Source organism: Amia ocellicauda, chromosome 5, assembly GCF_036373705.1.
Source record: "Amia ocellicauda isolate fAmiCal2 chromosome 5, fAmiCal2.hap1, whole genome shotgun sequence".
Lineage (NCBI taxonomy): Eukaryota > Metazoa > Chordata > Actinopteri > Amiiformes > Amiidae > Amia > Amia ocellicauda.
The window spans coordinates 15,678,401-15,750,489 of NC_089854.1; the positions used below are offsets into that span (position 1 = coordinate 15,678,401).

Here is a 72,089-nt window from a genome sequence, read left to right on the forward strand (position 1 = left end):
AGGCTTAGTTGATAAAGGCCTCTGTTTGTTCAGTAGATTTTAGGCTCAACAGTCAGAGGTCACTCGTTCCAATCTGATCTTTTTATTATATTTTTAGAAGACAGACTGACTTACAATTGTTACAGTATATCACATGATTTGTATATATAATTACCCGTGTATACAGCTGTGTTTTTACTGGAGCAATCTAGGTACAGTATCTTGCTCAAGGGTACAACAGCAGTGCCCCCACCTGGGATTGAACGCCTGATTCTCTGCTCCAGAGTCCAGAGCCGTAACTGCTCTTCCACACTACTGTCTCTACAGCATTACCAATGGGAACTGCCTTCCATCAGATGCTTTGTTTGTGTTTGTTTGACAGACATGTGTATGGTGCTTTAATCCTTCCTTTGTGGGCACAGTATGTATATTGAATAAATCAGCTGTTACAATTAAACATCAAGAAGATAATACTTGAAATGGACTGGCAACTGGTATTACAAAAAAACATGATTTCACCCTGTTAATAGATCTTCACAATAAAAGCATTTAATTTAGTGTTTATTTGCAATATGCCCACATTTGCGAGTTTAAGGTGTATGAAGCCTTGTGAAAACTGATGAGCATATCTAATTGAAAGGTAGAGAGGTGACAGACAGAAATGTTTCATTTAAAAGTAGTTTATACTAAATGTGGATTCAAGCTATTATATATCTGCACGGCAAGGTGGTTCAGGATGCTGTAGTAATAGAGGAAATTACCTTGTTGCTGTCATCTACAATATACTGGCTGGCTTTGTTCGTTATTTATGTTTTGCCTTTGGCAAGTAGACTATAATAGATGCTGAAAGCAGAAGGAAAAATAAAACCGCTGTACTTGACTTTTCAGCAATTCTTATTGTCGAAAACATAAAGTACAAACAAGGAATTGAGAAATCTACAATATTGTGAGCTGGCTTTTGAAGATACTGATTTGGGTGCTTTATATAGTTGCAAAACACAAATGGATTCAGGTGTTAAATATGTATTTACACATAGATAGTATAGAAATGCATGCCAAAGAGCTTAGAGCTAAGGTTTCTTTTCACACAAATCAACCACACTTTTAATAGCCAGCGTACCGCCCTTCTTCCTGGAAACAACATTGCAAAATCATGTGTCCATCAGATTAACAGCCCTGCTGCTTTTGAGTGCAATGAAAGGCCCGCGTTTACTAAAATACACTTAAAATTACTCAGAAAAGCTGCTTAATTTCATTACCAACCACTCACCGCAAGCGCTCAAATTGAAAAGTGACCTGCCAGATTCCCTTAAGCACTTAAACACACTGCGCCCATCAATATCCACACTCAATAAGAGGCAGATGATATGTGATCAGCCATGACCTCACCTGTATACCTCCATTATGGGAGTTTAAGGTTTGTTTTTCACAAGGCATAAGCAATCTGCACTGGGAGCACCTGCTAATCTTCTCAGCCGAAGAGTTACCACGGCCTTGATTGAAAAATCACAGCAATTTCACTATCCTACAGATGGTCAATAAACAAATACTACTAATAAAAATATATATTACATCTTGTGGATTATGTAAGACAAGCTTGTGCTATCTATTCAGTTTTGCAGCTATGAAACATGAGACCATTGTTCATGTACATTTCTGTAGCATCAATTGCTGATGATTATTTAATGCATTTCATCTGTGAAACCTATATCATTCGTCATTGTTTTATCTTGTATTTTTACACACTGACCTACAACTTTTGAAATTTAAAATGTGCAGACATGTCTTCCCAATAGAGAAATTGATGGTTTGAGCCCATGTTTAATGAACACAACACCATTGTTTGAATAGATTTCTGTAGCATCAATTGCATAATTATCATTTAATGCATTTAGCCTATTACAACTTTTAATTGGCTCAATGTTTTGTCTTTGCATGTTTTTAAAACGACCTACATCTTCTGAATGTCAGATTTCCTGACAGGTTGAAAAATAGTAATTGTTGCTTTATGCATGTGTTTTAAATAACAAAAGGATTAAAAAAATAAACATCACCACTTGTTCAGTCAAGATGTTTGTTTATTGTGCAGTGTCTGTTTGTGCAAATGCTGCTGTTTTTCTGCTGTCTTACTTGCTGGGAACCCCATCTAACCCCCACCAATATTAGGAGTGGCCATTGAATTACCCTTTAGAGAAGGTTTTTTTTCTGCAGCTTTGAGTGATATCAGACAGATGACAACTTGAAAGAGATTGTATTAAGCTTATAACTTAAAAGAAGTGAAGCCATGAGACTGTGCTCTGGAGGTCTCCTTTTTTTCTGACTCGGCTTCCCTCAAAGGAACACAGGCATCCTGTATCCACTGGCCTATGGAGTCTTCAGCTCATACTGTACATGCCTCACTGATGTGAGCTGAGGGAAATTGGATTTGTTTATCTCGGTGTTCAGGGGGTCTGTGTTAAGCAGTCATTTATGCATCACTGTGCCTTCCCACTGCAAAAATTAAGTGCAACAGCTCCCTTTCAGCTCGACTGAGACTTAACAATCAGCTTAGCTTGCTGTTATGTGAATGACTGTGGCAGCATCATACAAGCCCAAAATAATTAGTGCAATTTTGGGCAATGCATCTTACATGTTATTATAAAGCATATGTTATTGCATGTATTTATGTTCTTGAGTAACATTCAATTTGCTGTGCCTTCAGTAGCATATCATCTGATTCACATTGGAAAATAATCCAAACTAGCCACTGGTCTTTCAGATTCATTGTCTATATGCATGTTATGATCAACCAGTACTGAAATTGCCATTTTAATTATTAATGGAGCTCAGAACGAAAAGGTCATCTTTCAAAAGTGGTAGTATTCCAGTAGACACCTGGCAGTTTGGTACTTGACAGGCATGCTACTCTTGTATGAAAACCCAATCCCCTAAACAGCGCTGTAATGTCATTATCTTGCATGTTCCCATGCAACATTAGAGTGACTGTTTATCCTAACATAGTCTCTCTGCGGTGGGATCTACCACCGAAATGGCACATACAATTTATCTGCCTAAATTCGACAACCGAAAGAGTAGATTTGGGCATTAATTGGACATGACAATGGTATGACAAAGGTATACTTGAAATTGAAGAGCACAACATGTTGTAATATACAGCAGTTTGATTTGTACTGCCTCTCAGGTTATGTGTTCCCAGTAACCAAGGGGCTGGGTCAGATTTCCATTCCCACCACACCTCTGGTCAAACTTATCACCAATGCACACTGTCATTCAACCACAATTATAATCAAGCAATGTTATCTTTCCATCCAGTCTCAAGTGTCTCACACACACTTGCAGGTTACATTACTGAACTGGTTTTTGGATGTTGTAAAGGTGTTTTCAAGGTATGTAGCTGGTAACCAGATTCAAATATGTTGAGATGTTATAGAGAGGGTGTTTGGTAGAAAGTTCGTAACTCTTTAACAGTAGATGCTATAACAGGCGGCTCGTGACATTTTGAGATGAAAAAGCTGCAAAATACCACATAGGCAAGGTGGGGAGTATACCTCTCTCTTGTTTGGTACATTTCTTGTGTGAATATTTTATTATTGTGTGGACGTCACAACTTAGAATTACACCACTACTATGCGAGATAATCGCATGCTACAATTCAAATTAGTTTTCTGCGTCGAATAAAGCATTAACTGATGGGCTAATATGCACATACATATAGTCATTGTGGCTCCATACCATGTTGTGCTTTGAGAGCATTTATTCTTTTTAATGTCTGCCACTGTGCTGTTATATACAATCATTCTGCCAGCCTCTCATCTGTTCAGCAGATACACTGCTGGTCTCCTTTTCCCCAATGTAATTATGAGCAAGACTTCAGCTTCTGTTGCTCATAATATTAAAAACTAAGGTTGATTTATCGTTTTATGGAGGGAGCCAGATTAAATTCTAATTGCTTATTTTTTTCATAAAAAAGCACTGGATTGGCTGTGAGCACTGTCATTAATTTAAGAATGTTGCCTAATGGTGCTCAAATCCCTGTTATTTTAATAAAGGGGTAGGTAAACCCTCTTTCACACTAGAGTAGTTGGAATAGTCTGTGCTGGATTTAATAAATGCAAACACACAAAGTAACATAGTAATCTCCTACTTCCCATGGTGTAATTGTCAAAAAAATACATGTAACAATGAGGTTTTCACAGTTTCCAACTGCTATCCAAAAAAGGGAGTTTGTGACTGTGGTCATCAGTAATGCAAACATCAATAAGTGGTCAGAGACAATGGATCAATTTCTGTATTAAAAATGATGTGTGTGGGGGGGTGGGGCTTGGGGAAAGCCTGTCATTTTTCAATGGTGAAAGCAAAAGTAACCACTTTTCCTCCGTTTCCTTGAACGGAATGCAATATTTTATATGTTCGAACTCTTGTAATGAAAGACAGATGGCCAGTAAAGACTATGGAAGAGGTTAGGAGCTAAGCTTTGACATTTTGATTGAAGTTCACTAAATATTTTACACCTTTGAAGCTCCCTGTCATATGAAAGGTCTGTTCCTTTTTCATTACCTGTCGTCCTTTGTCATATATCTTCTATGGAGTCTTTCTGATGTTCAATACAGTTCAAGGAAGGGAAAGTGTCAATCACAATTATAGCCTAAATTCATTTGTGAAATTAATTCCACGAGTCTCTACAGAGTGAAACCCAGGGAATCTTAAGTGGCATAACACAAGAGCAAAACAGATCCCCCCTGTGCTTAGAACAAAAATAGACAATTGTATACAGACAGCAGAGGGAGTTTTGCTTATGATGCACTGCATTGGTTTGGAGTGACCAGTATCCAATGGTTACAAGGCTCTCCAACTGCAAGAAGGCTGCAGTGGAATCTGATGGAACAATGCCTCCTTCCCAGGGTTATTGTTGTCATCGTCTTCTTTTCTCTTTTTATTGCAGTTGCCAATTTTCTTTTCTTTTCATACAATCTGAAATTGCCAGTTGTTTATCAGCTGCTCTGACTGCAACAATCCTTCAAACCAGCACAAGAGAGATGGGCACACAATAAATATACACGTCTGAATTGTGCAGCCAGGCCATCCGCTTCTTGAAGCATAGCAAGCCCACAGACACAAGCAGCGCATGTAAAGCTATGGAAGGTTTGCACCCATCTGTTCACTGTGGGACCAGTGTGTGCTTCAGATGTGCCCCCTTTTTCAAGGTTGTGACCCTGTCACATAACAAATTATGTGATAATAATGCTAACAAATACCTGTAACTGGTGGAAAATGTCCTGCTGTCCAAGAATTGCTTAGCATAAGACAACCACCCTCCAACCATAATGGCATCCATCAATCAGCTTCTGTCTGGCCTTGGCTACCAAGCTCAGACAAGAGCTGCCTCAGAGCCCAGACCCAGCCGAGCTGCTCAGAATGGCAGTCACATCCCAGCTGTCCCTGTAATTCTGTCATTTGCATTCGATTTTCCAGAGCTGACAGTGGAGGCGAGGGGGCCTTGAAGCAGGGGCTGGATAATATGCCGTGGCAGCTAAATTAAGTGCCAGCATTGGGCGTACCTTTCAAATCTTGGAAGCAGGACTTTATTAAAAAGTAATGATAGCACATGGGAGCTAGGGCTTCTGTCAAGGATTAGGAAGACAATGACAAAGTTAGAAGGGCAAGAGCCTGGGATCTCCATTTTTGCTATCTAGTATAAAATAATAAGACCTGTAAATGTCTGCTTTGTTGAAACCTAAAGCCCGTAAAGTAGACCTCTAGAGCAGCCCCTGCTTCACAAATCAACACTTACCTCTGTCCAACCTGACCCTTCTGCAACAAGTCAGTCTGAACTATACCATTGAGAATTCATCCGTAGTTTGGAGCTGTGTTTATGGAAATGAAGGAATTTCCATAATATCTTCTTGGAAGCTCCGGTGGTGTAGTTGCCCAATGATTTGTGTGTGCCCGTGCAACATTGCATTTTTTGGCCTGCAGTTTGCATTGCCTGCCAAAATAATATATCACACTAAATTGTGGGTTCTCCATTTTCTGTATGCAGAGTCCTGTATATTTATGCAATATTTAATTTATTTAATTTATCTTGTACAGCTACCCTTCACATCGTTTTCTCAACAAACCAACCACACCATCTAGTGATTTGTGTTGCTCATTGAAAATTAAGGGCCATGCTTACAGCTGTGGTACAATGTAGCCCAATTTCGTTGACCCATTAATGGGAGATACATAGATTTTTTATATATATACTGCTTTTTTAATTGCAATCAGTGCGCCTTCGATACAATTTCAATCATTTTACCAAAAGTAGTAGACAGGATAATGTATTGATTCTATTAATACAAGAAGAAACATTTCAGAGGTTAGGTAGGCATACTGCATTAATACAGCATGTAATACTTAATTAACAAGGATGTTTTATCCCAAAAAAACATATAAATGAAGTCATTTTTTATTAATAGAACAAAAAAGGGCCTACATTATGGATGCAAATAAATGTTAACATTGCTACTTTAGAAATACATGAAAAGCTTTAAAAAGTAGTCCTCCTCATTAATACAAGATTAACTTAATTGGCACAACAAGCAAAGATGAAAAAAAGGCTTGTTTCATTAAAATAATACCAAAGCATATTGTATTAATCAACAATAAACCTTTAGCAAATACAATTGGGGGGAAAAAATCACAGAGTACTTGGTCATTCGTGAAAGAATGCATGAACTGATAATGATAAAATAAGCAGTTCATTATATAATAATTGAACCAACCAGTTTCTTTGCAAAACTGGCAAAACATACATATTTTGAATTTGATTTCTAATTGTCATTAAGCAGGGGGGTGAGCAAAACTACTTACTTTATATTAGTGATAATTTACAATCTATAATTGGATTGCTGACTTTAAGAAAAGTGATCCAAAAAAATGAGTGTTGCATCTGTATCTCATTTCACACTCCAATGTCATTCTTCTCACCATTTTAAAAGTTGGAGTTAAGTGGTCTAGGTTCAGATAGATGTAAAGAATTCTTTGGATGCTTTGGATTTTGCATTGCAGTTTGCCAGCGGTGGTGTCTGACCAGTATGATTAGCCATGAGTGCCTTTGAGGACCAGTCCTGGTTGGTTTGACAGAGATGCCATCTAAATGCAGTTTGATGAAGTGAAGCTGACAATAAATTAAACACGCTCTGGAGCTGCAGCTGTGTGACAACAGCAAAACTCTCCTGAAAAGTGCTGACTGGGGAGAAAAGAGCTCCAGACTTGACATTTGACAAGATTTATATAAATATTTATTTTAATTACCTTCTAGTGCTCTTGTATCCTACTAACCTTCTCCACTGTTACTCACAGAATGTCCATAAAACAAGAGATTGAAATGTCTGACCGTCCTGGTAACTATAATAATAATAATAATAATAATAATAATAATAATAATAATATTCAATATCACTAAACTATGTATTTATGGGTTTTCTTCTCTTACTGTAGTTTCTCTGATCTAGTTCCAGCTAGAAGTACCCGAAAGGAAGTATTTCCCACAGTCTTGTTGTTAAACTGCGGCACGTTCCTGCACACACCGTTACATAGGTTTGTAAAATCCACCCGATACAAAATAATGAATCCAGTACATTCACTTCCCTTCCCTCTTTAAAAGGAACATGATCATTTACTACAATGAAAAACACAAACTAACATGTCTTCAGGAACAGGTAGCCTTGTGAACGAAGGACATATCTACGTAAGTATGTATAGTTTTTATTTTGGTTTTGAATTTTCTGGCAATGATTTCCAATATTTATTGTATGGCTCTTATTTATGGATTATTTTATACACTTTGTTGCAGCTAAGTGCTAACTGATATCAAGAGATGCAGCATGAATGAATGTCAGTTTTGTGAAAATTACCTGTTTGGTGGATTTTAAAAATGCTGTAAAGTACTTAATTGTTTTGACCAATTAAGCACTTAAGTGGACAGTAAGCAGTATCTATTGAATTATCAGTGAATCAGTTAATGCTGCTAGTGAATATATGATTTTTTGGCAAACAGAAAGTCATATTAATTTATTTATTACTAGAAAACATCAATGATCATAGTGTTGCAGGTGGAATTGTTATTTTGCTCGAGAAAGAGCCTGAGGGATGATGGGGGTGGCGATAGGGGTCACGTTGAAAATTTCATTTCCACATTTTCTGATCATTCAGATATTGGAAGTCAATTTAGCTGACCTCAACCTTTACTGATGCACTTTGGAAAGTCAGGATTGAAACAGAGGGTCAATCGAAAGCTATTGAGAGAAAAATTGCATTAAAAGGCGGAAAGGGTATCATATGAATCTGAACAACTGCGGTGCTAAATGACCATTTTGCAGAGCTTTATCATGGAAATCGTGAGGTTTTATTTTTCTTTCTGCTTTCGCCCATGAACACTGCTTCCAAAATTGCAAATCCCCCAGACACTTTTATCTACCCAAACTGTGTGTTTACAAAGGTGTGCCTAACACCAGGTATTCTGTTAATATTCAGCAGCTTCATATGAGGGTTTCTTGAAGAATTAGGCATGTGCACAGGTCTTTTAGTTTAGGTAGGGGGGAATAGGAGTACCAAAACACTTTAATCCCTAAATAATAGCCTTTTTCTGTTGTCTGCCCACCACACCAGATTCCCAGAAAATTGAAAAACAAAGCAAAGCAGTAGGACAGCGTCTAAAACTGAATACATTGTTATGAATCGGCTCTGAGGGTGATTATCAGAACTAATAGCTTTCCCATCCCTGTAAATCACCATAACCTCGATCCAGTCCTGCCTTCTGGTGTCATTGTAAGCAGGTAAAATCCTGTCTGTATACATACATCATAATTAATTAATTCTAATAAACATCTTCTTTTTAGACTGCCCTCCTAGTATATCTCTGCCAGGCTGCTGAATGTTTGTGGTAGCTTTTAGGTAGCAGCTCTTAACTAGAGGATCATGGGAGCTGTGGTAAACACACCTTTTCTCCCACGGAGTTAGAGACTCTATCTATGCTAATTCACAACAGGCAGCAGTGTGGATTATCAGTTAGACCTCTGTACTTGTAATTGGAGGATTATATGTGCAAAACCCAGGTGAGACACAGCTGTTGTACCCTTGAGCAGGTATCTCAAATTCCAGTGACAAGCCAACTCTACCCCTATGACTTTGCCAGTGTAAAATACATTATTAATAATTATTAATTTCCGTGATTCTTAAACTTGATAACTGGATGTTCATTGCAGGGATGAATTTGGCAATATTTAACGGCTGCTTGTTGCAGCACTGACGTAGCCCTGGAATACATTCTTAATATCAATGCAGTCTTCTTGCAGAATATCTTCAGCCTCAGACCACAGTTTGTATACACTGATATTATTACCACCACTTAGGAGATGTCAATATGCATCTACTTTATATGGGAGTTCACACTTTGTGTGTGTGTGTGTGTGTGTGTGTGTGTGTGTGTGTGTGTGTGTGTGTGTGTGTGTGTGAGTGTGAGTGTGTGTGTGTGTGTGTGTGTGTGTGTGTGTGATAAATAATCCAATTTGAAGTTGGAGCCAGTTAGGTGTCAATTGGGGGCAGGTAGACAAAAGGGTAATCAAAGCTGCTGTTGAGAAAGAGCTACGCTGTTTCTCGGTGACAAAAAAATCAAGCAGTTGACCAGGGGACAGAAACCAAGAGCATTAAAATTTTAAAATAAAATAAAAAACTTTCAAAATTTAGAAGCATGTGGCCACTACAGTGTCATGTTTGCAGAATGATTGCCTTCCTGGATGACCTCATCCAAGAAGATTTAATTTATGAACGTTGTCAGCATGTTGAAATCCCAGAGAACAAGGTTCGTGATCTTGAGGCTCAGCTTGTCTATCTGCGCTGTATTAGTGATATAGGAGATTTAGTCAATCAGCCCATGAGAGAGATGGTGTGCAGCCAAAACCTAGAGTTGAGACCTTAAAGCAGGACAGCATAGAGAACTGCTGGGTTATAGTAGGTCGTAACCACAGAAAAGGGTGAGCACAGAACCACAGAAGAGGGAGGTAGTTACAGTAAAAGACATGATCCTTAGAGGTGTAGATCACACAGGTATTTTGCTGCCTGGTGCTCAGGGTGCAGATCTCCCTAAACTAGTAGATGGGCTACTGGCTAAAGCCGGGGGAAATCCACTGGTCATGGTCCACATTGGTACCAATGACAAAGGAAAAGGAAGGGCAGGGGTTCTACAAGACAAATTTAAAGAGTTAGGACAGAAACTAAGGAGCAGAACCTCCATGGTAGTTTTTTCCTAAATACTTCCAGTACCACGTGCCAGGCCAGGGAGACGTGCAGAAATTAGAAAGTTTAACACGTGGTTGAAATCTTGGTGTAGGGAAGAGGGGTTTAAGTTTATGGAGCTTTGGTCTTTCTTCTGGGGTAGATGGGACCTGTAAAAACCGGACGGTCTACATCTAAACAGAAGGGGGGCTAATGCATTGGGAGAGCGTATGTGCAGAGTAATTGAGAATCTTTTAAACTAGGGACCAGGGGGGCAGGGAGCTCTGACAATGGGAGATGTTCCACTAAGGAAAGAAAATAAAGGGAAACTACTAGTAGGAAAGTCCTGAAATGTTTGTAGCTCAATGCCAGGAGTATAAGGAACAACATGTTAGGCCTAGAAGCCACAGTGCTGGCGGGTGACTATGATGTTGTAGGAGTGACAGAAACATGGCTTACAGAAAACGATGGGGATGAATATAAGTTGAAATGATACATACAGTTTAGGAAAGGGGGTGGGGTAGCATTATATGTCAGAAACGACATTGAGGCAGATTAACTCAAATTAGATCCCAGTAACGGAACAGAATCTTTGTGGGTTAAACTTTTGAATAAAAGATCCGGAGGATTAGTGGTAGGAGTGTAGGAGACCCCCCAACTCAGATATTCAGAAAGATGTTGCATTGTACTGTGTAATCAGGACTACATGTAGCAAGGATGTGGCTGTTATAATGGGGGATTTCAATTTCCCAAACATAGACTGGGAAAGCCCAGTTGGGACTACAGAAGCAGAAATAGAAATGGTTGAGATAGTAAATGACTGCTTTCTAACTCAATTTGTCAGGGAACCAGCCAGAGAGAGTGCATGCATTGATTTGATCTTTTCAAATTATTATTATTATTTACTTCTTAGCAATAATTTGAAAAGATCAAATCAATGCATGCAGGCTCTCTGGTTGGTTCCCTATCAAATTGAGTATCTTGGAAAAAGAACAAGATGTGGCAAATGTTCTAAATTCTAAAAGTATTTCACAGAGCTTTTTACAAAAGAAAAAACTGATAACATGAGAGATCAGCATAAATTAGGAGGAGGTACTAAAGGGACTAGCAGAATTAAAAACAAACAAATCACCTGGGCCAGATGGTATATTTCCAACAGTACTTAATGAAATTAGGGAAATTAATTATAGGCCTGTAACTCAAATATTCCAAATGACACTTAGAACAGGGGATGTGCCAACTGACTGGAAGACAGCAAATGTCATACCAATCCACAAGAAAGAGGACAAAACTGAGCCAGGAAATTACAGACTACAAAGGAATTACAAAATAGAGAAGTATCTTAATGAAAACCATATTCTTGGAGATAGTCAACATGGGTTTAGATGAGGCAGATCGTGTTTTACTAATCTATTAGAATTTTTTGAACATGCAACTGCAGCTGTAGATCATGTGAAAGCATATGATATGATATACTTAGATTTTCAAAAAGCTTTTGATAAGGTTCCACACCAAAGACTGATCCTCAAATTGGAAGCTGTAGGCATTCAGGGTAATGTAAGTAGATGGATTATGAACTGGCTGATGTATAGGAAACAGAGGGTGTCGATTAGAGGAGTTGCTTCTAACTGGAGTGAGGTTGTTAGTGGAGTTCCACAGGGATCAGTACTAGGGCCTTTGCCTTTTCTAATCTATATTAATGATCTGGACTCTGGGATAGTTAGCAAACTTGTCAAATTTGCAGATGATACTAAAATAGGTGGCTCAGCAGATACAATCTCGGCAGCACAGATTATTCAAAGGGACTTAATATAAGAAAATATTCAGTTGTGGGTCTGCAGGGTCACACGCACCCGGGTACACAAATGGAAATTGGGCTTCAAGGCATTCAAGACAGAAAACAGGAGACACTTCTTCACACAGAGAGTCGTCACAATCTGGAACAAACTCCCCAGCGATGTGGCTGAAGAGACAATTTGGGAACATTTAAAAATAGACTGGATAGGATCCTTGGATCACTCAGTTATTAATGGACACCAAACAAGCACGATGGGTCTAATGGCCTCCTCTCGATTGTACACTTTCTTATGTTCTTATGTTCTTAAGTTGAGAGAAGGAAGAAATGCATCCGTTTTCAGTCAAAAGATTCAGTCGGTTTGACATAGAAATAAAAAGGTGACAAAGTCCCTGTTCTGAGAGGAATAATACAAACAGAAAAATTCACAACGGTGGAAAATCTAACAATAGCCCAGCTCACGTTTTCACTCTGGCTCACCACACAGGATTCAAAATGATAGTGTGGCTCCTAATAACTAAGTGAGTGTCATTTCAATTGGCTTATTTGTTTTGTGTCGCTGCGAAAAATGCACATTTACGCCCCCCCAAGCAAAGCAGAGGCCTCTTGCCCTCCCAGGTCATGGAAATTCAGGTTAAACATCACTTTTACAGCCTCCTGTTTTCTTTCTTCTTCTTTTTTGTCCCCCTCCCTACAGGCGTGGTTCAAAGAACACGTTGGAACTTACACAGCTGAATAAGTAAATATAAAAAAGGCGAACTGTCAGGATTTGTAGCGGAACGACTACATTTCTCGGTGACTGGAAATCAAGGAGAACTCATTAATGCCAGGTAGCCGGACCAGAAAAGGCGGCTAAAGTGACAGCGCTCTCTGTTTAATAATGAAACGGACATCCCTATGGTTAAACTCAGCCACCCCTGTGCATATTCCCTGTCTCTCTACTCTGGCTGACCTTCCTTTCAAGTCTGCACGTTCACGGGTGACAAAAGCTCCCTCTCCCTTCTGTATTAGTCCTTTTGTTAGGTAGGCATTTAAAACAACCTGTGGTACTGTACCTGGAAGGACTGTTTCAGAGAGAGATTCCATGAAGAAAAAATATATAATTCTGCTTGATAATCATGCCCACATAGCAGAGAAATATATTGTAAATGCATACTATATACTGTTTAGGTCAATTTTAGCATTTCAAGAAAATGGACAATGGCATTTGTACAGTCAAAAAAAAATGCATTTTTTCAAGCCACTTTTATTATATGTTTCCTTATACTCTTTATACATATCCGAGATCTGGAGAAGCAAACCATGAGGAGATAACAGGTACCACTTTGCATTGACGTAGCTATTGATGGCAAGGGTGGGCCTGCACTTTATTAAATACATTATGACCAGCTGTCTTTGGTTATTTATCTCTTGGGTCCATAATGATATATATTCAGATTATATGGTATTGTATAGAAGGAACCATCTGTGAGCAATTATCACTACATTATGAACAATTAGTTTTCTATAAGGTGATAATAAAACACCTTCTGTGCCCCACCGCGATGCATTTACAGTGCCATTAAAAATGTCATTAAAAGCATGTCTGAATGCAAGTGGTGTCACTTTTTCCTGTTAAGTAACTTGTCAAGTTCACAGTGCTATGTCATAATGAACCCTTTTATTTAGGGAAAGGCTTGATTCATATGGAGAGTGTTTGATTCAGAATAATAATAAAATCAATATTATTATTAACAAAAATACTGTGAATCAAAACGGTGCAAGGTGAAAACAGTCATCATAAAAGAGATGAATACAATGGAGATTTGAATCAGAGAATACATAAATAAATTAATCAATGCATCTGTTTCCACATCACAGAAAGTGGGGGGAGGGGGGAAATGCACGTCATTCTCAGATACATATTTGAACTCTTGAGACCTAATCAGAGAATCCTGGGAATGAAAGGCGGAAGAATATGTTTTTTTTTTTGCTATAACCCTTGAATAACTTGATATTAAGCCCTTAAGATCTTTAGGCACAAAATCCTGAAGCAAGAGCTTAGTGGATCTGTACTAAGCCACTAACCTTAGAACATACATAATGATTGTAGTTCACATGTATTGTATGTATTCTTCGTATTTTATGTATTTATTTACTTATGTATTTATTACGTAATTTTAAATACATTGTTACTAGATATTCAGGAGTTTCCTAGTGGCTCCACTGGTAATGCATGGGACACAGATTATTTCAGAGATCACCGGTTTACATGTGTAGGCAATGTCAACAGTGAAGTGTGGCAGGAATTCAGCAAGCAAAAGCCTATGATGTCATACGCACTGCTTGGATATTGAGAATTACAATTTAGGCAAGAGTTGTGCCAGCTGGGACTGCAATAGTGCCCCCTATAGGTTACCAGAGCCTTACTCAGTAGGAACTGTGCCAGTCTTTCACCTGCTGGTTTATTTATTGTATTTACTCTGTGGACAGAGAACCTTGCAGTAGGCATTTCAGAGGATATGTGTATTTTGTCTTCATCTCTCCTGTGCTGGTATGAAGGTTGCAATAGTGAGATGAACTGATTAACAGCTGATGATCTCAGAATTGTAAAGAATAAACATTTATAATAATTTGTGAAATTAAGGTGAAATAAGTAAATGTGTTTTTTTATGTTGTTTATGTTTCAGGGAATTATTTTGGGGTGTACTAATGATCTAAATATTGTATTTAAAGTTGATGGGTAAACAAAACATTTGTGCACATAAGAGCAAGGATATTCTGACAAAAACGATACATACATTAAAAAAGGTATAATGTAAATGGCTTTATTTCTGAAAGGGTTAGCATTATTTTCTAAATTTCATTCTCACTGAGTATCTTCACATGGGAGTGCTATAATGGAAAATCAAATCAAATGACAAGTGTTGAATCAATTACTACACTAATTAAAGGAGCTGTCTGGAAGAAGACTTATTTTTTCACCTTCTTGTTCACATACTTCTTTGGTGTAGATTTGTCTGAAAAAATGTTCAGTTAGAATAATGTATTATTTAAACTATCAAAAAAGAGAGAGAAAAGAGGAAATGTTTGTGTATGGCACCTCAAAGGTAAACCAATGAATATTGTATACGTTTACAAATGTTACACAGTTTATTAAAATTATTATTTGGTGAATAGGTAAAGAACGATTTATAACTGTCATCAAGTTCTATAATATTTCAAATATGTATGATTGTTTTGTTACATTCACTGTTACACTAACAGACATTTGATATCATATAAGAATCTTATAAAGTAATTTAATAACATTACTTTTGTTAATGTAGTGTCATTCAACGATACTGTTTTTTAAACCATTGTTACCCCCAGAAAATTGGCAGGGGAAATTTAAATAAAAACAAAATGTACAAAGCAGCATTGTTAATACTGACTTCATAAGAAATCATTGACATTCCTGGAAAGTTTAATGAAGATATTTCCATAAAAGCCTTCCATGCATCTACAGTCAGCCTCTTCATATTTTTGCATTATGAAAACATTCCTCGTGATTATGTTGCTTGTGACAGTTAAATAGCAATGTTGCAGTTTAGTGGAGCATTGTGCGATGAGATTTCTCACGCACGCCTCTGCTAACAAACACATATCAGACATGCTCGGTTATATAGCCCTGGGCTTCCCTCTAGCACAAGCACCTTTCTACTCAGCGTTGAAGCCTTTCTAAAGCATGCTACTGTCCACTGGAGGCAAAACAGAGAATGTACCAGAATGATCTGAACTTCGGGTCATGAGAAATGTTTAGAGCACTCTACGCAGAATTTAACATCCTACCTAGCCTCCTAACTGCCTCCTCTTCCCTTTGTACTCCTCACGCAATAGTCCAAATACACACAGCGGCCACACACTTTAGAGGCATTGTGGAATAAATGATTGTGTGTCCCCTTCAAAATGATAAGACACTCTTTGTCCCTCACTCACTGAGGTAACAAAATGTACTTAAATGTTTTTGGTAACACCACAGCAAAATGTAATTTAATGAAAGAAAACAATACTTTCTGTTATTTCATAGTTACGAAAATAACGTATTTCCGGCCTAGATGGAATGAGACATTTGCCTAAGTTAGACACATCTGTCTGGGCCTGTCATCGGACCGTGTTAAACTGGCCTTCCTCCTTAGAGCCTGAATGTGTGGCATTGTAAAGAATTGATCTTTATGCTAACACGAAGGTGGCGAGCTGGAAAGTAAGAAATCGATGAAGTAATTAGAACAGTGACTCAGTGAATCCCAACATAGCCATCCAATATTGCATGTTAATTCTGGGTGAGCAGTCCTTTCAGTCTAGGTTGATGACATGCCCTATTTTAAAACTGTTATGCTTTCAAGCTGTATAAACTTTCGGAAATGTGTCAGACCTGTAGAGTTTTGTATTGACCCCTACCTAGCACTGTATTAACAGGATGCAAGCTGTTTGCTTACTTTTATTTTTTCTTGCGTGTTTCTGTGAATACTTTGTTGATCAAAAAACTAAAGAAGGAGAAAAAAGCTTAGGAATTTGAAATGTGCTAAAAAAAATATCATGTTGACTGTCTAAATGGCTATTTTCCGGAATGGCGGTGATTCAAATTCTGGATTTGAGAATTACGTACAAAAGACTGAAATGCATTTACGGAAAGGCAAATCATGAACATTGCCTGTATTTGCTTAAAGCAATTTAATTTAGTTGTCTAAACACTGAGAATGAGTCTGAATCCTTAAAAGCTCTTGAGTCATCTTTCTGAGTGCTTTATATGTTGACGTATAATGTGTAGGGTACATTACAGCAAATCTCATGAAAGAAAGGGGAATTGCCTTATTATTATCCATCTAAGGCTTTTTTGTAGACTCGTTCTACATAACAATGATGTTTTACATATCCTGACATATGCATTGAACTTAATTATTAGGGTTTAGTTTATATTGGTGTATTAACATGCCAGAAGAGGAATAGACAAATACCTCACCCCTACAAGCAACCTGTAGCCCATATCAAAACAGCCTACTCAAAGCAAGCATTTTTAGACTCATAGACAGGATCGCAGACACATTAGCAGCAGAGATATTGACAGGCATAATTAACTCTGGCGATCAAGTCATATGTGGGCACAACTGTCACTTTGCCAGCTGAGTATTTTAGCTCAACAGACAGCAACTTTGCATTTAAAATAGAAGATCTAGGTTTGATCCCTTGGACAGGAAGGATACTGATGTACTATCCCGGCAGGGGAATAAGTGCACTAGGAATATTCCTCAGAGGCTGGGCATAGCTTTACTGAGATATTCATAGTACAAGCGACTACTGACAACAAACATTTTAACATTTAGCATGACATATGACAGCAATAACAAAATTTAACCTTCGTTCAAAACCGGAACAGAATTCTGTCGTAGGTCGGTTTTGAACATAGGTTGAAGTTATAACTGTTGAAAGTCATGCTAAATGTTTAAAGTTGTAACCATAAGTTAGCTTATATTTAAATAAAATAGAAACAAGGTAATAAAATAAACATAAAAATATCATCCAGGCATCTCTACCTATCTCTACCCTGCAGTTAAACCCATTCTGTGTGAGCATGAGACAGGACATAAAAAATTAGACCCTCAGTGCATTGTCTGGTGAATTTTAGATTCTAAATCTAGGTTTCACAGACACAGAAGACTGCCTGGTAGGGTAAAACAAGTTCAAAAATAGTTATAGAGGAACCTACAATAATGATAAACTTGTTTGGATTGAATGTGAATCATCTCACATTGTGGCAGCTAGCAAATTGATTCCTAGAGCCAAAAACACAAAGGAAACCCTGCTCTGGGCTTGAAATTGAACTGCCCACGTTCTTTGGTACATTTTGTTTGTAGCCGTCTTTTGCTCTGGTCTGTTAATATTACAAATTTGCCGCTTTCAAAGCAAAATTCCCTGGCATTCCTTAGGTTGCGCGCTGAAGAGCCCCGAGCACGTGGCAATTTTCCAGAGGATTGCCCTCAGTGTGAATCCTCCTGTACTGAAGCTGAGCCTTGGCAATCTTGTTGACCTGTGCCGTGTACAGTGTTAGGACTCGGGCTCTTGTGCGTGTGAGGAGGCCCGTGTTTACAGAGCAGTCAGAGAAACTACAGCTTCCCGCTATCAAACCAAATGGCTTTTTGTGTTCAGCGAAATAAATTACAGTCTTTTTTTCCTGTTTTTTTGTTTGTTTTTAGTGCCATTTCTGAGTGGAAATCATTATACTTATTCTGCCATAACACCAGGGAGAATATGTGTGCAGATACACAAGTCTGGAATGCGTTTCATGTCAGCTTCTCCATGTCTGCTTACAAGCTGTGACACCTCACTGCTAAACCAGACAGGCTTTCCTTCCTATCCTTGTTAATGCTGCCTGTTGCAGTGATAGTAGTTACTGAGAACATAAGTTCAATTTGTATTAGTTGGACTCAATGTAACGGGGTAAAAAGAAGACACTTTGAAAACAGGAAAATCTTTCCCTTTTCTTTTTTATTTTTCTCCACTTTCTGAGAGTCTGCCTGTGGATTTAACAAGTCTCCTTGCAAGGTATAGATAAAAAAAAATGGAAGTCAATAGATAAGGTGAAAATATAGACAGAACTCGCACATGCAATAAATACAATTAGATTAATCTTTATTAATTAATTATTTTTTCATATGTATTGATTGATATGTTTATTGTATTGGGAATTTAATGAATGCATTTATTGATTGATGAATGGATTGATTCTTGTAAAATATATAAAATAATACAAATAGCCTTCTTTAAGATGTCTCAGTTTAGATCTGTAACACACACACGCACATGCACGCACACGCACACACACACACAAAGTTACATATTGTAATTTTTTTGTTCCTCAGTCCCTATTTAGTTGATTAAAGTTTATGAGAAAGTCTTCATTAGAGAATATTTATATATTTTATTTGTGGGGGAAAGAAAAAACATGCCAAACATTTTAAAGTAGCAAAATATGCCCGTATACTCCACTATCTGCATTTATACTAATGCAATCTAACAGATGAAATGCCCAGATCCAATTTCAGGGTCACATATTGACAAATTAGAAAACGTACTGTGCACATGTTCTTACACTAACTGGTCTCTATCAAGAAAGAGATCTTGCAGATTGACAGTGCTGTAATGGGCTTCAAAGACCTAAATTCTACAAAAAGAGTTGCCGTGGTAACAAACTTCTTTACAGGGATGCTGTAAGATCAATAGCAAATCCCCAATGGGACAGGGGAAAAGATGCGAGAGCAGAATGTATCATCTGAAAATATGAGCCCGTGGCCTAGTTAACATGCAAATGCAGGCAGAACGTGAGGCTTTTCAGAATCAAAGCTCACGGTTGCAGCTTTAATATTAATAATAATAATAAAAATTAATAATAACACTGGATATTGACAACAAATGTGGAAATGCTATAAGAATAAATATTAAAAGTGGTTATTTGATGCCTAGAAGTAAGTATTAGGTGATTAGGTGAAAGAACATTTTACACATGACTCCTTCATATTTGGAAGGCACACACACAGTGGGGACTCCAGAAACTGTCAAATAAGCAGAGATTCAATGAGGTTCCTTCAGGAAATGTCTGGCAGAGATCCTGGGACTGGCCAGCTCCTTGCAATCAAACAGGCAAGACATGTATAGCCTTTCTACTGTCCTTGTCTCCTTTGCATCCTGCAGACACACATTGATCAAAGTCAGAACCTTCTCCCACACAGCAGTACAATCCGCAGTGAAAGAGAAAGGAAGGAAGAAAAAAAGGAAAGGGTTGCAGAATTACGAGAACCGGACAGAGCGTTCCTCTCGAAACAGCATGGCGGGGACTGGGAATTGTACGCTACTGATTTTCCGATTATATGGCCGATTGAACAGCTTCTACACCTGTCACTGCGATCTTGTTTCGCAAGTAACGGATTCCGTTGCGTTGCACTAGAAAGGATTCAGCACAACGCAACGGACAGTCTCTCCAGTCAGATGCACAAACACTCATCAATTTGATAGAGCTACAAACAGGCCTATTGTTTTTTATTGATGGTGTTGTTGATTTTTTATTTAGTATTTGTCTTCCTCTTTCTTTTTTAATTGCCATCGTTTTACAATGGAGGGAAAACACTTACTTAGACCCAAATCTAATTTTGCAGCCGATTCCTTAGGCAAGAGTCAGATGGAACATAAATGATCATAAAAAACAAATCCACAATTAAATATGACAGCCTTTAAATATGGGATATTGCAGAGCACTGTACGCATGCCGAGGGACTCCATACAAGCAATGAATGCTGCAAACATGAGCCGCAGGCGATGGCAAAGCTACGACGAGCCAAGATCCATTTCAGGGAGAAAATATACAGTGTTCACTCAGGAGAGAAAAACTGGGAAATAATTTGTGAAACATCCGTGAGTAATTATTCATTTTAATTAGTACATCTGTGCTAGTAAGGTTAAAAATCACTGCAGAAGTTTTTACGTATTCTATAAAGCTCTAAAGTTTCAAATAGTTTAAGAACTTTAATATTAATTACATGTATTATTATTGTTTCTATTTTGTTGTTTGAGTGCCGGCCCCTGGGAGTCCTACTGTAGCTTTTCTTCAATACTTCACATGTTACAGTACAGCATTCTTTTTATTTATTACCTACAGCTTCATGTGTGTGTAAAGATTAATGCCTTCTGCATCAGCATTTTGTAGGTGTTCCTAAGAAGGCCATGCAACCTGCTAATTCAGCAATAATTAAAGCAAGGTATGAGTGTGATAGATATTACCTAGCTAGTTATGTATTTATTTATTTATTCATATGCTTTAGTTATCTTTCGTATTGATGCTGCTGTAACCTAATTATTTGTCTTCATTGAAAATGGGAAATTTATGATAAGAAAAATGTAAATTCTTATTTTTGCTTTGTCATGTCATGAGTGTAGATTAGTGATCCTCAGATGTTGGGGGACTGCTGTCTAATATTTTTTTCAGGTTTCTTTGAATCATCAATAGTTTTAAACCTGAAAGCACCAAGGCATAGTGAAGGAAATAATTATTATCTAATTTAGAGGTCAGGTTCAATAATTTCAGATGCTGTTTAGGATGGAACAATTACCATGACAAAATGGAATACCAACATAAAGTCAATCTTGAGTCTCTGCAGAAGGATCTGATCCAGGAAAAATACAGATCGTAACTCTATATTTTGGATCAAACTGTTTTTGTCAGTTCCTGGGCACTACCTATCAATGTAACTTTATCCTGAGAACTCTCCTTGAGACTACAGGACTGTCAGATTGTGTCCCAAGGACAAATTCAGAACAGGTTACAATGGGCATGGGTCTCTGGCCTTCATTTTATTTTTTTTTGTATTGATTTTGAAATCATGTTGTCAAGCTCTTAAAATGTTTTTCCATTTTTCACACTTGCTTGTTCTCTTTCACTTCCCCCGCAAAAATAAATAAAAAAGGCTGCAGTCCATCTGGGCCTTTGTAGCCTATGCATGAAGATGTACCTCATGTTTTGCATTAGCCATTCCCTGTGATATATATTTTGTGTGTTTTTAACAGGACTTCTATTTAAGAGCTGTCAAAGAGCTATCCTCCAAATCCTGAATTGTCTTTGAAATGAGTGAAGAGCTGGAAGATCAGACACCAACAGGGAAAAAAATAGAGATAAAGTCTATGAGGGTTTTTTAAACTGTTTAATAACATGTTATTTTGCTTTCCATGAAAAAGCATTGTTGACGGCCATTATTTTCTCTCACTGTGCTTGACTGTATTCCAAAGGTGAATTGCAAGTTACGAGCAGCATTGCCAATTTTAATATTTTTGAATATTGTGTTTGTTGACATTTTGACACTCTTTTGGATACAGTAGATGCAAAGCCGTTTCTTACATGAGCACATACCCATCCATGCTGTATATCACTATATGCGATTCTGATGTTAGATCCACCATATTGAGCATGATTAATATCACTATCATTCTAGTTTTGTACAAGAAGCTTTTGCAGCAACCTTTCCCTTATGCTGTATAACTTCTGTTGTGTTCTAAAAACAACAACAGAAAACATAAAAGCAGTAGAGAATTTTGTTAATTTCTCTGTTCTGTGTTTACTCTCCTTTATGTTATTACCATACATTAACACACAAAATGTAATTAATTAATGGCTTTGCAATTTCCTGAATTTAATAAGTATTTCAGAATATTTAAACGACTGGCTATTAGAAAGGACTCATCAGCAATTTTGATGTTTCCTAATTAATTTTCTGGTTCCAGCAGGAATTTAGATTACCATTTTAAGTGATTTCTGATGCTTCAATTAGTTTTCCTTAATAAGTCATTTTCAGGTTTCATGTGTAAGAAAAACATAAACATTGATAATGTGATTGACAGTGACACCGTAAAACATAATCAGATACTGGCAAGATACTTCATCAGTGTATTTAGATTTCTCTTTGAGCTGTTAAACTGATAATAGTCCCAGGAAGTGAGTAATTAACATAGAGGTTAAACAGGTGATCTCCGAATAAGGCTCACTCCAGTGAATAGCATAATATAACTCTTCTACATATAACACATTTTGAATCCAGAAGGAGAAGTAAACACCCTCCTAATGTATACAGTATCCTAATACATGTTTTACTGTTAAAATAACAACTTCTCCAAAGATAGTGCTTCCATATTTGCTCATTTCACTTCTTTCTTCTTGTAGGCCAGAACCCACTGGTTTGCTCTGTGACTCAAATAGATCTTGGCTTTCAACAAATACACAACAGGCTTACCGACATCTGCATCCCCGTTTAAGAGGCTAAAAGAATCGCTTCACACATTGTATGACCAGTCCACTTTGCATATGAAAATAAATGGAGTGTCATGTAACAAAATGTGTCCTTGCAAAGCTGTTCTTCCCAAGCAGCACATGGCAGGGGTGTCTGTAACCATGCTTGTTTTCTTTTCCTTGTCTTTACAGGAACAGTAAGCTGATATACCATGGAAAGGCTTGTCTTGTGTGTGCTGGTGTTTGGAGTGTTGGTGAAGGCACACAACTGTCCGGGTCGCTGCATTTGCCAGAACATCTCCCCAACCCTGACCCTGCTGTGTGCCAAAACTGGACTCCTGTTTGTGCCACCGACGATCGACCGCAAAACAGTGGAGCTGCGGCTGACGGACAACTTCATCACCGTCATCCGCCGGAAAGACTTCTTCAACATGACCAGCCTGGTCCACCTCACCCTGTCCCGGAACACCATCAGCCAGATCATGCCGCATGCCTTTGTGGGCCTCAAATCCCTGCGTGCCTTGCACATGGACGGCAACCGCCTGAGCGCCATCAAGAACGACCACTTCAAGGGCCTCATCAACCTCCGCCATCTCATCCTGGGGAACAATCAAATCCACCAAGTGGCGTCGGCCTCTTTCGACGAGTTTGTGGCGACCATCGAGGACCTGGACCTCTCCTACAACAATCTGCGGACTCTCCCCTGGGAAGCCATTGCCAGGATGACCAACATCAACACGCTGACGTTGGATCACAACCTCATCGACCACATCGAGGCGGGCACGTTCACCCTGCTCAGCAAGCTGGTACGCCTGGACATGACCTCCAACAGGCTCCAGAAGCTGCCCCCCGACAGCTTGTTCCAGCACGCTCAAGTCCTAACGGATGCCAAGGGCTCGAACCCTTCCTCTTTGGCGGTGAGCTTTGGTGGTAACCCCCTACACTGCAACTGTGAGCTACTGTGGCTCCGCAGGCTCACCAGGGAGGATGACTTGGAGACGTGCGCCTCCCCCGAGCACCTCATGGACAAATACTTCTGGTCCATCCAGGAGGAGGAGTTCATCTGCGAGCCTCCTCTGATCACCAAGCACCAGGCTTCTAAGCCCTATGTCATGGAAGGCCAGGGGGTGACACTGAAGTGCAAAGCAATGGGGGACCCCGACCCCGCCATCCACTGGCGCTTCCCCGACGGCAAACTGGTTCACAACAACTCCAGGACCATCCTGTACGACAATGGCACCCTGGACATTCTCATCACCACCCTGAAGGACAGCGGCTCTTTCAGCTGCGTGGCCTCCAATGCGGCCGGCATAGCCACCGCCACTGTGGAGATCAACATGATCCCGCTGCCGCTGTTTGTCAACAACACCGGCCACATGAAGGAGCCTGACCCTGGCCTCTCTGACATTACCACCTCTTCCAAGTCCGGCAGCAACGACACCAAGAACCAGGACAAGAAAGTGGTGGCTGCCGAGCTGACCTCGTCCTCCGCCGTCATTCGGTGGCCCTCTGAGCGCCACATCCCTGGCATCCGCATGTACCAGATCCAGTACAACAGCACCTCAGATGACACGCTGGTATACAGGTAAGGCTGGGGGAGAGAGCAGCAGGGTTTTTCTCACTCTTGATTCCTTACAGACCCCTCCACGTCTTCTGCTTTCAAGCTCCAGCTCCAACGAGATCTCAATCACTGTGGTTTATGGAGCCCTTAATTGAACTATTTCCTTATTAGATTTTTCCTAGCTGTTTTCTACACTCTGCAGTCTGTGTTTGGAGAAATATAATGTTTTGGGTACATCACTGCCAAGAAACACTCAATTCTTCAACTTGTTTCATGAACTGTTGCTGTTTTATAGCTGTCAAAAAAACAGGTAATAGGTAATAGGTTACAGATTAATGAAGCAAAGGCAGAGGTGGGAGGTCCATTCTCAAAGTGAGCATTCTTGCTTCAGCAGTAGAACAATTGGTAACTTTTCAGACACCTGGTTATTAAAGCACTTAAAGCAATTACAGCAAAATCAGGGGGAACTCTGAAAATCAGCACTTGGTACAAGGTAGCAGCTAATGTCATAGTGAGTTCACTATTTTAAGAAAGAAAAATGTCTTGCAAGGAAACAAGTTCAATTACAGGGTCCATTAAATATAATAACAGTAATAGTGATTAATTTCACATTTTTTGAGTGTAATACTCCCTGATGCTTGCTTAGATTAGTAAAACAAACAGTAACTGTACTGATTAAAATTTCCACTACACATTATTTTGGAAATGAAATGCATATGTCTAAAGGTACAAGCTACAAGTTGACAAAGAACAATTCAGATACACAGACATTTAAATAATTGAACAAACTGAGGTTAAACTGAGGTAGCTGCGTTGTTATTACAGCAACGTATTTTCTTTTTTTTTCAAATTCTTAATCTCAAGAAATCATTTCCTCTGTAAAAATGAATTTGTGTAGAGTAGTGAAGACTTAAATTCACCAATTTGTTTCTAAAGTTATTCTAAAGTTAACATCACTGTGCTGAGAATGAACACATCAGAGTTGTTTTGAGTGAAATGAAAAACATATTTTCTGAAATTGGAGTGCTGTGGAGATCATATCTAGGATAATATATGAAGTAGAAAAGGCAGTGTGGTTTGACACATAGTGAGAGGCCTAGAATTCAAATCAGAATAATGTACTCTTAAAACGATACAGGGCACTTAAAAAGACACTCTTCATTAAGTTTGGTCAATGCCTCTACTACAATACAATCGCTGCCATATGAGAGTAACTCTCGGTGGAATGTAGTTAAAGGAACTGAACTTCTGTAGTCTTAAACAGGAGGTTGACAAGGTATTAGATGAAAGGATCCAAAATTCTCGAAGGTACTCACACAGTTGAATCAAGGGATAACTCAACAAAGAGCTCAACCATGAAATGAGGATATGGGGTTACAAGTGGAAACTGGGAGTGGGTGGATTTGGTACAGAACATAACAGGTGCTCAGGCAATTAATCTCATGCTTGTAACCCCATATGTTCTTATGCTATCTTCCCCTGCACACTACTTTTCTGTATTATGGAGTGTGGGTTAAACCTTAGCTATTTTTTTGGACTCTACAAATGTTGGACTCATATTTTTTTAACACAGTGTGGGGTTATTGGAAACTCAAGATGAACAAAACATACCATGTTGTTGGTAATCCGAGTTGGCACTTTGCAAGCAACTGTGTCCAGAATCATCAGTATTACTCAGACAATGAGTCATGGGCAAACTGGAGTTCAGACACGAATATTGTAATTTGTTAGTGATTTCCCAAAACTGTGTCAGCAGTGTGGAGTAGTGGGTAGGGCTCTGGACTGAGTGGAAGTCTTGGGTTCAATCGCAGGTGAGGGACTCTGCTATTGTACCCTTGAGCATGATGCTTTACCTGGATTGCTCCAGTAAACCCACAGCTGTTTGAATGGGTAATTGTATATAGAGATAATATGATATATTGTAACAATTGTAAGATGCCCTGGGTAATGGTGTATACTAAGAAATAGAATATAATAATAAAATTGAATTCCCAAATTTGCCAAATAATTGCTCCGTTTTGAGATTTCAGTGAAGTTAAATGAAAATAGCAAAATCCAGCATATAGGTTGTAGAAGGTTAAAGGTTAGAGAATGACAGTACAGAAAGTGATATAAACTAAGATGATACTGATCTAACCTATGCCTCATCTCCACATCAAACCATTGGCAATCATGCTGTCTAGTAAAGCCATCTAAAACCAGCCTTAGACTGCTAACCTAAATCATGAGACAGAGTGAGACAGGCTGCTAACTACAAACAGGGATTGTTCTTATGGCGGGTGGCAGGGAGGTTGAAGTGTAAAATATGGAGCAACAGGCCTCAGTTGGAGGTGTGGGGTGGTGGGATTGTGTTCTGAGGGGACGGGAATGTGAGTTGCTATTTCTGTTGCTTGTTGATGTTGTTAGACGCAGTTTTATGAAGCGCAAATATCTCTGGGAGCTGGAATATGCAGGACAAGCTTTCCCAGCATCCCTGGTTCTTGGTGTTTGAGAATAGTCCACCTTCTAGGTTATAGTCTCTCACCCAGATATCCAGCAAAGCCCCAGAGAGCCTGATATTGCAAGGGAAGGTTAGGCAGCTCTGATGAGGACATTAAGCTACACCAGGCCTCCTCAACCTCTGATGTAGTCCACAGTTCCAGGAGGCACTGATGGGAGACCATTATCTTGAGGAAAAAATAGAAGCAGAGACTGAGTGAAAAGAAAAAACTATTTCCCTGCATAGTAAAGAGAAGGGGTTCAACCCCCCACTGCATGCAAGAGGACCAAGGGTTGTAATCTGGGTCCACCCAACCATACAGCCCTGTACCTTCAAAACATTTGGTGCTTTGGACTAAAGATCATTACTTAGTGAGTACATTAAGCTGCAGAAATGTCCTCCACTCTCTCAAGGTCTCCAGGTAGCTGTGTTTGTGTGTTGTTTTATGGCAAACATATTTCCACTAAAGAGCTTAGAGCAAGTTCGGTGTGGTAAACGTTTTGACAAAACCTCTTCAGCAGAAATGTCCTTGCGTTAAGAATAGCATATCAATACAACTATCCGCAGGCCATTGGAAGCATGCAAGTGCTTTGTTTTACTGATTGAATGTTGCTTTGTTTCTGCATCACTGTCAGAATATCTTGAGTGCACAGCGACAGATCTTTTTTTTTTGGTGGGGTAAGGGGAAGATTAAGCCAAGACCCCCCCTTAACTTTTCGCCCATGTGTGTATGATTTGGAACCTACATCTCCATGAGGCTCTCGAATTAATCTCTGCAGGCACCAGCCATTCTGCAATCTGTAATGAAGGGCTTTCTGCAAGTGGAGGAGCTGAGCAACTTCCCAATGGCAGAGAGCCGGGGTACGTTGCTAGGCAACCTCACAGGAAACTGACAACTCTTAGGAGCTGATGGGACCGATATGTGAAACCAACTGGCTGACACACACTCACACTTCCCAAACTGCAAATCTCATCGATGAAATAGATACGTCATAGATCAGATTTCATAGGCATGTGCGTGGGATAAATGCAAAGACTGCTCCATCTTTGCAGTATACACTGTAGGCCCAAAGTTTTTGTTTCGTTCTGGTGTCAGTGTTCAAACTGCTCATCAGTTCACTGCATTGCACACAAGAGGGTCTTAATATGTTAGACTCATTTATCCAGCAGAAGGAAAACATCTTTCTCTTTCGGCAACAAAAAGACACCACAAGGCTTTGAAATCAATCTCTATAAAGTGAACTGACCACATTAGGCATGCTGTGTACTTGCTAATCCTTTGTTTCAAATGGGTTTATTGTTTCCTGGCTATTAATATACAGAGGATGTGGGTGACTTTGCTTGCTAATTTAATCCCTTCATTTATCAGGTTGAGCCTTGCATTAATGTGCACAGACTACTGTGGATATATGTGGAGGCTCCTACCTGTCAACTCTCTCTTATTCCCCAGGAGTCACCCATATTTCAAACCATTTTCCCTTCACAGCTTTACTCCTATATTCTAAAGTTGTTGTCCTCACTCAAGAAACATAATGCACAGGTGTGATTCTACCAAATAATGCTGAACTGAATAGACTGAAGAAAGTGAGAATTGAGGTTATAAAATCTCCTGTATACGTCATTTTTTCCAGTATACATCAGAGATATTCACAACAACATATGGAAACATCACTGTTGACAGGAATGGTGAAAGGATGTTGAAGAATGTGCTTTCCCAAGTTGCAAGGTGTTGATAAACTCAGAGTTGTCTTTACCTAGGCGACATAACAACAAACAACTCACATCTGCACACATTAGAGCTTTTCATCTAAAAATCTGATAATGTTGCCGCACACTGCACAGCTCACCTACCAGCAATGCACTTGACCTTTTGCACCACCACAGCACACAGCAGCCTTGACCACACACTTGATACACATTCAGGTCTCTCTGTGGCCCACTGTTGTCATCACTCAGAAAAATGCTTTCAGAATCTGAAGTGTTTTCTTTCAGGGTCAGGCAAGTGAACGGAAAATAACACCCCCCAAAAAAAAAAATTGAACCTGGGTGCTATTTTCATAATCTACATTTTTTTTTTAGATCCCATTTAGGGATATGGAAATTATTATTGAAGAGGTTTTATTTTTGTACAGTTAGGGCCAGGAATAACCAACATACACTCATGTTAGAATTAGAACAAACCTATAAAAAGCTGGATTCAATATCCATAACCTCTGTCAGTTTGCCAATTTGCAAAAGAAAAAACAAAACATTTGTTGAGGTGGAGCAATGAGCAGTTAGCTGTATTTGCAAATGAATGACGGTAGAGAGATGTGGTATTTGTTTATGCTTTGCAGAACCAGGGAATGGATTTCTTTAAATCAATCATATTGCCCTTTTTGATTGTGCACAATCAATCATTACCAGGATTTTGCAGCTAGTGCACATTTGAAAGGATATAGTCTCTTTACGTCTACTGTGCTGGTAAGAGGACTGGTAAGAGGAAAACAAATCTCCAATCATAAATTGAGGCGTATTCAAAGGAAATAAAACATCAAATAAATACATTCGAAAAGTTATACTCATTCATATGCATCAAAGCCCGGAATTTCTGCAAGCACACAAACCCAGATAACCAGCTCAAAGTATTCAGTGTTTAACAAGAGTGTCTGCCTCTCCTCGGCAGCTCCTCCCACCCCATCGAGATGTGACAGCTGTGCGGCGCCTGAATTTTACTCATCTGCCGCGTGGCCCAGTGGCTGCGGCCCGTGCTCTGCTTTCTGCCATTTCCAACATCTGGATCCCTCAATGAGGAGCAATGATGAATTATAGTTAATGTTCCTGACGTAGGCCAAGGCCCATCTGTCTGAGCATCGCTGCGAACCTCCAGCCTCCACTCATTAACCCTCCTAACAGCTCAACGCCACAGCGATTCAGTTTGCTTCAGGGGTGCACTAGACTTTCCATCTGCTAACATGCTGACATCCGTAGAACACAAAATAAATAGGCTCCGGTGTAATTACTGTGTAGGTAAAAGCGACTACAATTACAAACTGCAGCGTGACCTGGACTTGGTATTTGAAAAGGTGTATTGAATGCATTTTTTCTCTCTTTCCAAAAGAACAAAACAAAAGCTTAACCTTCTCTGTATATGATTTGTAATTTGTGCATGTTATATAAAGAATTGATTCTACACTACCTTGCACTTCAAAATGTTATGTCCCTGCAGATTACAAGAACAGGCAATTAACTTTTCATCTCCCTCGCTCGCAATTGCAACCAAAGTTTTCAGTTACATCATTTGAGAGGCTGGGCTTTGGACTTCAAAGGCTCTCATTGGGTCGTATTTCTGAAGTAGGCTTCTCTGGAGCTGATATAAAAGTGAAGAGAATTTGAATCTTCAAGCATAAAACACCAAAGCTGCCAAAGTGTGGCTCTGGGTGCCGACAAAGTGCAGTCCGGGGGGGAGGCGGGGTGTCCGGGTGTCTACACGGGGCTTTATCTTAAAAAAATGTACAGCCCATAGCAGACATAAAGGCAGACTTAAAAAGAAATCTGTACAGCTGCCTGGGGTAATATTTTTTGGCCTTTCAATTCAGATTCACCACGAAATAATGAGAGAATCCAGTGGCTTTTGCAAATAGCAGGAGGTAAGGTGATGCTCAGCACGAAAAAAGCATTTGTACCCTCTGTGTCAGAAGGCAGACATACTCCATATTTCTCACATCTTACCTGAGTCATGCCCTGTTCTGAGCATTCTTCTTTGTTCTCTGCTTTATACATACATTTGCTCTCAACTGATGTGGGAAGAATGTGCTACAGTACCACGGGCCTTCAGAGGCTTGTGCAGTGCAGGTTGACTGCCCCATTGTGGATCCCTTACAGCAGCGTTTTTAAAAATCAGCTACCAGCTCAAGCTGCCGTTCAGGATTCTTTACTTCCTGCCTACCAGCCTCTGCTTCAAAGCGTTCCCCTGATTAAGCTGCACGGCACACAGAGGGAGAGAGCGAGAGAGCACTGCAGATCTGCAACCTACTGTACCGCACCCAGCTCCCCCCCGACCCCCAGCCGGGGCTGCCTGCCACTCATCTCCGCACCGTGCTCTCTCCTCCTCACCCACCATGGCACCTGTCTGACTCCTCGGCCCAGGGAGTATTGAAAATGAGGACAAGAGTGTCCTCTGCATCTCTCCTCCCCTCTCTGTCTCTCTCTGGTCGGTTCTGGCAGTGGACTTGGAACCTTATGGATGTCTGTATCTGTATTTCTGTATTATATGGTTTCCAACTATATGGTTTTTTTTCCTTTTTTCCATTTTGTTCTCTTCTTTGATCATCTCTTGGCCCCAGCCCACTGCTCAGGGCCACCCCACCCCCCACTCCCACCAGTATGTCACCTCTTACTTTAACATTTGTCTCAATAATATTCAGATGCTGAGAGCGCCGTTCTTCAGGGTCAGAACCCTACATTTCCGCTGACCTCTTTTGCATCGATGCCTTTTGACAGCAAAATGTGTTTTCCTGTATGACCAAATTAGCATTTTTTTTCAAAGGAATTCAATAGTTACTACCTAAGAGCCCAGCCCCTTGCCATATATAGTCCCCTAGAGTTTTTTATTTCTGCCTTATCTAATTTTCAAAGGATTTTAAGCACAAAGAATTTGCTTTTAAGCTGGTTATGTTGTCATGTTTTCATGCCAAAGCTATCGCGTTCATAATAATAATAGTAGTAATACTAATATTAATATCTAGCCTATAATAAATACCTTAAAGGACATGAAAGAAAAATGGGTAGTTTGAATCAAATTAAAAACATACCAACTGGTACATATTCAGAAGAACACCTGTTACTTTAACATTTACCTCAATAATATGCAAATGCTGTTCTGAAGAAAATTGTTAAATTGTTAAAAATGTTTTTTCCATAATTGGAGCCATGGACAGGAAACAAATGTCTGAACAACATGTTCTATCTTCTGCAGTACAACATTTCCTGTAAACCGCTGTGGGTATTCCTGATGAAATGGAATTGGAAAAGCTTCACTCCGTCTTTGTTTAAGGAACACACGGTTTGAATTGCAGTGGTCTCAAAGACATCACAACACTAGAGGCATGTCAGAGTATAACATTATATAACAGACACATAGAGGAGAGGATTTGACATGAACATCTACATTAATGATCATGGTAATGTAAAGTATTTTTATAGCTTTTTTTCTAGTGTTGTCCTGTCACTTAAGAATGGAAAATACATTAAAAAATGATTCCTTATTCCAGAAACTCATTACAATTAATTGTAAGAAAGATATTAAAGTTCAGCTGGTAATTAAGTCCCATCTTCAGTCCAATATTTTATATATAGTAAAATATACATTTTAATTTACTACTGTACTAATTTGTAGATGTATAACCTCTCATACACATGTATATGTTCAAAATATAATCTAACAGTATAATACATATAATAACCTTCCTTTGGAATTTGCAGTATATTATTTTATTTAAATTGTTTAGTTTTGTTCTTGTTTTATGATCATACTGAATGGTTTCTGCAGCTATATGTATGGAATAAGGTGTGCATGGTGGAGTATTGGGCAATTTGGATTATTCTCAGACAGATACTTCCTGTCTAAAAAATCACACATTTGAATTTGTCATTTGTAAATCATTTTCCAATGTACTTTGCCTGCATTCCTTTGATACTTTAAAATACTGTCTAATTTAGTTTGATGCTATCTGAAAAATAAAATATAAACACATTTCAACTCTTCTATTGACTATTCAGAAAGTACTCACAGCTTCTGTTCATATTTTTCAAAAATACCAATGCTGTTTGAATACAAATCCAGCATTTTATTTTTGTCAAAGCCATCCTACCTTGTTGCAAACTTTGCTATTCTTTACTGCAACATTTCTCTGAAGTTCTATATAATTATTGCAGAATCACTCAGACTCAAGGTATTCTTTTCACAGTATAATACAAAAGACAGTTGATGTTTTTATCTGCCAGATACTCCCACTCCACTCCAGATACTGTAAATCAAGGCTAATTCAATGCAATGATGATGTATTTCAGTAAATGCTTGGATAACAAGAGCAAATAGCAGGGTTCTTAGACCAATTGCCTTGCGAATTTGTTTATGTAATGTGCTTGTAATGATCTTTGCACTGTTTATATCCTGATGAGCTTTTGACCTGTTTGAGTTCAATGGCAATCATTTTCTAGGAGTTATTTGTTTTTCTTGTACAGGGTGTGTTCCTTGAGGTGGCTCTCTGTCTGAAGCCTCTCACAGCTGTTAAACAAACATCTTTCTCCAAACAAAGATGGGATTTAACCATCTGTAGTTGGTGTTTCTCCAGCAGCTGGCTGGGAGAAACTGCAGACAGACAGCAGCCTCAAGGACAGGGATAAATTACACTGATTCCTTTAAAAACGTGTCAGAATGTGTGGAGATAAAAATAATATTCATAGGCACGTTACCTAAGCAGTTGAATCAACAATTTATTTTAATTTAAAAAAAAAAACTCAGCTAATAGTTTTTTTTTTTTTTTTTTTTTTAATAAAGCTTAACAGAAACTTATAACACTATAAGATTGCGTACTTGTATGTTGTGATATGTTGTGAGTAAACGGGAAAGTGATTAAACACAGACGAGGATTTAGATTCTAGAGAAAAATAGCAACTGGAAAGCAATATTTTGATTTCAGCATTCTCCACTGCACATCAAGGACATCCCAATCAGATCCTGGATAATCTTTTTTTTTTATTATTATTTATGGGGCAGGGTTCTACAGTTACTGAAATCATGAAAACTAACATAAAATGGAAGAGACACGATTTGAAAAGGACCCTGTATGGGCATGGCTCTGATGTAGATAGACGTCCTCATATATTCTGTCTCTTTCAGGATGATTCCATCATCCAGCAAGACGTTCCTGGTGAATGACCTGGCGGCAGGCCGGGAGTACGACCTGTGTGTCCTGGCGGTGTACGACGATGGGATCACCTCTCTGACGGCCACCCGTGTGGTGGGCTGCGTCCAGTTCAACACAGCCAGCGAGAACAGCCAGTGTCGCTTCATCCACAGCCAGTTCCTGGGTGGCACCATGATCATCATCATTGGTGGCATCATCGTGGCCTCCGTGCTGGTCTTCATCATCATCCTGATGATCCGCTACAAGGTCTACAACAACCAGGACGAGCACTGCAAGGCCAAGGTGAGCCACGGCTGCTCTCAGACCAACGGCAGTCAATCAGCCATGCAGCGTTCGGCCTCCAAGCAGACAGAGGACGCTCACGAGCTCCATGACCTCAGTAAGGAGGCCAAGGAGTGCAAGATGCTGGTGCTGAAGGTGGACTGCGAGAAACGTGAAAGCCCCCCTGCCACCACCGCCATCCTGGAGGTGGAGCTGCCCCCCATCCCCGCTGAGAAGAAGAAGAAGAGGCGCACCAGTCTGGACGTGCAGCCCACCACTGCTGCTACCGCTGCGCTCTTCTCCTCCGAGGATGCCCAGACTGACAGCAGCCTGACGGGCTCCACCATGTCCCTCTGCCTGATCGGCCCCAACGCCGGCAGCAAGGAGGCTCCCCGGCTCAGGGACAAAAAGAGCGCCTTGGCCAACATAGGTCTCCTGCCCAGCGACATCGCAAGAACTCGGCACCGGTTCTCCTTCGATGGTGACTACTCCCTGTTTCAGAGTCACAGTTACCCGCGGAGAGCAAGGACGAGAAGACACATGTCCTCCACCCAGCTAAACGTGGACTCTTCGCCACTGGCCAACCGAAGGGTGACCTTCAGCAGCACAGAGTGGATGCTGGAGAGCACGGTTTGAACACTCACCTGATCGCCAACCTCCGTCACTTTTTTTTTTTGGTCCAGTTCCTGAGGAGGGGGCCCCAGGCCAATGTCAACTCTTTATGCAGCAGTGCCTTATTTCCACAGACGTACCAATGGGGGATGCTGCTAAGTTTGATCTTCTTGTTCCTTTTGACATGAGCTTTTGGGATTATTTTTTTTCTATGTACAACTACAATACGGTGCGATGCGGTAAATGGAGATGACTGTTTTCCCTTTTATCTATGAAACAAAAAGCACACAAACACACACACACACTTACACACATACACAATAAAGGAAGTAAAACACCAGATAGAAGAGTTCAAATGAAATCCTTGCCCATAAGATTCTTTCCAGACTCATGCACAGAAGACACGAGATACCAAGGACAAGTATTGTACCAGTCTATACAAAATGTAAAAAAGCCAATGCAAAACAAAAATAAAAATAAATCTATACACATACCAGTAAAAGAAAATACATATTCGCAAACAGAGAGAGGGACTGACCAAACCGCTGGACTCTGTGTTCCTGAACATGACTGTATGATATCAATAGGTATTGTATCTGGCTGGTCTAGATAAAATCAAAACAAAAATATCTCTATATATAAAAAATATCTGTGTATGTGTATTAAATATATAAGTAAGTCATAAGGCACATGACTTTTTAAAAAAAGCATTTGAGTGTTGACCACAAGTTTTTACATTAAAAACCTGTGCCATCACATGTTCCCCTTTATTTAGTATTTTAAAGTTTGGACCACGTATACCTTGAAAGAGGGTATTAAAAGATTTTGTGTGGGTTACCAATGGTTTGTGTTATTTCCTTTTTTCTCCATTATATGCATATTTTAAAGTATGATCTGATTTTAGAGAGAATTTCAGTTTGAGGTGACATTAAAATATGATTCAGTATCAGTTTTTACCAGTCTAGGAAGGAAGTACAAAGGGGATTATTATTTACCTAATTCTTTTTGGAATGATGAGTCACTTAAAATACTGCGTGACATATTTAAATTTACTCACCAGCAAGAATGAATTGAATCCACTATTTACTGGTACAGTATCACACCTCCTTTGGTACTTTTAATAGAAGAAGACAGTATTCCTTATTCCTAAAAGCTTTGCTATTTCCAGGCAAAAAAGCTATTGGTAAAGTACATTTTTAATAATTTGTTTTGTATTTATTGGGTGATTGATTGAATGTTTGTCTACTGTTTTTTGTTGTTTTATATTCAGACTTACTTCCTACAGTCTCTTTGTGCTGTTGTCCAAATTGTATCAAATTGTGTGCTCTAGTCAACAGTCTCTACTAGTGCAAAGAGAGTAAAGGGAATGATACTTTAACCCGCATATTTATGATTTACACATATGTCCTCTTCCACGAGTAAGGGCACAACGGAGCAGACAAACTCCGACATGTCTTGTCACCTAGTTTCTCTCAGCTTTGCAAAGACAGAAAGATTAGCATTTTGCGACGTCAGGGATGGTGCTGACATCTTGGATGTCAAAGTCTGACATAAATTCAATTAAACCTCTAGTGAACAAACGCGAAAAGAAAGGACTGGACTGTCAGAAAAAAACACTATTATCCGTAGAGGACATGTAATGCTATAATCCACAGTGATGCTAAAAAGCAAGAAAAATAATACCCCCCCACCCAAATATAACATAATAACATAGTGCTGTACATCACCACTTTTACATTCTGTTTAAGTAACAAGGTGGTAATTTGTATTCTCCTTGTTCACATCCTAAAAAAGGTTTTTAGATTTGAAAGAGACATCTAATTTGATCACTTTCAAGATGTCAGCTTGCATTTATGAGAGGAGTTTTGTCCTGGAGGCTGCTGTCTATCTGACGTCAACTAACAGCTGCTGGAGAAACTTATTTTTCTAAATCTTAATCTGATGGAAGTCCCTGCAGCTGGCATTTCTGCAGCTGCTTTGGGAGATAGACAGCAGCCTTGCGGACACTCCCACTGTACAAATACAAGCTGACATTTTGAAAGAGACTGAATTAGACATGCACCTTATACATTGATACACTTGTGGGAACAATATTAGTTAGTGAAAGTCAACACATTATCTTGTGAAGCCTAAAACATACAAGAACATTGTAGGCAGTGGTAAATACATACAGCTGAAACAAAATTTGACAAAAGTAATCTGACAAGTCTTCCTTTGCAAATAAGTGATTATACCATGTAGAGCTTGTTTATTTGAATAATATTTTTCCCCTGTCTTTACTTTACATTTTACGCACAAAGCAGGAAGTGCAAAAGAGTGGCTCAAGGAAAATAGGTCCTGACCTGACCTCAAATCTCCTAGAACACCTCTGGGAAGAACTGGAACAGTGATTCAGGAAGACCAGCTTCTTCTCACTGCACAGTGTTCCCTCATCCATCTATCAAAAGGAGTTCAGCAGTCATTCAAGTTAAGAGAGGAACATCACTCTATTGAATACATTGTAAACAGTTGTCTCTGGTATGTGTCTGTTTTCCCCTGTCCAGTGGTTACTTATTTGAAAGGGAATTCCATATAATGTAATATATGAGTGCAACTGTAATGCTGTTAAAAAAAATGACACTGTGATTAAAGAGTGTATATAAGGACTTCAAAATTAGGCACAGAAAAAAAAACGTTTAAAAGGATGTGCTTAGAGATGACAGATACTTGCTAGGTTTGAACGGATCATCACCTAAAGAAATTCCTCTTTGCATTTCTTATTAAATAATTTGATGTATTTGCCCTTAAACTGGTTTGTGTTCAGTGACATACAACAGAAATCAGAGTGCTCCACAATTAACAGAGCTCTATAGCTGGGGGGGGAATTGGCACCAGTGGAGCTAATCCATCATGCATATCTAAAATATATTAAACAGAAAACAGTTAGGTGTGTGAATTATTGAAGATGGTCCCTTCAGTGGAGATGGGAAAGCAACTATGTGTGTTATAATATTGACAGTGTCCCCCCAGTTTTGAAATGAAACCAATGTATGGGCTCAAATTAGCGCCATAAGTATCACATAATATATATATATATATATATATATATATATATTATATATATATATATATATATACTCACCTAAATGATTATTAGGAACACCATACCAATACTGTGTTTGACCCCCTTTAGCCTTCAGAACTGCCTTAAATCTACGTGGCATTGATTCAACAAGGTGCTGAAAGCATTCTTTAGAAATGTTGGCCCATATCGATAGGATAGCATCTTGCAGTTGATGGAGATTTGTGGGATGCACATCCAGGGCACGAAGCTCCCGTTCCACCACATCCCAAAGATGCTCTATTGGGTTGAGATCTGGTGACTGTGGGGGCCAGTTTAGTACAGTGAACTCATTGTCATGTTCAAGAAACCAATTTGAAATGATTCGACCTTTGTGACATGGTGCATTATCCTGCTGGAAGTAGCCATCAGAGGATGGGTACATGGTGGTCATAAAGGGATGGACATGGTCAGAAACAATGCTCAGGTAGGCCGTGGCATTTAAACGATGCCCAATTGGCACTAAGGGGCCTAAAGTGTGCCAAGAAAACATCCCCCACACCATTACACCACCACCACCAGCCTGCACAGTGGTAACAAGGCATGATGGATCCATGTTCTCATTCTGTTTACGCCAAATTCTGACTCTACCATCTGAATGTCTCAACAGAAATCGAGACTCATCAGACCAGGCAACATTTTTCCAGTCTTCAACTGTCCAATTTTGGTGAGCTTGTGCAAATTGTAGCCTCTTTTTCCTATTTGTAGTGGAGATGAGTGGTACCCGGTGGGGTCTTCTGCTGTTGTAGCCCATCCGCCTCAAGGTTGTACGTGTTGTGGCTTCACAAATGCTTTGCTGCATACCTCGGTTGTAACGAGTGGTTATTTCAGTCAAAGTTGCTCTTCTATCAGCTTGAATCAGTCGGCCCATTCTCCTCTGACCTCTAGCATCAACAAGGCATTTTCGCCCACAGGACTGCCGCATACTGGATGTTTTTCCCTTTTCACACCATTCTTTGTAAACCCTAGAAATGGTTGTGCGTGAAAATCCCAGTAACTGAGCAGATTGTGAAATACTCAGACCGGCCCGTCTGGCACCAACAACCATGCCACGCTCAAAATTGCTTAAATCACCTTTCTTTCCCATTCAGACATTCAGTTTGGAGTTCAGGAGATTGTCTTGACCAGGACCACACCACTAAATGCATTGAAGCAACTGCCATGTGATTGGTTGGTTAGATAATTGCATTAATGAGAAATTGAACAGGTGTTCCTAATAATCCTTTAGGTGAGTGTATATATATATATATATATATATATATATATATATATATATATATATATGATGTTGAGATCAAAATTTAAAAAATCGAATGCAAAATGTATAGAATTGTAAACAAAAAAAATGTATTGAAAGCAAAAAAACAAAACAATCTTGAAAGCAAAAAATGTTAAATCAAGAGCAAAACTCGCCTGCAGTCCCTGTCTGTGGCTGCGATGCTGCGATCTTTGCTTTCGCGCCGGTTTCTTTGCTTTCGATTTATTTTTTTCGTTACGAGTTTTGGCGCCGTTTTGTCGTGAGGGCGGGATTTACAGGGAGGCGGGGATCCTGGGTCTCCATTGGTCCAGCAGGTTTGAGTGACGGTTCTTCCTGACCCAATCAGTGATCAGGTGGGCTGCTCTGGTGATTCTGGGTGGGATGCGAATCCACTGCCTCGGTTTCAACAGCAGCGCCGGTTCAGCGACTCATTAAACCCCCTGTCTGCGCAGACCTGCAGCCAAGAGCTGCACAATCACTGGATCACCGCCATTAGAGCCCAACATACAGCACTGAAACACAACACAGGATCCACCTGCTCCGTGCACAGTAACATGTTTAATATCATGTTCATATGAATGTCACCTGCAGAAGCACTTTAATTCAGCTGCTCAGATAACAGCGCCAGACTGATGGAGATCACGTCATTAGCAAGAGGCAAATGGAGGGGCATCGTATTCATTAAGAGCATGTGATGTCCCAGTTTATGTTTAGGTAAGAAACGCACACACACATACATAATACACACAAAGCATGCTTTGTTTATAATTAAATTCCATGTAGTTGCGCCACTCAGTCTATGGGTCAGTCAGCGGTGACGTCAGATGTGTTGCAGAGTGACTGTCAGACCAGCCCACCTGATCACTGATTGGGTCAGGAAGAACCGTCACTCAAACCTGCTGGACCAATGGAGACCCAGGATCCCCGCCTCCCTGTAAATCCCGCCCTCACGACAAAACGGCGCCAAAACTCGTAACGAAAAACAATATATCGAAAGCAAAGAAACCGGCGCGAAAGCAAAGATCGCATCATCGCAAGCAAAGACAGCGAATGCAGGCGAGTTTTGATCGCGATTTAACATTTTTTGCTTTCAAGTTTGTTTTTTTTTGTTTACAATTCTATACATTTTGCATTCGACTTTTTAATTTTTGATCTCAACATCAATTTTTTTCTCAAGTTTTTTTTGTTTACAATATTTTTTAATTTGAATGCGATACTTACGGCGCTAATTTGAGCCCATGCCGATGCCCCTGTATGCATATATGTATGTAACCCAAAGACCCAAGATCTAAACTACACATCTGCGACAATGGGACAATTTCATTTTGGGTAAGCCAGTTTGTATCTGTACAAATGTACCTATTCTCTTTTGAAGAAAGTGAACCCAATCACACAAGGTACAAAAAGTTGAAGGTTTATTATAGTATCAAAGTCCTTTTCTTGTTTTTTCCATTGCAATGTCACTGTAAAACATGTATGTGTTGCAAACGTTTCTCTTCAGGTTGTGGCACAGCAGCCTGTTGTAATGAGAGGAGCGTCTGGCAAACTTCCTGTTTTCACGTACAGCTCCCTAAGCGTTTGGTGATGCGACATTACCACTTAATCCAGTTTTTATGTTTGTAGTTTTGCAAAGTTGATTTGTATATAGTCTTTGTTATGATAAACAATGCATGTATAACAAAAAATATCTTCCAGCATCTTCCAGCGGTTGTGACAGGTAAATAAAACAAATTGCTTTGTACTAAAATTGCTTTAAAAATATAATTTAATGCAAGTATTATCTCTACTTTTTTTTAATGATCTATGAGTTAAGGTGACATTTCGAGATGCTATAATTCAGTACTTACAGTGCGGGAGAGGTTTTGCACGGCCGTTTACTTCCTGTTGCAATGAAATGAAATGAGGCAATCCGTTACGTCACATTGAACAAACCCAGCGTGTATATTTTGAAGTTACTCTTTCCTTTTTAAACAGAAATATTTCCCTGCGTGCTGAGAATGACACGAAAGACGCTGGGATTACAATGTTCATTCCGTGGACATATTCAATTCAAGGATAATTGAATTAGGCGTTTGCTAAAAAGGACAATAATATTAAGACCTATATACACAAAATGAACCGTTTGTATAAATTGCAGTATGGTTGTAATTATGCAGGCATGACACAGTTAAACGGCAGGGGGTAGAAACTGTTTGTATTTGTAGTTTGATTTGGCTATGGCAGAACAGGACTGTGGTTTACTACCTCATCATCAATAACAATGCATGGTCCTACAGCTTGGACATTGGTTTTGAATATCTGCTCCATAGAAGAGAGTGCCACCTACTGCTCCACTAACAAAACAGTGTATTATTATTATTATTATTATTATTATTATTATTATAGAATAAACCTTCAAGAATATACTATTGCTGTGGTTATTTTCATTGTGCAGTTTAATCTTCCACATCTCTCTCAATTACTGCTAATTTGTGGTTGTTCTAGAATTCAATCTCAATTCAAACACGGAGGAATTCTTTCATTATTTCTGGAGATCTGCTGCTCTGGGTATTTTTGTTTCTGTCGTCTTGTTAACATCCTCTGCATAAGTAATGTGGAAGTTTGCAAGGGATGTATCTTTTATTTTTTACCATTTTACTTAAGATGTATGTAGTTATTACATTCTGTTACATTGGAATAATATATTTCTGCTAGGCTTGTTAAAATGTTGCAACATCTGCATCACACTGGGTACTTAAGGGTTAAAGCATGCCAAAGCTGGCAAGGTTAGCTTTAAATTTGAATTAGAACGCACTTTCTCCTCCTTTGTGAAATTGCACTCTGACCACCCTGTTCATTTTAATAAATGGAAATGTCTAAAATTATTAGAGCATCTAAATGCAGCTCCCATGGACCTTCATTCCTCTCTTCCATCACTGTCCAACCTATCTGAACTGCAGCAGAATGAAACATATATATGTCTTCTGAATGTTGCTGTTGGTTTTAACCCTATCAAAAAAGTGAGACAAAGAACTTAAAGGCAGTGGAACAGAAAAGCTACAGGTTCATGTGTGACACTTTCCAGATCACAAATTGCTGGCAAACAGTGACAAAAGAAACACAACTTTCCTGCATAAATGTTATAAAATGCCTAAGGACAAAACAGTCTTGTTCTTCTGACAAAAAATCAGACAAATGGTTAATTTAGTTCTAATTGTACTTCAATTTTGTTACATACGTTGTTGTTTCAGAACCTGGTTTTTATTAATTATCTCTATGTTTGGAATGTAATACAGCTAATGAAGACTTAATATTTGCTACTGGTTTAATGTTTTTGAGGATGACTTCAGCATGAAAAGGAGGACTTACAGAAATGCCCCAAAATCAATGGGTAGCAGTAGTTTATTTTTGTATTCTAAGACAAACATACTTGGAGGGGTGGCATATGTGCCAGCTTAGTTATTGCATTTTTTAAGTCAATTTGAGAGAAAGAAAGCACTCTTCTGTAGGAGAGGGGTCTGTCCAGGGTGGCGAACACTGTTGTCATCTCCCTCTGAAATCAGTCTGGTCCGTTAATGAAGTTAAAGCCTCTCTTTACAAAGTCACTTTCTGAAAACACAGCAGGGCCCCTCAGCCAGAGAGACCAAAGCAGCCCTCAGCATCAAAAATTCAAAAGGATTTATTTAGCCTGTGCATGTGTTTAAATTCAACACATTCAATTTGGAGGAATCACAGTGTGTAAGCTGCTCTGTGCACACATTGTGGAAATAATTTTCTGAATAATTTATAAAAAGTCATAGTGTTTTTTTTATTATTATTTTGTTTGGCTCAAATGTGGGAGGTAGGAGGTGCTGATTACGTTCCAGGATTTCGCAGCCTTGCACTCAGGGTTCACTCGATTTATCATTCACTGGTTTCACCATTGATCAAACGTCTGTCAGTCAGTACTTGTTTTTTCTTGCAGGAAGGTGATTAAATTAAGGACTTTCTAATTTAAAGCAACCATTTCAGTGGACCTTTTCTGGTTTTGTTTTCTTTTCAAGTGAAATAAGTGTTTAACTTATATGTTTAATCATCTACTGACATACCTTGGTGGAAGTTGCCAGGGTTTTGAGCAGTGGCATATCGTGACCATTAACAATGCATGCATCCGGGGGTTGTCACATATCAACCCTTTAAAGCTTTTTAAACTGACAGATATCACTTGATGGAGGTGATGTCTCAAGGAAAGTACTAAATGGAATTGATTTGTAGTGGATAAATCAGTGGATTTAAACTTTACTCTAATCAAGTTGCTTTTATTCACATAACCTTGCATATCTAGCAAATGCAGTGTAGTCTTAATAAATATCAATTTACAGAGAAGGTCTTAACTTGTGGTTTCACAAGATCAGTAATAAACCTATTTCTGAAATCAGCGCTTGCATAAAAAAAAAAAAAAAAACATCACTGACCAGTTTTGTCTCAGTTGTCAGTTTTGTGATACCTGTAGATTTACTTTTTTATGGAATGAGAGGTGATGATCCCATGCATGCATGCTGGCCTTCTTATCTATCACGGCACTACACAGGTTTTCAGATGTATTCGAAGAGTCTGTATGGCAGTGTCACTGTAGATGGTATTATAGACGACAAATGACCAAATTTATCAATAAGCTGATTTAAACCCAGATCTGATAACTTCTGAGACATTGACACTACATATCCACACTATGATGCCATCAACTGTTTTCTACCTCTTATATTCCGTACTGTGCTCTCTTTTTAAAAATAGAAGTAATAAAAGCTAACTTTAAGACTTTGATTTCATTTGGTTTAACGATACAAAGAATAAGCCTACGAGGCCTTTATTGTGAAACAAAAGTGTGTCGAGTATGCAGTTATAGGAAAACCCTTTATTTTGTAGTAGGCGTACATGTTTGCCTGCTCAGATCATTAAACAGACAGCAGTGCTGACTGATGGATATATTACTTTTGCGTATATATGAGATCTATATGTTTGAACGAAAGCATGCATGAATCAGTTCAAACAGAGGGAGCCATATGGTACATATGCAGAGATATCCACCTAAACAAACACTACCGGAGAAACATGGCAACACAGATTGTGAGTCTCCAGAAATAATTCATCGGTTGTGTTATGTGCTTCTACTTCACTTTTTTGTACCCCTTTTTGGCTCTTGTGTTACTTGCAAAACTCTGCATTGTTACAGGCATTCCCCATCTCCCAGAGTAATAAATCCTCTGGAAGATTGAAATTGAGTTTGACACTCCTATTCAAGACAATGAAGGATGGTGGCTCTATTTGTCGTCGATGGTCTAATTCTTGTTGAATCTTTCAAGCCTGTGTGAAGAATAGCGTAGGGTCACTTTCTCTGTCCATTTTATACTAAGTGTACTGATATAGTGTAGTCTTCGTGTGCCAAGGTTTTCCTAAATTGTGTAACCCAGTTGAGCTATTCTAGTTAGAGATAACACTCAAAATAATAGAATTAGAATAGAATAGAAGCTTTGGTAAAAGAAAACTAGGACATTATGGAGTTTTGGTTGTTTTTTTTTTCTGGCAGAAATGTCATACAGCACAGATTTCATAAAAGGGGCCTAGATATATTGTTACAGAATGCAGTTTTATTACTGTTGTGATTTTTGAATTGAATCTGCAATAATATGCAATATTTAATATCTCACTTTCATTACTTCCCCCCAATGTTTAATCACAAGTGATTGTCTAATTAGTTAATGTCTTAAGTCAGTCAGATTCCTTGCTTTAAAATATATTCACTGAAGTCACTTTTGAAAGTAATATTTTACATTCAAATTCAAAGTCATTCTTGTCTTTTTCTTTGCTCAAGGAATACAAATGCATGCAAGAATAGTGACTGTTTTACCTAGAACATGTTTCTGACTGCAAATATACTAACAAAGACTGCAGGGGCAAATGTCAGCTCCTAGCGACAATTTTGTGTACATGTGCAGGATGGAAAGAAAGAAAAAGAAAAACAGTTGTTTTTCAACTGGGCAAATCAACTCCTATGTGCTGTTAAATTCAGTTCACCCTTGAAATTGTTCTCACTGACAGTTCATGTATCGCTGTCTTCTCTGATAATCTTATCATGTAAGGTAACTGAATTCCACACTGCTTTAAAATTAGATTTTCTTTTCCACTAAAATCTTTTGTTATAATCTAGATATTTGTAGAAAATATAAGATTTCAGTCTTGGCGAATCATGAAACAGATTTGGCTTTCATGTAGTTTTAATTGTGATTCAGACATAGGAAATGTGCACCCTATTTCTTAAGCAAAAAATCCTGGTTAGCATTTTTAAACCCAGTTCAATAGGTTGCCTTATTGATTCTTTCTAACATCTGTGTTAAGCAGGACTTCCTTAATATAACAAAACATTGCCTGATTCACTTTGCTGACATTTTCTCATAAATGCGATCTGAGGTGGTATTGCCCAGCGTTATTGCATAGCTCAACCGTTACAGGCATTGCTTTCTTGGATTATCACCAAGGATATTGGAAGAGTAAAGAGATGATATGATCAACACTTCACCCACTGGTATAAGCCATGAATGGATTTTATTAGCACTGCACAGCTTTGGTGATTACATGAAGCACCAGGTTTTAGTAGGTGTATTGCTACAGTTGGGAGCTTTATAGAGTCTTGAGCCATTTTTAGACCTCTTGCTTGATAACATTCTTTCATAAAGCCTTGATGTTTGTTTATGCCGGTAGGTTACACAATCTGACCCATGGAGTACCAAACAGTCATTTTTCCATTTATTTTCTGGGAGCTGTTCCGAATGAGATCATTAGCAAAGCTTGCAAGTTGTTTCCTTGCTGAATGCTTTGAATGTGATCGTGTGTGATTTGTGCAATTTCCTTTTGTTCTTAATGTACTGTACCCAATTAAAAATAATAATAATAACATTCAGTGTGTGTGGAAAAAATACAGCTTACATGGGGAGACGATTCACATCTCTTTTAATAAGACGCACAGGCAGTGCCTTTCAGTGTGAAAGGTATGAAAGGTGTTCATTTATTTATTTTATGTATTTATCTATTGATTCATTCATTCCTCTGAGCTCCATGTAAACATTGCAGACACTCAAATAGAGCTTTGACCAACAAACTCTGAATGACAATGAATGGCAACAAAATAGATCTGATGAACTAGTAATCTGGCAGTGTTTAGACCGAACCAAGGCCAGCTCCCCTGTCTCTGGGCCATGGTTTGAGCAGATCGGTTAAAGAGGTGTCCAGTTTGGGGAGAGGAGGGTTGGTTAGTGAGGAATGCCACTGACACAATCAGGTAGCACAAGAGCTCCATCAACCTGGGAATGGATGTAGACAGACAACCATAACACTATAAAGGATTGTACATTTTGCTTAGTAAAGGATTTCAACAGGCTGTTTTTGAGTTTGTTACTGGAATATAAGTTATTGGCAGACCTGCAAAGTCACATGTTATTTGTATGATTGTGAAAGGTTTTATCTGTTTGGGCAAGAGCCTGCAACTCCTATACCTTGAAATGGATCTAACTGCCAATGAAAGGAGAGCTCACACACTTATCCCTTTCTCCCCTGCATGCAAGGACACCACATAACACATCTTAGGAGAAACATATTTAAGTCTTAGCTCTGTTTATGAATCATAAGTCATCAAAACACTTTTTGTCTAAGACATAAAGTGTGTATGTATATCTATTTATTTATTTAGTGGAATGGGGCACAATGACTGACAACAGTATGAGTATTTGGTGTCGGTTGAAAAACAGTCTGAATCTTTTTTCTACCAAAAGCAATCTGTATTTCAGGCACACAACCTGCCAGTCACCCAGGGGCCGCTTCTCAGAGCTTGATAACAGCAACTGAGTCAGACTCCACTAATAAAGGTCGGTACGGATTTACTGGGGTGCTAAATGTGTGAATACTGTTCTGAGCCTCAGGAATCTTTGGTGACAGTCTCAAGATGAGTGGCCAAAGATGGACAGGGCTGATATTCAATCCTCCCATGCCTCTGGGGGAAGAGTGCAAGTAGTGGACAATTGACCCTTTTTGATTTTTTTTTTCCTTTATATATAGTTGGTTGTACTGACTGTGTGGTATATTTCATGTACATTTTACACGATTCCACCCATTTATTTACAGTTCAGTTATTTCCTTATTGAAAGAGCACAACAAAGCACTCCAGATAAATGCTTTATTATTATCATTAATATAGTAAATGTATCTTACCATAATGTGAAATTAGAGCACAGGAGTAATCTACCACTCATCATCATTAATTATGATGAATTGAATGACTTTACCAAAAATAGTCAACTAACTGTGAGACTTGTAAATGGAATTGCAGAACTTCATTGTTTTTATTTATTTTTGTATGTGTTCAAGACCCTTGAACTGAGTCCATGGTTTTCCACCAGGACGACAGCAAGTAATTGAACAAACAAACGAACAAACAAACATACATGCAAACAGGCCTTTTTTAACGTGAGGAGATTTCACCCGTGCTGACCCAGACTTTATCGCAGCTGTGGAGCACATCTGAAGTGCTGGCAACTTAGAATGGAAAAGTGAGCATTAGCAAAAGTAATCTTTTTGTTCAGCCAAGGTTAAAATTAAATGGATCGGCTCTTTTATTTAAAACAATTCTCTGGGTGACGCTCTAGGTTGCTGGGTGTGCGCGTCGCTGGGTGTGCGATTCAAACTCCTTCAGCCAGCGCTTGCACTTTTCACACATCTTTGGGGGGGAAATAAAGCCCAAAACTCAAGAACCTTTCTTTATTCCTCAGTGTAATTTCTCATTAGTTTTACTTGCATTGGCAATAGCATTGTTTGCTTGCAAAGGCAACTTTTACAAACAACATGCAATGATTTCAAAGATTGAACCGAGTTACAGCTCATATAAGGAAATCAGCCAATTGAAATATATTAATTCAGCCCTAATCTATGGATTTCAATTATTACGTTTTGAGGTAGTATGCAACTGGCTGCTGACTGCAGGAACGTCCACCAGATCTGCAGTCCTGTCAAGATCCTATTGAGCACGTAGATGAGCTTCCCTGAGACGGTGTCTGACAGTTAGTGCAGAAATTCTTTGCCCTGATGTAATTGAAGGGCTTTCTGTCAGTAACTGCCAGATGTGAAAACATTGTTGTGAAACTGAGATGTTTGTAGTGATAATAGGGTAACAATTTATTCAGGAATTCAAACTGTTTATTAATACTGGCTATTAATACTGAATTAATGACAGACATTTTTTTTAATGAAAACTGACCTTGTGTTAATAACAGTTCATTGTAAGCTACATATCATGAATTACTCTTAGCTTAAGACTCTATTCATACTCTAATAATACATTGTTTTTGTACCTTGGTCTAAAGTGTTACTGATATGTATTTTATGGAGGGCAGACATAGACATAGATGGGGTACTGACTATCTTATTACCATGGTATTCTATTAATTATTTCTCTTTCATATTAATTTCAGTGGTTTGCAAAGAACCACTAACAGTTCTGTCAAACAGAGAGGTTGTGATTTTGAATATAATAAAGCCTCACTCCTTTACTCCCAATGCATTTAGAAAAGATTAAATCAGTTTGTTCACGAAGGTTCTCTGACGATTGAGCTATGAAATGTTCTGTTTTTAAACTGTTTTAACTGATATAACTGTTTTAAATTTTTAATAGTTGGAGCCACAATATTGGCCTGTTTCTCAATATCTTAAGAACACCACTCAGATGTGAGGCAGAAAGTTGGCAGAAAGCTTGTGTTTAACCACAAGGTTAAAGTCAGAGCAGAAAGGTTAATAACGGCGAAGAATTTGACAGAAGTTGTTATAAAACTCTCTTCCAGTTGGTTTCTCATCAGATAGAAGCCGATTTCCGTAGTGCTGTTTCCACATCGCCGGGCGGTGCATACACATGGATGCAAATTAGAATCCCACTGTATAGCAGTTTGATCTGTTTCTCCATTGAAGACCTGCGAGCCCAAGTGCAAATTGTACTGACGAAGCGGAAAAAATTGAATACATGAATATCGTTTTTAACTTCACATGTCAGAAATATCCAGCGCCTGTTGCTGGCTGAATGACAAACGGCATTGCAGTTCTTCCAACAAATTGCTTTGAAGTTGGAGTCATTAATTTGTTTAACCCCCTTTTCACACTGGGAACACTTGTAAGTGTAATCAGTACGGTACAGTTACCAGGTGTGCTCAGCACTTTTCATGGGGTAACATCCTCGGATCATTTCTCTCTCACAGTGGAGTACACTTGGAAACGTACAATTCCATCTTTTCAAGTGTACCTAGAACACTTCTCTTTCACATTACACATTTGCAATTGAGAACACAAGAAAAGCACATGATCTTGTAGTGGGAATTTGTATTTTAATATTTTCCTTATTGGTTATATTATTTTCTTTATATGGTTACTGTTTTTATAATTTTGTTTATAATAATTAGTGTGTATTTACTACTATATTTACTTGAGTTAGTTACTTTTATTATAAAGATTGTTTGTGGATGTATAGCTATTCTCTTTGGGCTTCTTAGATTTCAGTGAAAGCAGTATAAAGGTTGTGTTTATCAGGGTTTGTAACTTGGGAATTTGGTGAGGACATCTGTTGCCTGGAGTTAAGACTGACCATTCGTAAAGGGTGATAACCTTTTGACCAGTGTTGCAGTTTCAAACCAGTAGCATGATAGCTACAATAGTAATAAACTCAGGCATATGTTAATTTAATTTTTAAATATTAAGAATATGATCATTATATTTGTACGATTGGATTTCAACATGATGCAATTCTTTGTCCTTACCGGGGGGACAAAGGATCTATAGTTCTTTTTTCCGATTTTGTTGCCTTTTTTGGGGGGCTTGTATCATTTGATTTACGCAACATGCCTACCATTGTGAAGATGTTTTTATTGTGAAACAAACAAGAAATAAGACAAAAAAAACAGAAAACTTGAGCGTGTATAGCTATTCATCCCCCCAAAGTCAATACTTTGTAGAGCCACCTTTTGCAGCAATTACAGCTGCAAGTCTCTTGGGGTTCGTCTCTATAAGCTTGGCCACTGGGATTTTTGCCCATTCTTCAGCAGGCAAAACAGCTCCAGCTCCTTCAAGTTGGATGGGTTCTGCTGCTGTACAGCAAACTGTAAGTCATACCACTTGGATTGAGGTCTGGGCTTTGACTAGGCCATTCCAAGACATTTAAATGTTTCCCCTTAAACCACTCGAGTGTTGCTTTAGCAGTATGCTTAGGGTCATTGTCCTGCTGGAAGGTAAACCTCCGTCCCAGTCTCAAATCTCTGGAAGACTTTCCCTGTATTTAGCATAATCTATTATTCCTTCAATTATGACCAGTTTCCCAGTCCCTGCAGATGAAAAATATCCCCACAGCATGATGCTGCCACCACCATGCTTCACTGTGGGGGTGATGAGAGGTGTTGGGTTTGTGCCAGACATAGCATTTTCCTTGATGGCCAAAAAGCTCAATTTTAGTCTCATCTGACCAGAGAACCTTCTTCCATATGTTTGGGGAGTCTCCCACATGCCTTTTGGTGAACAGCAAACGTGTTTGCTTATTTATTTCTTTAAGCAATGTTTTTTGTCTGGCCACTCTTCCGTAAAGCCCAGCTCTGTGGAGTGTACGGCTTAAAGTGGTCCTATGGACAGATACTCCAATCTCTGCTGTGGAGCTTTTCAGCTCCTTCAGGGTTATATTTGGTCTCTTTGTTGCCTCTCTGATTAATGCCCTCCTTTCCTGGTCCATGAGTTTTGTTGGGCGGCCCTCTCTTGGCAGGTTTGTTGTGGTGCCATATTCTTTCCATTTTGTAATAATGGATTTAATGGTGCTCCGTGGGATGTTCAAAGTTTCAGATATTTATTTATAACCCAATCCTGATCTGTACTTCTCCACAACTTTGTCCCTGACCTGTTTAGAGAGCTCCTTGGACTTCATGGTGCCCTTGCTCAGTGGTGTTGCAGACTCTGGGGCCTTTCAGAACAGGTGTATATATACTGAGATCATGTGACAGATCATGTGACACTTAAATTGCACACAGGTGGACTTTATTTAACTAATTATGTGACTTATGAAGGTAATTGGTTGCACCAGATCTTATTTAGGGGCTTCATAGAAAAGGGGGTGAATACATATGCACGCACCACTTTTCCATTTTTTATTTTGTAGGATTTTTTAAAACAAGTTATTTTTTTCATTTCACTTCACCAATTTGGACTATTTTGTGTATATCCATTACATGAAATCCAAATAAAAATCAATTTAAATTACAGGTTGTAATGCAACAAAATAGGAAAAATTCCAAGGGTGGTGAATAAGTTTACAAGGCACTGTATAATAGGAGGAGTCTTCCTGAAGTCAAAATTGCAGTGTCAGTCCATTTAAGTGGACATAAAATAAAAACAGTCCTATTGTGGAAGCGCGTGGGCTGCTCTTAGACTAGACAGTGTGAAGGAAGCTGTTACTGTTATCTGTAATACACACACACGCATGCTTACACACAAACATAAGCATGCCCCTAGCCCCCTTTTTTATATATGTACTTACCCAGGTAATCTAATGATGCCGGCGGGGGTTAAAGGTTGCTGTTTGTTTTGAAATTGCTATTGTTTTGCAGATCTGCAGTGTGCAGTTGTTTGGAAAGACATTTGTAGCTCACTCAAGATGCATTATACTTGCAAATCCACATTTGCTTTCTCTTACGCCTGCAGATTTTTCCATGAGCTGAAGTTCACTGTAGGTAATCACTCACTGCATTGTGATTTGGTTTTCTTAGTTGTGCTTTGAGAGTATTTGAAAATACATTTCCCTTTCTTTTACTGGTATATGATTAGAAATATTGATATGATTTTTGATACATATGTATATACTTTTTAGGAGAGGTGTAAGTGACACTTACTGGGGTGATTAACACTTAATATGTAATGCAACTCTGCTGTTTGTTGTGCACAGGCAGCCACTGGTGGGAGAAAATGACAGAAACTGGTTCACTGATCAAGGCATAGAAGAGGAATTATTTACTCCCAACCCACATTTTCAAGTTGTGTTTGTTGGTCCTCATCAATCCCAGAAGTATTTTAGAGAAGATGGCATTTGTTTTGGGATTGCAAAACTGGAATCACTTGCAAACAATGCAGAAAGACCAATATTCATACAAAACCTACTTCAGTGGTGAAATGTGTTGTTGCAGTTGGCATAACAACCAACAGGTAATTTCATTCATTCCTTTTCTTTTAGTTAGAGTTATGATACCTATCCACCTATACATATACCATAGATTAAAGCCACCTTGCCAGTTACTCTGAAGTATAGAGGTAACCGAGCGATTAGGATCTGTTGTCACTTGGTCTTTTAATGTCTTTAATTCTTGATTTGAATTCCTTAAAGGAAAAACTTTTTTACGGAGCTAGGTTTCAGGAAGTAGTGAATGGCATACAAGTTTGTACACTTCAGCAATGACATAGGTGTGATTGTGCTGCCTGTCACTCAGGCAGAAAGGAACAGATTCCAAGTTGAGACACTGTGTGTGGAAGTCTCGTTTCCATACACTGCACAGCGCTATGGTAGCTGGCTTGGCACAGCATGAGGTGAGAAGGAGATTGAAAAGCATCCGAGGGCTGTCACTCTAAGCTTCGGGGGGCATTTTAATTCTCTAAAATTGTATTACTTTCATAATGTTTTGTTCTTGTCTCTTACAAAGTATAGCCTACTTCCTACGATACTGTTTTCTTTTAATTTTGAATTAATTACTTTATTGATAGAATGCATTCCTTAACCTCAATCTGTGTGCAGTAGAAGGGGTTCACATGATTTCAGGTGACATACACCTGTCTTTGTAAGGTCCCACAGTTGGGTAGTGCATTCAAAGCAAAGATACTACCAAGGACCTTTCAAAACAACTCTAGAATACAATTGTGGAAAGGCGCAGATCAGGGAAGGGATATACAAATATTTCAAAGGCACTGAATATCCGTTGGAGCACAGTCAAGTTGATAATTAAGAGGTGGAAGGTATACAGCACCATTCAGAATCTACAGCGTTCCATGGCTAAGATAGGAGACATGTGTCAACAATCGCTCAGGCACTCTACAATTCTGGCCTGTATGGCAGAGTGTCAAGAAGGAAGCTATTACTGAAGAAAGTCCATGTAAAATCCCGCAAAAATGTATGTGGGTGACTCTGAACAGTGGTGGTGGCAGTCTTCACCCGTGATTTAAAGACTAAAACAATCTCTTACATTGGCTGGTAGATCGTTCCACAGTTTGGGGGCCCTATAATTGAATGCTCAACCACCTGCGGTTTTCTTGTGTATTTTAGGGACCACTAAGTAACCGGGTTCCTGGGATCTCAATCTCAATCAATGAACAGACATTTCATTTCACAATAAAAATCCTCTTGCCTCTTTAATGTGTTTTGTAGCTTAAATCAAAGGGAGAACGATCCCATTTAAATGTATCAAAATTTCAGGTTGTAACAGAACAAAATGTGAAAATGTCCAAGGGGGGTGTTTACTTCCAATAGGCCTGTATATTTGAGTAATTTAAATCACTGTTATGACATACAAGTCCTTCTAGCTTTTTACAAATTAATCCATTGTGGTGTGTGCTGGATGTGCCACGTATTAAGAACCTTACTGCAGGCTCAAGCAATTTATTCTGCTACATTGTCACAAAGCAAACTTGTTTTATAAGTGAATGTATTTCGAGCATCTTTCAGATTTCCACCACTAATTGCAATTAGTCAAACTAGTCCTAAAGTATGGGGCTTAATGAGTAGGTTTCACTGCATGATTCCTTCGCTCTAACTGATGATTAACATAATGCATCCAAAAAAACAAAAAAGGCAACTTAAGCATTCCCTCTTTTCGTTCGGCAGTACACTCACTTACTGTATTTGTGCAGATGCTTGTTGGTTTCTAAAAACAAAAAAATACATTCTGGAAGGTTTCATGATCGACACCCAATAAAATCCTCTTGCAGATCAAAACATTGATCTGCGTTTGCGGTCAATTAAAGTATTTTGTCAAGCCCCCGAAATTGCTGTGAAGAGAATGTGTTCCACAAGACTTGCTTTCCTACTATTTTAATATTTCTCAGCATGCTACTTCAATTAGCTTTCCATAATGCTAATCAACTGTGTCCCACCTCATTTTGTCTTTTCAAAGCCCATCAGAACAGATCAGTAGAGTGAGTGACACGGATACCAAAGAAAGTGTTCACTTAGAAAGGAGCTTGTTAAATCTCCACTGCACCACTATTGTCTCCTTCGAATGAATTCAGATGACTGACTAATGCAGAAATTCATGACCTTATTACCGCAATTGAAACCTTTATCTGGGGAGTGTAGATTTTATATATATATATGTTTTAAAGATCATATGCTTTATATGTATAAGTGTAGGCCTATATATATATGAGCTCTTCAAAAGATACTTGTTGGAAAATTATAATGTGGACTATTTTGGAAGTGGTTCTGTAAAAGCAATGGTCTGCTGGTTAGGGATGTATCAGTATTTTCAATTGTACTAGGTAGCCTCATTTGAAATGTCAGCACTTACAAGTTTACAAGTTTTAGACATTGGATTATAGTTCTAAATGAAAACGCCTACTAACTAAATGTATGCTGACAAAAAAACAGATTTCTGTCGGAAGCTGCATGTTAGGTCTTATAGAGCCGAAGGTTGCGACCCCTGCACCAATCCGACTCTCGGCAACCCAACTATTCGAGAATGGCAGAAAATGAAGTCAGGACAGAGCCAGAGCTAAAGACTTCACTGAGAAAGTTATGGAAGTCATTGCCCTAGATGACTAGCCTTTCTCTGTTGTGGAGGACGTTGGCTTTTGGAGGCTGATTGAGTATATTGAGCCCTGTTACATGCCTAGTCAGTGTCAAAATAATGATTTATTTTATGCCAGGGTACAAATAGGTAAATATCAGCCAATTCTGTTACATGAATATCGTCTTTCGGTATCGGCCCAGAATGTTCAAATCGGTGCATCCCTACAGCTGGTAATTGATTGTACCAAAGGTTATGAGCTGTGTAAAAGGTTTTTGAATATTATACCTTTTTATGGTAGTTGGTGGGTAAAGGTTTACTGCTGTACACCATGGAAAAAGCACAGTGTAAGAATCAGTGAAACTATAGTTAAGCATTTAAAGGTATACCAAACTCTGATACAAAGACTGGAAAACAAAATACATATGTTTGTAGTTTCTACTACAGGAGTAGCAGATGATGCGTTTCGAATTTTCTAAAATGCAGTTGCTGCTTTGTGTTATTGTCTAATGTACATAACTAGGGTTTTAGCAAATCAAAATTTAGCAAATGTTCTAATAGATTCCAGACCTACATTTCCATTAATACATTTAACATTTTATCTAAGCCTAGATATAAACATACATCATTAACTTAAAATGCTATAATGAAAAAATATGAGTGTAACCAGACATATACACCTATGAGTGTAACTAATTAATTGTGTGAACGAGACCTACATGTGCTCCAAAGTTTAGCAAGTCGGTACACCACTTGCAAATTGCTTTACCGGGCTGTTGATTTTGTTTTATGCATTCACCAATTTTTATGTGAGCTACCTTGCCTCCACTGTTAGGGAAATGAACATAAACTTCTTGAAGAATAATAAACATCAATGATTGACACCATTTGTTTTTTGTCACCAGAATAAATCTATATGGCATGGTGGGGGCTTGGTGCCGAAGTGCAAATCTAGCTTAATCCGCTGAATGACAGTGAAGTGAATCCATCCCTTAAAGGAGCTGGTCGCGCATTTATACAATTGCAGTGTAAAAGCGCCTAATGAAAGCGATGTTACTGGTTCGGATGTTTCGTGTGAGTATTGATGTGAAGGACAATTCACGCCTACAGTTCCCAACTTCAGATACAGTGAGCATTTATTTTTATTAATATGTGGTGGGCTGCTGTTGTAATCCTGGGACACTTTGAGACAGACTCCTTAACTGAGAGCAATTAACCTGATAATTACTTAGCTTTTACACCTTTGCACAAATTAATAAATGTGCTTAATTATCATGCACGGTAAACAATGGTATAATGGATACAATATATTACTTTGCATTTATTTAATTATTATTAATCATAATAATATTTATTTTGTTCATAAGCAGACATACGTTAAAGTAATTAACTTTCTGTTTGTTAATACAATATTAAATTGCAATTAATCTCCCAGTCTGTCATATTCGGAGCCGGGATTTTGAACTGATCATCACAATGACTTGTTGGTTGCAAAGTCATTCAGCAACGGTGTTGGGATAATTAACAAGTTTATTTATTTCAATTTAGCAGCTAATTTTAAATCCCGTTCTGTCTCAATGTCCCGGGACTGCAGGTCAGGTGGCAGCCAGAGCAGAGAGGTGCGTCTCCCAGCTCGGGATTCTCTACAAAATAGCCAGTCTCTCGTTTCTTCACTGTAAGATTTTAAGGCTTCACTAATGCAGAGACGCTGTTGTTACATACCTGGATGCAACCATATATTATATACCTATTTACCATGGTATCTCTCCCCTGCGTGCGTTATTAGAATTTTTTGGTAACGGGTTTTTGTTAGCGCCAATGCAGCAAAACAGCCTGAGAGACGCTGATATCCTGGTTTGACATCATGCATAAATTGCCCCCCCCACCCGGCTTGTTCCTTTTCTCTCCCTGGTCTGCCATTTTCACTACATTTCACTCAGGGGTAGGTTAACCCAATGGGCTACATAGGTCGCAGTCCAGGGCCTTGGCCTCCAGGGGGCCTCAGCAAGTCTCTGTCAATGGAAATTTTACATGGTCTTGAAACTGAAACAGAGAAGTTAAATAGCATCATGTCTGTTAAACTCCTAAATTAACTACTTACTTTAGAGACCAGTCCAAGAACAAATCAAGTAATGCCAGTGTTACCCGAGGTGACTGCGCTCAGTAGGCCTAATGGATGGGTCTATAGAGGACCAGGGTGCAACCTCAACCACTATACTTCTGGCAGCCATGGTAATAAGTGTGGATGTTGCATGTTTGGGGGCCATAACTCACGAGTTGCAAGCATATTGGGTGAGCAAGGGCAAATATTTTATGTCAAAACAAAGAAGGAAATTTTGCAGCCTCGGAAAGTGTATAAATCCCAGCACAGACTCTTGCCAGTATAAAAGGTTGTTCTCTCTGTCACTTTTAAATGGAGAGTGCATGGTGAGAGAGTGGCTTGTCTTCACCTTCAACTGGAAATGTATTTAGTTTTTTTGTAAGCTGTTTGGCCATGTGGAAATCAATCATCTTTCAGGGATTATGGGTTTTCTGATTGGAAACATGCAAATGCTCGAGTACAGGAGCATGAAGCTAGTCAGTCGCACCGTAAAGCAACCTGGCTTGCTCGTAGGTGCATGGAATAAACTCCACTCTGTCCGAACTTGGTCTTGCACTTGGAGGACTCGGACTTTCTAGTCAAAGTACTTTTCAATTGTTGTTGACTCAACTCCTGACTTATCTTGCATTGACCAACTGACATTTGTTGTGTGCTATGTCTGTCAGGAAGGCCAGGTATGTGAGTGATCACCATTTTTACCAATTGTCAGCCATGCTAGTGAGTCCCTTTTTCAGTCCAACACAAATGTTCTACAGAGCATGAATATTGACACAAATAACTGCCAGTGCCAGTGTTGTGACACCGATGTCGGAGGCTTCCAGGAGTTGAATCCTCTTGCAACTGCGTGCCATGCGCAGCTCTGCGCAGCATTGAATCTAGTAGATGTGTGCAGTGTGGAGTGTTGCACAGAGGCCAGTCATTTTTGGCAGATTGGTTCAGTCAGTTTTTTTTTTTTTTTTTTTCTGGCTCACCCCACTGTTGGAAAGTAGTCACTAATGGACTTATGAAACCTAATGAAAATATTATGTATTATTATTTATTTCTTAGCAGATGCCCTTTTCCACGGCACATTGAAAATAAACACATTGAAACTCTTAAAGGGCTCTTGGATACACAATGGTCAACACATGCCCAACCACCAAGGCCTTTCTGCTTAATTATAGTAATATTAATGATTTATTGGGTAAACACGAGGTGACGCACAATCCCTCCTTCTTAAAATGACCACATTGGAAGCTGCATTTCTTTGTGTATTTTGGACTGTGGTCCTACAGTGTTTTCAGTCCACAAGCGTAGCGCTCCAATCTGTTGATTTGGACTTGGTAACAGTGGTCAGTTTGTTACGGTCACTTATTAATGTTATTGAAAGGAAATACAGGATGATGGCCGCAAACTGAAAATGACGTCCCCCTATTATCTGCTGGATGACTTTCCAGATTAACTTTTTCAGTCTGTAAGTGTCTCAGCCAGCAGCAGTGACCCATCTCCAAGAAACATTTCTCCCTCAGTAATCTTAGTAGAACTTCAAAGTGTGTTTCCAATTGTGGATATTGCCCTGAGGACATATCTAACTTTACCAGCCACAAATGCCAGTGGTGAAAGGTCATTTTCGAAGTTGGTCTTGATTAAAAACAGACTGAGAACCTCAATGGGTGAGCAGTGGCTTAACCACCTTACTCTGATGTCAATTGAACATGACCTACGGTGAGTTAGACATCATTGAGTTTGCATCCGCAAAGACCAGGAAAAATAAATTCTGACAGCAATGGTGAGTCAAATGTAGGTTAATATGCAGTATCAACAGGTTACTGCAGTGCTGCTCTTACTGCCTGCTTGATACACACACACACACACACACACTGCTACTCTCTCTGGCTGCCTGATTTATGTGCTGTTTGGAGGTTTCAGTAGCGCCGTCTACTGTCTATTGGCAGTGTGCAGACTTCCATTGCCTGCTGTGTGTCAGTGCTGCAGTGGAATGATGAGTGTATAGCGTCCATATTGCTTGCATTGTGTAATGCTGCGTCTTTCCATCTTTACCTTGGAACTAGACAATGATGGTTACCACTACAGATTCTACTATAGCTGGCAGGTTTTCACGGCTCAAGGGCCTCGACAAATGTTGGTAGCCCAGGGCCTAAGAAAGTGTTAAAATGGCCCTGGTTTCACTACATTACCACAGAAACATGGAAACAATTTAGTTCTCATTAACATTAACTAGTCAAAGCATAACAACCACATGTGATGAACGCAAATCATGAATACTGAACAGGTGAACTTGAATAGATGTTGAATCGATTTACTCGATAAATATATACACCAGCACACATGGTAATGGTCTCTCTCTCTCTAAAAAGTATTGAAAATAGTTTTTTCATAGAATTAAACTATTATGTGTCCCAGCAAAAACCATATTGGGAGACCGAGCAAGTGTGTAACAAAAAAGAGACGAGAGCAAAAATATCTTTCATTCCTTTAAAAAAATAAATAATATAGCCTAATTTAATTCTGGAGTCTCAATCCTACCACTGAGTTAAAACCGAGTCACAGCTCAGTTCAGCAGCATACACTCAATTCAATTCTGTATGCAAAATTAAAAAAAACATGTAAGAAAACAACATAAACAAAAAGAACATGTAAAAATGGTGAGTCCCTTACAAATGCATATGCTAGTTATTATAGCTGCACGAAAGATAATCAGAAAATGAAAACTGGCTACACCCCCCCTCACATCTCATCTCAGGAGAGGAATCTAAATTACAGTTTTTAAATCTTATTTGTGCTAAACTGACTCAACTGTGTTTTGTACAAAAAACTGGGAAGACGATACTGCAAGTAATTTCTGCTATTGGGTATACCCCGATCAGCCATAACATTATGACCACCTGCCTAATATTGTGTAGGTCCCCCTTTTGCTGCCAAAACAGCCCTGACCCGTCGAGGCATGGACTCCACTAGACCTCTGAAGGTGTGCTGTGGTATCTGGCACCAAGACGTTAACAGCAGATCCTTTAAGTCCTGTAAGTTGCGAGGTGGGGCCTCCATGGATCGGACTTGTTTGTCCAGCACATCCCACAGATGCTCGATTGGATTGAGATCTGGGGAATTTGGAGGCCAAGTCAACACCTTGAACTTGTGATTCATCAGACCAGGCCACCTTCTTCCATTGCTCCATGGTCCAGTTCTGATGCTCACGTGCCCATTGTAGGCGCTTTCGGCAGTGGACAGGGGTCAGCATGGGCACCCTGACTGGTCTGCGGCTACGCAGCCCCATACGCAACAAACTGTGATGTACTGTGTGTTCTGACACCTTTCTATCAGAACCAGCATTAACTTTTTCAGCAATTTGAGCTACAGTAGCTCGTCTGTTGGATCGGACCACACGGGCCAGCCTTTGCTCCCCACGTGCATCAATCAGACTTGGCCACCCATGACCCTGTCGCTGGTTCACCACTTTTCCTTCCTTGGACCACTTTTGATAGGTACTGACCACTGCAGACCGGGAACACCCCACAAGAGCTGCAGTTTTGGAGATGCTCTGACCCAGTCGTCTAGCCATCACAGTTTGGTCCTTGTCAAAGTCGCTCAGATCCTTATGCTTGCCCATTTTTCCTGCTTCTAACACATCAACTTTGAGGACAAAATGTTCACTTGCTGCCTAATATATCCCACCCACTGACAGGTGCCATGATAACGAGATTATCAGTGTTATTCACTTCACCTGTCAGTGGTCATAATGTTATGGATGATCGGTGTATATTAAAATTCCTTTATTTTTCTCAAAGTGTAAATATGGGGGGGGGTTTCTCCATTACAAATCAGTTATTTGAGCTGCTGTGTAATAGTAAAGCAAATAAGGATTTTATATATGATTGTTTTATTTATTATTTATTCACATAATGTTTTGATAAAAAAGCTTTTATAATACTATATGTTTATTGGAACACAAAAGCTTTTCGTCTCTCGTAAAAGATGCTTGAGGTCATTCATGCTTTTCTTCCTTGAGCTTTCCTTGATTGCTTGTTTAATACCTGCAGTGGCACTTGCATATGTTAGATTGCATTTATCCTGTTTGCACTTTTACTTTGTCTGGAGAGAGGGAGAGAACAATACCTTCACTTGTCTCTCTTGTGAAGACAAGTAAGAGGTTGAATTGACAGTGACAAGTAAAATTCCCAGGCACCGTGCGTATGATTTAGCAACAAGATAGATACTGACCTCTGAAATTACATGTGCATGTCACCAATTTTTTGTTTTGTTTTGCACCACAACAAGAGAATAGGCCTAATGCACAACCTCCTCTTCATCAGTAAATACTGAGTGTTCTCATTAGACTGTAGGACCTGAGGGGAGGGACACAGATCACTGCCCTTGCGTTTGATATATATATATATATATATTTTGTTTTTCAGTATAATGTGTAGCCTGAACTACACTGAGCAATGTTTTTATTAATAATAATAATAATAATAATATTATGCAAATGGTGATACCGTGGACATTGTTAAATAAATGTAGTATGTTAATTTCCTGAGAACATCTGCAACTGCACAGCTGCAAATGGGAACTAGCCTCAGGGATCACAGTAGCCCAATAGGACTGATCTAATATCATCAATCAGGTCTGGTTTGCAATTGCAAAAAAATTGCTAATGCTAAAAACATGCTGTTTTTACAATAAGCAAAATAAGTATGCAGTAAGCAGAGGTTTTTATAGCTTTCACAAGAAGACGTGGAGATATGTAAGGCTTCTGTACTAATGAAACTGATACAAGCATTGTCCTTGCTTTATTTCTAGATAGGTGCAGGTAAATTCCAAAGAAAATGCCTACACTTATAGCCTACAGTAGACCCTCATCCAACACGGATTTGATACGCTTTAAAATACATGCCTAAATAATGTTGTGCGAATGTGAATACAATATTTGAACTCTATAAGGAAATACTACATTAACTGACATATTTTACACTAATTGTTATTACAGTAGCAAATGTGGGAAATGTAGTTCGGTTGTGGATTGTCTCAATTAACCGAGAAGGCAACGAAAACTACAAATTCCCGTGAATTACGTTCATAATTATGTACCCAGTGTTGCAGCGGTTCATTTGGCACGATATCCAATCACCTACTATCCGGCGTTAGCCGCCTCGTCTTTAAAACACACTTACAGATACAACAGTACTCAGTGACTGCGGCGCTGCAACAACTTAGCAAAACGTCAATTATTAAAATCTACTAATATCTTAAAATGTAATGAATCGCTGATTAGTTGGGTCTACCTGGGGCGCAGCTACTTAAAGAAAACCTTCAGAGATGGGGGAGGCAGCGGCTACACCTGTGGAAAGTAGGAGCACTTCACATTGAATTTACACTGAAGCCAGTTTGCTGCAACGTGCACAGCTGAACTCACATGGCGAGCACGACAATGAGCAGAGCGCTGGAGAGAGACGCACTGAGCCGATGCCAGGATGGAGACGCTCAGCTGCTGCAGGCCGTCAAGGATGGCACATTGGATCCGTTTAAACCGCACAAAGTACTCAGCCTTTCCCATTAATTGAGCTACGCCTGTTTCTTTACCTCCTCAACTACATTATTAACATTTTATTTATTATACCCAGGCGCTACACTCAAGCAACAGTCAAAACAGACACAGTACACAGATGCAATACAGCAGTGCAGTACACACACACACAGCAAAATAAGCAAGAAAACAAGCAGCTTGGTTAGCCAATAAAGGAGAGCAAGCAATAAAAAGTCTGAAATTATTATTTTAAAACTTGTAACTAACAGAGATCCTTTAAAACTTTTTTCCAAAAAGTGATTTTTAACACATTAAATGTGTAGGGCACTCCTCAACCTCTGGAAGTGCATTGCACAGCCGTGGCGCATTACTATATGATCAAACTAGTGCCATACATATTGAATTCAAAATATAAATATATATCATAAAATAAGTTTTGTTTTGAGTTTGTTTTGCAATGGCGCTGCTGTGTGTGCATGTATGTACACAGGGGCATGCAGAGGGGAAGGCACTGGTGCCCATTTTCTTTCCCCTGCCCTTTTTTCCCCCCGAAGTGCCCTATATGACTGTCCCCCCAGACCACACTTGCCCCTTTTTTGTGCTGTACAGCACTGTATTTAAATGTTTTTCATTTTAGCATTAAATATGAAGCATTTTTGATGTGCCACTATTTTTTTTTTTTTTTTACTGTGCCCCTAAATTGAAAAAATAAGGGGCACAGTGCTCCTAAGGAATAAGTAACCATAGAGCCCGGCATGCAACACTTACATCTCAAACATTATGTGCTTGTGCAGGCTTGCCATCATCATTTTGGTGAATGAATAAAACTGATTTATGTGTATGTTTTATTTGCAGTATTTTACATTATTTGTTGTAAAAATAAAAAAATAAAAATAAAAAATGTATTTGGGCAACACAGTTTTGCCCAAGATGGCGAACCTCACCCCCTACATTGGATGAGACCCCACAGTATTTCAAACCAATTCAACTACTCTGAGGAAGATAAATAGAAAAAGATCACTTATGTCAAGCAACTGTTGGGCCCACACAATAGCCTGTCCTGACGTGGTGAGTGTTTGTCTGAGCAGTGCGCAGCTCTCTCCCCTACACTGTACAATCCAAAGCCTCCATTCCAAAGCTATCAGAAATGTAATTTTCTCGCATCTTGCTTTAAATACAGCAGGAATTGAAGATTATAGATGCCTCTCAGCAAGTCAAGGACGTGAGAAGCGTATCTTAGTTTCCTTTTAGCATGTGTAGAAAAGATCAAAAGTAGGAGGGGGAAAAAAAAAATAACACAAAAGATAGGTCTTAAAAAGCTACATATTCATCACTATATAATGCACTGGATTTTAATACATTTTTGCTACCATTAATTATCTCATGCAGTGCCGTTGCTTAATTGTTGCTTCCACTTTCACAATGCAGTTAAAACTGGTTAAATCTGTGCTGAATAGTTTGGATTTCAATTATTTGTTTAGGGGTGCGCGTGTGCACGCACTGAACTGACAAAACTGTAGTAATACACATTTGTTTCTTTTAAGCTTGATTTATTCCCATGTTCGTGTAATAGGCCTACTATGTATATATGCGTGTGTGTTAAAATGGCAATACGTCGGACACATTGCAAGAAGAACAGATCAAACATGGATAAAAGAAGCTGTAGAATGCATCCCATGAGATGAAAAAAAACTAGAAGACAACCACATTAAAGATCGGAAGATGAAATAAGAAAACAACAATGAAACAAGTGAAAACATCTTGGGAAGGCATTCATCCAGCAGTGGATCAATAAAGGCTGCTGACGATATAAATATATCATATTAATGGTATACTTATAGCAGTGGAAATACAAAACATTTATTTTTAGAATTCATCAGTAAACAAACATATAAAACAAATTAACATAATTAACATAAATTGCATATGCACCTGTAAAACACAGTGCAGAGAAAAAGCAGGTGGCTGAGGAAGTGGCTGAATATGGTATAATGCCAGAGGCTAGTGGAACTGTTAGTTTCTGTGTATTGTGCGTGAATGTTGAAAGCACATGCAAGTTTAATTCCCGCCCTTTGCGCTGCTGGCATTCTCCCTATGCACATCAGAGCTGGCATCGCTCTCATAAATCTTTCACACTCCTTTCATGTGCTTCTCGCTTGGAATGTAAAACAGTGACGCCACATAACAGTACTGCACGGCACCATAAAGTCTTTACCGTGAAAGACGAGCGATGCCGTAATCCCACTGTGGATCATATCTTGTGACCTCTGACAGAGGGCAGAGCTGGTATGGGGCATTGCAGAATGTAGGGCAGACACCTGCATTATTTACTCTTCAGCAACCGCGTGGCTTGCCGATAGTAGAAAAGAGATGAGTAGATTGGATGCAGTGAAAGGACATTTTATCATCAAAATACAATGGCTTCCTGATTGTGTTTTCATTCCTTTGCTTTTCCTGTATAATGCCAGAGCCTGTGCATAATAAAGGAATAGATTGTACATTTATCTGAATGAGGCCTGTTCCAGTGCATCCTGGGAATTGGTCATGCATAATGTAGCTAAGATATGCTGTAATTTGTTGTTGTTTTTGTTGTTGACAAGATAAAATGTCTATCAGCTTTCAGATCTGCTCTCTCTTTGCTATACTGGTTTAAGGCTCCACAAACGTCAGCTGTTGGACATAATATTTTTGCTTTGTTGCATGTGATTGTGATGTCCATCCAGTAGTGGACCATAATCTGTCCACCTTCTTTCTTTGTTTCCAAACCACATTTTTAGCTCATTTTGTGATATACATGCATTTGTACTTATTGTGGCACCATCGTAGACCATCCTGAGCCTCAATGAAGTTGGAAAGTATAGAGGGTGTTGTCCTGCTCCTGCTCGATTGTGCTCTGATGGGTGCCTGGCAGTCAACGAGCCATGGTGAGTGGAAGTGACAACGCCTGTTCCAAAACTCCAGGTGTTACACTTAACTGCCGTCAGCTTACAGTTTGTTTGACAAAATCCAAAGAGAACACGCCACGGCTTGTATTTCATAGCCTGGTAATAAAATATACAGGAGACGTCGAGACAAAGCAGCGGTTTCATTCAGTAGAGACCTTTACAGTGCCGTTACTGCCTCCTGCACATACCTGTTATCTACTGTGCAACAGTGCATTCAAACAGAACAAATAAACAGCCGCGCTGCTTTATTGCTATGAGGATAAATTAGGCACTGACTTTAATCGGTTGTGGCCTCCAGACTTGTGCTTTCTGTGCTGTTGTTGTTTCTAATCCTTTCTGTGACGTAGCAATTCTACTTTCCCATTCTCTGTACTCGCTCTTTTCGTTGTCTCCCGTCTTCCACTATCCTTCACTGCCTGTCACGCACTATTTCTCGCAACTATCCTCCTTCTTTTAATTAAGCTATCTAGTGCTCCCCCTCTTCCACCTTGTAAAATGAAAGGGCAGAAACCACGTCAGATGTCCTCCATTTGCCAAGCTTGGGCTGCTCCTGTGATTACCAAAATATGCATTAATCATTAGCTGCCTATATAATAAAAACATAAAAACCTGGGGAAAGAAAGTCCTTCTCATGCTTGTTGTTTTTGGTTGTTTTTTAATATTCTTTTCTTGGCACTGGGAGTGAGATCTTGATAGTCTGCATTTGCTTTCTTGAGCAATAGTGAAGCAGAACCGTATTTTGAGTGACACTGATGACCGTGACAGTTTGTGCTGAGAAAAAGGAGCCATGTAAAGTCTTTTTGTAACGGTCAGGGTTAATGTTACAAATATACTTGCAAATGAAATCTGTTTCAGGGAAGAAAGAACAAAACAAAAGTGTCAATTTCCAAAAAATGATATAATGGAACGTTTAAAATTAGATCTCAGAAGCTATGATCACTAATTAGATTCTTTGATTTTGGAAGAATGTCATAATCTCCCTATTTAATCATTGGTCGTGGTGAGTGCAGGACAGTAATTGAGCTACTCTGTTCTGGAGTTCCTTGATATGTTTTAAATAGCTGTCTTTTTCACTTCAGACATTCAGGAAGTGTTTCCCTCACCTCGGCACAACGGAGCCCTTAAGCCCTGAACAGTTCTTAGGGCTGCTCTTAACTAAAACAACTTTTGCTCTTGACTTGCTTATTTGTATTAACCATTTTCTTTTGTTTTTAATTTCATATGCAGGTCCTTTTCCACTCTCAATAAAAGGCAGCATGAAATATGCATGCCAGTCACTCTCCTTCTTGTAGATTTGCGATTTGCATTGTGACGATACAGACAAAAACACTGGAATCCCCTGACACGTCTCTGGCAAACTGCGCGATGGCAGCTCCGCAAGCTTTCGTGTCAGAAGAGCTCTTAAGCATTATTCACATTCGCAGTTAGACCTTTGGCATTCCCCTTACCCGTAACTAACATTAACCTTTGGAGACTGCAAGTGTTTTCTGACTTGCTAATGGCAAAGCAATGTCAGGGACAAGGTGTTCGTGGTCGGTTTCTGAAAGGTGCAGGCTAAGGGTCTGGAGTACTTTTACAGACTAATCTTGTTAAACTCATCACTGTATAGCATGCTTCCCTGAGGCATAGAGTGTCATAGAGCGGGTAGGGTGGGGGTAGGGGGTAAAGAATAGGCCCTCCAGGCGATGTGCTGAGACAGAGGACAGCAAGGTGAGAAACTGAGCTGGAAGTTAGCTTACAACAAGACCCATGTTGACCCATAGCAGAAGAAAAAGAGAGAGAAAGGGAATTCATGCATTCCTACTTACAGTGAAGGAAAAAAGTATTTGATCCCCTGCTGATTTTGTACGTTTGCCCAAAAAAAAAAAGTCATACATTGATTTGCATGTTAATGAGGGAAATAAGTATTTGATCCCCTATCAATCAGAAAGATTTCTGGCTCCCAGGTGTCTTTTATACAGGTAACGATCTGAGATTAGGAGCACTCTCTTAAAGGGAGTGCTCCTAATCTCAGCTCGTTACCTGTATAAAAGACACCTGTCCACAGAAGCAATCAATCAATCAGATTCCAAACTCTCCACCATGGTAAAGACCAAAGAGCTGTCCAAGGATGTCAGGGACAAGATTTTAGACCTACATAAGGCTGGAATGGGCTACAAGACCATCGCCAAGCAGCTTGGTGTGAAGGTGACAACAGTTGGTGCGATTATTCGCAAATGGAAGAAACACAAAATAACTGTCAGTCTCCCTCGGTCTGGGGCTCCATGCAAGATCTCACCTCGTGGAGTTTCAATGATCATGAGAATCAGCCCAGAACTACACGGGAGGATCTTGTTAATGATCTCAAGGCAGCTGGGGACCATAGTCACCAAGAAAACAATTGGTAACACACTACGCCATGAAGGACTGAAATCCTGCAGCACACGCAAGGTCCCCCTGCTCAAGAAAGTACATGTGCAGGCCCATCTGAAGTTTGCCAATGAACATCTGAATGATTCAGAGGAGAACTGGGTGAAAGTGTTGTGGTCAGATGAGACCAAAATCGAGCTCTTTGGCATCAACTCAACTCGCCGTGTTTGGAGGAGGAGGAATGACCCCAAGAACACCATCCCCACCGTCAAACATGGAGGTGGAAACATTATGCTTTGGGGGTGTTTTTCTGCTAAGGGGACAGGACAACTGCACCGCATCAAAGGGACGATGGACGGCGCCATGTACCGTCAAATCTTGGGTGAGAACCTCCTTCCCTCAGCCAGGGCATTGAAAATGGGTCGTGGATGGGGATTCCAGCATGACAATGACCCAAAACACACAACCAACAAAGGAGTGGCTCAAGAAGAAGCACATTAAGGTCCTCGAGTGGCCTAGCCAGTCTCCAGACCTTAATCACATAGAAAATCTGTGGAGGGAGCTGAAGGTTCGAGTTGCCAAACATCAGCCTCGAAACCTTAATGACTTGGAGAGGATCTGCAAAGAGGAGTGGGACAAAATCTCTCCTGAGATGTGTGCAAACCTGGTGGCCAACTACAAGAAATGTCTGACCTCTGTGATTGCCAACAATGGTTTTGCCACCAAGTACTAAGTCGAAGGGGTCAAATACTTATTTCCCTCATTAACATGCAAATCAATTTATAACTTTTTTGAAATGCGTTTTTCTGGATGTTTTTGTTGTTATTCTGTCTCTCACTGTTAAAATACACCTACCATTAAAATTATAGACTGATCATTTCTTTGTCAGTGGGCAGACATACAAAATCAGCAGGGGATCCAATACGTTTTTCCCTCACTGTATCTGAATACAGCATCAGTGCCTGAAGTGTTGTATTACCTCCTCAGTCGCCCACAATGTGTAGGTCTTTTCCTCGCAGTACTTAATGGACCAAACTGAATGCCACTTACAGTTTAACAAATGTTTTTTATTCTTTACCTTAAATGACAGTTGTTTGAGTGACCTGTATGGCCAGCCAGGACCCTGTGTGTCTGCAGTGTTTTAATGTGAGTGGCATCAATACAAAAAATTGGCAATTTAGTAATTACAAAAATTCTGAATTATTGACAGGGAACAGTTTATTCAGGAACTTGCACACATCGATACAAGCTGGTAGATTTTTTGACCAAAATATTTTGCTATTTAAAAAAAATATGAATTCTGTAATTAAACCTGTATAATTAGATGTCTCCTAAATAAAGGACATGTTGACAAAGTTTAAATATTACTAAAATACCTTTGTAAATATGTAAAGAAATAATTGTTTGTATACATTGCTGGAGTGTTTTCCAGTTTGTCTAATTAAATGCAATCAATTATTCACAAAAGAAAGCAAAGTCAAACATTAACCTTCACCCCATTAAGACAATTTGACAGGTGTTTGTGTGTGTGCGAGAGATTTCTATTTAAGTATTGAACCATCATATTGAGCACTGTGTCATGGTAGGCTATCAGTGATGCTTACATGGATTTTTTTCCTTGCTTCACCCCAGGAATCTCTGTCACTAAAGTGGATTAGACTCCTTGCAATTACCCCCAAGTCTCTGATATGCCTGCACTCCCACTGGTCTGCCTGACCTCTCTTCTTCTAGAGTGGAAGCCCAAGGGAAAAGGACAAAAATGAGCAATTTCTCCCTTCTCAGATACTGCTGTCCCTTGTCTTGATGACTCACAGCAAATGTATGAAACCTAACTTTGGGCACTTTCTTAAAACACTGTGTTCTCTTCACCGTCTCTTGCTGCAGACTTCACAGTGAGTTGAGACCACTGCTTGGTAAAGGCTTTTCCCAGCTGTTCTGTGCAGTGAGGGGATCTGAAAACATGTTCTGTTTGTTTTTTCATTCTCCTTCAAAAGAAGCTGTTGCTCTGGAGTTTTTATTTCAGTCGAGGTTAGAGAAAAAAAACTAAAAAGGATGACTTTGCTTTCTAAGATTAACAATACATTTAATAAAGGGAAAAGGCACAGTACTACTAATAATAATGTTAATGATGATCATGATAAGTAAGTAGTAGTAGTAGTAGTAGTAGTAGTAGTGGTAGTGGTAGTGGTAGTAATAAACCAAATGACACTTTGCTGGGTTCGATTTTTACAGTTTAAAAACTATGAAGTATTTGGAACGGAAATCAGAGTGTGGTTTTGCTGCCCAAATATCCTTGTCACGTACTTCAGAGTATAGCTTTTCCCTCGAGTACAATGTCCATTATAACTAATGCTTAATACACCATGCACTTGTGGACTGGAGAGTTTCCACTTGTTGCTTGGCATACTGGATGAACGTTTTCTTTAGGATTGATGAATTGGAAAATAAAATGATTATGCTAAGAGAACTTTAAAGTGCTGGAAATTGGAAGTTTAACTCATTCTCTCATGTTTTCCTTGCATTGATGCATTTTAAAAACTGTTTTTCTGGAAGATAATTTTGACATGTGGGTAAAGGTCAAGCCCGTGAGACAAAGAATAGACTAAATATTGTCTCAGAATATTTGAGATCTTATTGTTTGTCTGATTCTGTTTTGATGCCTTTCCATTTCATGATTTGTTTAAAATTGAGCGGTCTGGAGTGTCAGCAAAGATTTGCCACTGCACGGTGATGTGGTGTGAGTGTTGTTTACAATTCAGAAAATATTACTCCTCTCCGCTAAAATCCCCGATAACCGAAGTGGCGAAATTGGAAATTCGGGAAGACATTTGCAACTGTCCCATTTTCCGGCATTTCAGAACTGTCTGGCTGTGGGTTTTTAAATATGGAGCATGTTGAGAGCAGTGACAGTCACCGCCTTATGAAATTGATTACTCCACAGTGGGTGAACAAAACTTGGTCCAGCTCTTCTCATCAACGTTTCTTCTGCATGCGTCGTGTCCCTAGTTCGGTCTCGGAGGAGCCAGTTTAGCTCCCAGTCAGAGTGGTTTGCAGTATTTGAGCAGCAATTCTGTCAGTAATATCCACAGGGGCTTGCTTTTGACAATAGTCCTATGTCTTTTATTTTTTACTTCTCTTCTTCATTCCCTCCCATATAATTGTTTTGCTCTGAGACTGCAGTGCAAGATAGATAGCCTGGCTGTGTGGCACTGTCTGGAGAATGATCTTTTCCAATTATGACAAGGCAGTACGCTTACAGGGTTTTCTCTTTCTTGTTATTGTTTTAACCCAGGGAAAACAAAAAACAAAATATTCCAGTAGGTAGGACTAGTCATATCAGCAGTTGAAATTTTGGCTTTTGAAATCAAGTTCAATTTGTTACTTCCAATTGAAAAAACAGTGTCTGTACATTACTGACCTATAGATTAAAGTGTCTTTAAATGATGGACCTATTTTACAGAGAAATCACAATTTTTCTTATTACTGAATACAGTATTTGTTGACGTTCCTCATAAAATAAATAAAAAGCGTGTTACATTTTTTTAAAGCCAAATCTCACAGGTTGTTTAAGCTAGATGCATTCAGTACTTAGAAAAACTATTTCATTTAATGAGGTGTAACTACATTTTTAATGCAACCCTTTACACTTGTGCACAGTGCCTTTTATTTCACTATTTCACATTTTATTTATGGCATCCAGTATTCCCACATTTGCATAAGCACTGGTTGTCTATTGTAATCACTTTGCTTTTCCCTTAGAAAATATATATGCACTATCTTATGCCTAAAAGTTAATTTACTCAAACCTTACATTGTGTACAAACCTAATGTACTGTGTCTGCAATACCAAAATGCTACAACATGCTTATCAATATAGATAAGCAGAATAGAGACTTCTTACATGAACTGACAACCCCAAGTAATGCATCTAAAATGTCTTTAGAAAGACTAGTGCTCACAAGAAAAGTTTGACCAATCCGCTAATCTGCAAACCTGTACCGAGTGGCATATTTTGTTTTGTCACAGCCTTCCTCCTTCTATACATATAAAACCCAGTCATCAGGTACTGGGTTAGGATTTATAATTGGTGGGTGGGTCAGAGGGTTGATTTAATCCCAGCCTCTGTTTTAAATTAAATATGGATTTAACAGAAGTGAAAGAATTGAAATTGACAACCGAAGGAAAGAAAAAAAAAAAAAAAAAAAAAAAAAAAAGACAAAACCCAATTTTATTTTATTTTATTTTCATGGGTTATTCCTTTTAGGTAGGAAATCAGCTGTAATAATTGCATCTATTACCACATGTTGATGATAACTGGGCATGTGTTTTTTTTACCCCACACACACACAATTCTAAAAGGCACTTTTTCCATTTGCAAGAAGT

The 72,089-nt window shown here is 39.2% G+C and overlaps 1 protein-coding gene across 1 annotated transcript; it reads left to right on the forward strand.

The window, feature by feature from the left end:
• The first annotated feature begins 23,012 nt into the window (after nt 1-23,012).
• Nucleotides 23,013-35,478, forward strand: lrfn1 (leucine rich repeat and fibronectin type III domain containing 1). The gene is made up of 2 exons (XM_066703988.1): nt 23,013-24,402; nt 33,741-35,478. Exons 1-2 carry the CDS (start codon nt 23,030-23,032, stop codon nt 34,663-34,665), a joined length of 2,298 nt encoding a protein of 765 aa, XP_066560085.1. The 5' UTR covers nt 23,013-23,029; the 3' UTR covers nt 34,666-35,478.
• Nucleotides 35,479-72,089: the final 36,611 nt, after the last annotated feature.

Bases quoted from the DNA above. Each gene is read 5' to 3' on its own strand.
- lrfn1 (XM_066703988.1), top strand. From the start codon at position 23,030: ATGGAAAGGCTTGTCTTGTGTGTGCTGGTGTTTGGAGTGTTGGTGAAG. The intron at 24,403-33,740 runs GTAAGGCTGGGG...TGTCTCTTTCAG, and splicing joins GATGACACGCTGGTATACAG to GATGATTCCATCATCCAGCA.